Source organism: Thalassophryne amazonica, chromosome 22, assembly GCF_902500255.1.
Source record: "Thalassophryne amazonica chromosome 22, fThaAma1.1, whole genome shotgun sequence".
In the NCBI taxonomy this organism is placed as follows: Eukaryota; Metazoa; Chordata; class Actinopteri; order Batrachoidiformes; family Batrachoididae; genus Thalassophryne; species Thalassophryne amazonica.
The window spans coordinates 33,317,217-33,368,175 of NC_047124.1; the positions used below are offsets into that span (position 1 = coordinate 33,317,217).

The 50,959-nt window shown below is 41.9% G+C and overlaps 1 protein-coding gene across 1 annotated transcript; it reads right to left on the reverse strand.

Annotated features, from left to right (window-relative positions):
• Positions 1-5,153: 5,153 nt before the first annotated feature.
• LOC117503801 (nucleoporin GLE1-like) lies at positions 5,154-31,874 on the reverse strand. The gene is made up of 16 exons (XM_034163064.1): positions 31,745-31,874; positions 23,747-23,980; positions 19,434-19,592; positions 19,178-19,326; positions 19,019-19,073; positions 18,167-18,190; positions 17,885-18,118; positions 15,982-16,204; positions 15,202-15,314; positions 14,306-14,518; positions 7,523-7,713; positions 6,767-6,896; positions 6,278-6,382; positions 5,921-6,003; positions 5,311-5,374; positions 5,154-5,222 (listed from the first exon to the last, which is right to left on the reverse strand). The coding sequence occupies exons 1-16, from the start codon at positions 31,841-31,843 to the stop codon at positions 5,154-5,156; spliced, it is 2,145 nt and encodes a 714-aa protein (XP_034018955.1). The 5' UTR covers positions 31,844-31,874.
• Between the last annotated feature and the right edge of the window lie 19,085 nt (positions 31,875-50,959).

A 50,959-nucleotide genomic window follows, 5' to 3' on the forward strand; every position in this document is an offset into this window, starting at 1 on the left:
CATGAGCCAAATCTCATGACCATAGGTGAGGATCGGAATGTAGATTAATCGGTAAATCAAGAGGTTTGCCCCCCTACTCAGCTCTCTCTTCACCGCGACGGTCCAACACCGCATCACTGCAGATGCTGCACCGATTCATCTATCGATCTCACGCTCCATCCGTCCCTCACTCATGAACAAGACCCCGAGATACTTAAACTCCTCCACTTCAGGCAAGGACACTCCACTGACCTGAGGAGGGCAAGGCACCTTTTTCCGGTCCAGAACCATGGCCTTGGATTTGGAGATGCTGATCTTCATCCCGGACGCTTCACACTCGGCTGCAAACCGCCCCAGTGCACGCTGAAGGTCCTGGTTTGATGAGGCCAACAGGACCACATTGTCCGCAAACAGCAGAGATGAGATTCTGTGGTTCCCAAACCGGACCCCCTCTACACCCTGGCTGCGCCAAGAAATTCTGTCCATGAAGGTAATGAACAGAACCAGTGACAAAGGGCAGCCCTGGCGGAGGCCAGTGTGCACTGGAAACAGGTTTGACTTACTAACGGCAATGTGAACCAAGCTCCTGCTGCGGTCGTACAGGGACCGGATAGCCCTTAGCAAAGGACCCCGGACCCCGTACTCCCGGAGCACCCCCCACAGGGAGCCTCAAGGGACACAGTCAAACGCCTTCTCCAGATCCACAAAACACAAAGCTGACTATTATTACACCTCTAATGTTCACACGTCATCTGACAGACACAAGACAAACAGGACAACAGACACAAAGTCATCACATTGTCATAGTGATGTTCTGCTTGTCTGGCAGGCCTCAGGTCAAAGGTCACAAGGAGGTTGTGGTGCAGTTGTGTGTTTTAGTTTGTATCCCAAACATCAGAAAATACACACTGAGAAAGAACCAAAGCATAAAATAACTTTGAGTGTTCAGTATCAGTACAAACCATTCAGAGGATGGGGGTGTCAGCGGGAGGTGGTGAGTCTGCTGTGGCCAAAAATAATAATTATAATAACTATTAAAAAAAATACCTCCATTGGGAAATTGCCCTTGTAATATGAATTAACTTACGTTTATGGGTCAGTTCATGTCATTCTTGTGGGTTCACAGTTCTGGTTCTTCTTTACTGAAAGTTGTGACCATCAGCAAGATAGATTTTTTTCCAAATGAACACAAACAGAATATAGAAAAAGATACATCTAGGAACTACACACTTTCATACAATCAAAGTGTCAAAATACAGAGAAATATAAAGTAAGAATTACAAAACAAAATGAAGAAAGAAAATGCAAGGACGACCTATAAAGGAAACAAAATGTTGGATATATTTCAAATAAGCAAGAAACGACATATGTCTCCACAGATCTTTCTATTTTGTTGGAGCAACAAGACAAACTGCACAAACAAGTGACAAGGTCCAAAGTTCAGGACCCAGTGTGAGGAGCTCAGTGCTCCCATTTACGAGTGCACATGTGTGGGTCAGTATATAATGAAAACAGAGAGCGAATCACTCAGTGCAGCGCTTACATGAGCCAGCTATCATCTGTCAGCCTGCCAGAAAATGTGTCCCCTGTCTTTATAGCCGGTATTACACTCTACCATCTGTTATTACCTCCACCAAGGAGGTTATGTTTTCGGTCAGTTTGTCTGTTTGTCAGCAGGATGACTCATGTTAAGTGAGACCAGCGTGCACGGTTTTAAATCACACACAGGAACTCGCTCAGCTGAAGCAGAAGTCAAGGTAGGAACTTTATCACATGAACCTCTTCAAACTCAAAGAGGTTAATAAGCTGAACAAATTAATGCCGAGATCTTATTTGGAATCAGGTCAGATCTCTGAGCATTGCTCCATCCACCACATCACATTACATCACAGAATCGCCTTGAGCTCTGGATGGCAACCACCCAGACAGACAACAGGTCCAGCCCCACTAGAGCCCATACAATATGGATTTGTTGGGGTGGCATATACAATGCAGATTTTTAAAGAGTAAAAGCAAAAATATTACACCAAAATATCTGCTGATATAAATTTACATTTTAAAAAATGGCAATGGCTCGCCACATTTCAATGTCAAGACGTTATAATAAAGAAATGTAGTCGAGGCTCGATTTGTTACAGTTCAAACATTAATTTTATTATTGATGAATAGAGCATACAACTAAACCACATCACGCTGCCGTCACTGAGATTGATAGTCCACGACTTTAGCCGCTCAGCATTTGCACAAAATAGACGTCTTGCCTATTTTGACCTCGCCTACCTGCCAGTATAACGTTGCTGTAAAATGCCCACTCTGGCTGAAAATGAGTGACGGCTGGTCGCTTTTCCTCTGTCTCTTGTAGTTAATGTGACCAAGGAGTGATGCCATTGGACCTACCTCTGTTGGACAAACTATGTAATGACATCATTTCCAACAGCCAAACAGTATTTCTGCATTGTTTATTTTGGAAAATAAGTTTTTATATCAGCAAAAATAACACTAACAGGCTCATATCACCCACCAATCGATATACTGATCAGGCTCTAATCCACCGCTTAAGAGAAGCCATGTTATCTACCACAGCCAGGTGAGATGTGGGTGTCACCATGGACTTCTCCATCCGCTGGTGCCAACACTGCTGGATCATGCTTGGAGAAAATCACCACATAGCCACAATATCAGGTGATCGTACCCAAGGGTCCTCCAGAGAGACAACCAGTCATCACCTTAGGTCATAGGTTAATATCCAAGTCTCAAAATTGTGCAGTAGGGCAGGAAGAGGGCCCCTACAGATGCGGATCTTCGTCTTGCAAAGGTATCGGCACTGCCAAGCACCTCTATCCAGTGAGCACATGACCTCAGCTTTTTGTTATTAGGAATATTGTAGCCAAAGCTTAAATTTAATATTAAAAGAAAGACATCATTCTATCCCACAGACCACCTGCATATGCTCTCTGACCACATGCGTAAATCTTTTTCCACTCCTCCTCTGTGGCAACTGCATCCTCAGCATCCTTCTCCTGATGTCTTGTATCTGTCCCCTACATATGTGCAAACCATCTTGCCTTTGTCTGTCTCTAAACCACCTTTCCTACACTGTCCATCTGGTTGCATGTCTGAATCATAAAATTTAAATTACATTTTCCCCTCTTACAGTGTCCAATATTTTACAAAGCATCAACTCAAAATAATTTTCATAAGTTTCATAATTTAAAACCTTGCACTGTGATATGGCAGCAGACTGCACTATCCACTGTGACAACACAGATGCTGGAGCTGCTTTGACTTTAGTATATATACAAAAAAAAACCCCCAAAAAAACCATCTGATATCTGATTTATGTTTTGTGAATTTTTTTTTTGTTTTTATTTTACAGTGAGAACAGTGACTACAACGTGTTTATGCCAAATGACTGAAGATACAATTATCATCATTATGGCCCACTCACACGGCAATTCGTGAACAAACGGAAAAAAGTAAAAAAAAGTCAATTCTTTGAGAAAAGGTGGACGAAAGAGCTTTATCACCGAATAGCCTGCGAAGCAAGAGTGCAAAAGGGACGAAAGAGGAACTTAACAAAACAGAAGCTAACGATCTCAACGGTTTAAACGAAATGTGCCTGGAGCCACTGCTGGAGCAGTGTGTGTCTGCATCTCCAAGTTCCAGGACTCTGCTGGGACGGAGCTCATAGCGCCTGAGTCCTGGAGAAACTGTTCCTCATCCAGAACAAAAGAGGGATCACCTCCATCATCAGAAACCTCACTGTCTAACGACACTGCGCACTCCGTCTTGCTCCAATGAAGAAGAAAAAATAAATAAATAAATAAAATCTGGTGTGCCGTGGTCACTGCATTATGTTCTAAACTATATACATTGATTTATAACAGAAAACTGGCAAAATGGGGAGTAAATATAAGTGTAGAGATGATTGAATATATCAGAGCAGTATATTGATCAGGGCGTGTGAACGTGCATTGACTCACGTGCAGTTATCTTCACCAGTCGCAGCTGATCCACAATGTGAATTCTGTCTTCCAGAACAGCTCTTTACATAATCTTTTTAATTATCTACTTGTTGCTACATGTACATAAGGGCTGGATTGTCATTCCTACACTCATATTGTTATATTTAGTAAAAAAAATAATAAGCGCACGCAACAGCTGCTGCTGCATTCCAGTATTGCTGGAAATTACACAACTTTTTTTGTTGTTTCAAATTGAGCAGATGCTTGTGCCAAAATAATTAATTGTATCCACACAAAAGATTAATTCTTCCCTATATAAGGTGCCTGAGTCCATTGAAGCTGACTCCTCACCCAAATAAAAAACAAAATAAACAATCCAGGCAAGCAGGCCGAGTTTGCCCTATAATTTCCGACAGTACATGAACGCAGCAGCAGCTTCAGTGCGGAGAAACAGGCTTCTGTACTGTGTGAAAACATTCAGCTGGTTGAACGAAGTCAAAATAAACAAACGATTAAAAACATCAAGAACGACAGCAAAATGAAACACGGACGGATTGATGTTTTCGTTGCCCTTCATTCAAATTTTTCAACACTTTAAAAATCTTTTCTTGTTTCGTAAAGCTGGGCAGACACTGTACGATATTTTCAATCATTGTACTTGGCTCCAGCTCAAACTGTGCGACAAAACCGCAGGGTGTAAAAGTTCGGAGCATATAATTAATGTTCTCACACTGTACAGCCCGATGCTCTGATGCGATCTGACTGCTCACATTGTACGTTCAAAAACCATACCTTGGACTCGTTTCCAGAAGCAAAATGTAAACAGAAGCTTTTTTTCTTTTTTCAAACTTTATTTACATTTCTTTTTTTACAAATCAAAATAAAATCAATTTTATTTATATAGCACCAAATCTCAACAAACCGTTGCCCAAAGGTGCTTTATATTGTAAGGCAATAGCCGTACAACATTTACAGAAAAACCCCAACGGTCAAAACGACCCCCTGTGAGCAAGCACTTGGCGACAGTGGGAAGGAAAAACTCCCTTTTAACAGGAAGAAACCTCCAGCAGAACCAGGCTCAGGGAGGGGCAGTCTTCTGCTGGGACTGGTTGGGGCTGAGGGAGAGAATCATATAGTAGCATATCTACAAGAAGTCTCTACAAAAATCATAATTTTGTTGTCCAATTATTGCTGACTTCCCCTCCAACGTCATGAGCTCCAGAAGGATGCGGTCAGCTGACCTTCAGGTGGGCTGATGTAACGACTCTGCAGCGACGTCTGCAGGTGAAAGACAAAGTCATCATTTTTTAAGACACTGCATACTTAAATGTGACTTTTTAAATTTGTCGAGCACCGAGTGACGCACCTCGACAAACAACTTGAGTCGGGCAAAGGAGGCCATGTCCCCGCTGATCGTCACAGACTCAATCCTGCAGACAAATAAAATACTCATCAGAAGGAAGAACACCAAGGCCACAGACAGTTCATACAAACCTTTTTTTTTTTTTGGAGGGGCAGGGGGGGATTTAATCAGGCTACATTTCAGATAATCTGGTTTTAAATAAGATCTAACCCAAAGTTTGGCAGGTTTACTTTTCAAAAGCTTTAATCAGGTAGAAAAGTGACAAACTGAATACAATTTAATAAGAAATTGATTTGAAAAAAACAACTTAAATCCTGGATGTTGAACAAAGGGAGATATTTGACTTTGCGCTCTAAGATATTCATTGACATTTTATTGAATATTTTTTCTGACATTTATACTTTTTTGTCATTTTGAAGTGGATCTAAATTAAATTGGACGTCGGGACTCAAAAGCTTCAAAATGTTTGACTCAAGTGATTCATTTAATAATTCAAAACTCTTCAGTGAAATTGTGTTTCCTAAAAAAAAAAACTACATTCATAATTTGAAGTATTCTGGAACTGTTCACATTAAGGTGATGCACATATTTAAGGTCGAAGGTGAGCATGTACCTTGGGAGGTATTCCTCTTTCAGCAGCAGGATGAGTTTCCAGAACTGGTCCTGATAGGCTTTCATCAACGCGTGACCACAAACCTGCATGAAGGCGACAGTTTAGACACCTCCACAAAATGCAGAAGCACAGAAAAAGTTTTAAAATGAACCAGAGCATTCTCTCTAAACACACAAAGCTCCAAGTGTGCTGATATAGTTACTCTTGAAGACCACTGGGAGACCGTTTCTGCAGCATTTTCAGTAGAACAAACTCTCAGCAGTTACAGAAAACATGGTCATGAGGTTCCCCTGCTTCATGTTCGGTTGCTTCAGCCTTACACACACACACACACACACACACACACACAAAACTCACTTCCAGGAAATCAAACAGCAGCGTCGCTGTGACATCAGTCACTGGCTCCATGTTCAGCATCTGGGCGATCCAGCGCCAGCCGTGGTTCAAACCGTGAGGGCCCAACTGAAACAACATGAGGTCCAACATCAGTTATTCACATGTCTCACAACAACACACAAACAAAATGACACAACCACACATTAACTTGAGAAACATTTGTCTCTTTTTTCCTTCCATTCCTCCCAGGTATTGTGTCCAAATTACACCAAACCTGACACTTAAGGAGGTGGGTTCTGGAATCACCAACTAAGACCAAATTTACCAAAGGTCAACCATTAGGACCAGGTCATAGGTCAAAATGTAAGTTTTTCCACTAAAGTTTACACCACACTTGGCACATATATGGAGGTTGGTTCTGAAACTGCAAGTTGCAAATTTGTCAAAGGGCAAAAATATTTATGGTGTGTGTGTGTGTGTGCGTGTGTATTTGATGTTGCTGTTTGTTACCACCTGCTTGGAGCTGTCGGGCCACTTCAGCTGGATGATGCCAGCATAGAGACGAATCATGCCAGTCATCCGATTCAGGAAAATCCCATGGGCTTCAACTCCAGAGTCATCAACACGATAACCGAGAACCCTGCAGATGTGATGACATAATACACAAAACCTTACACACATTTCTCTTATTTTTAAAATCTATTTTTCCAAGAGGAAGCACACAACATGTGAAACAATTATGATAACTAAAGGACACATTGCACATTATTTAATGTCCCGGTTAGCAGCACAACATAAAAGTATCCATGAGTGTAAGTTTATCTGCACACAGTAATAATTAGTGGTCACTGATATATTTTATTGCCAATTATCCAAGGTCTGTGTCCCAAGAATGCTCCCTGTGAATTTGAAGACTCTGGCAGCAACAGCACTGGACTTATGCTGAGCACAGACAGACAGACAGACGGACGGACGGCAAGTCTTCACAATATCCGATGGCCGCATTTGATGGCCTCGGGTAAAAATAATCTATGTGTACCATAGATTGGTAAGGAGTTGCGTTCCCAAATTAGCTGACTTTATTCTCATTAATATGTTTAATGTTAGCACAGAGCATCCTGGAAACTGCATCAGATATTCTACCACCCAAGGGGCAACCATGTCTGTAAATATGAAATAGCAACTGCGTGTCATTACAGAGATACTTTCACAAGAGCCCATACTGTGTCTCCATGAAACACGCAGTGACGTGTTTGTTCCACTGACCTCTGATATTCTTCCATAGATGTGCCGGCCTTCTTTGGGGGGTAATGTGGGACTGCATACGGACACTTCTTGTGCAAGTGAGCGAGGATGAGGTCTCCCAGTCGCGGGTGGCGCTCCCATATGCCCGAGACCACCACAGCGATGGGGAAGGCTGCTTTGTGATGGGAAGCCACTTCCTCTTCTCCTTGTTTCTACAGATGGAAAAAATAAATAAATAAAAATGACAAGGTGGAGATCAAAGTGGAACAGAAATAGCTTCGCCCCTGCAGCTATCATTGAACTGAATAAGCAGCAGCTGCTATCACACATGGATTTTCACTGCCTTTTATTGATCTGTTCTTTTTAAATGTGGTGGCCAAGTGGTTAATGCACTTGGTTTCAGTTCAGAAGGCTCCGGGTTCAAATCCCACCCCTGCCACATTTCTCCATGTAATGTGGAGTTGCGTCAGGAAGGGCATCCGGCGTAAAAATCTATGCCAAATCAACATGCAGATCCACCCTGGATTTGCTGTGGCGACCCCGAGCGCAAACAAGGGAGCAGCCGAAGGGACTTTAACTTGTTGGAACCTTGAACACTTTTACCTTTACTTTTGAGTTTTTTTTTTTTTTTTTTTTTTTTTTTTCTTTTTTTTTTTTTTTTTTTTTTTAAATGGTATTTTAGTTTTAACATAATTTTATGTCAAATATGTGTTGTAACACTGTTTCCTGTATGTGCATTAGACGTTTACCTCGCTGACTGCAAGCAAATCTACCTACGGGTATAAATAAAGTAACCTGTTACCTTTTACCCGGGGGCGCTGTTGAGCTGGTGATGGAGTAAGATGTGTTTTGTTTGAGCTCCTGTCAAACTTTTTATATTTTAAGTTAATACTTGCGCTGCACATTAATACATCAACCAATTTGCTCTGCAAATATTTCAGAAGGGGGGTGAAGGTATACATTTGAGTAAATGGCGATGAATCTGGGCAAATTTACAGTCACTGGAGCAGTGACCACTAGGCCCAACACCACCTCGAGACACACTCCTGCTGCCACCCTGGCAGGAATGTCTCCGGCACAGCCAGCTAAACCAGAGATGGACATCGACTCTGTGAATTTGGAAATTCTTCTCTCGCTGAAAACTGAAATTCCGATGATTATAAAATCAGAAATAAAATCGCATTTGCTGAAGACTTTGATTTCCTTAAAAGTGAGTTCCAGGCAGTAAAAGCAGAAGTAAAAAACAACACGGTGGCGATTCATTATGTAATCCACCAAATGAAAAAGACAATCCAAGAAATGGAGACCGGACTGTCAACATACGACGTCTGTCCATAAAATATAGGTCCTTTTTATTTTTTAAACTATATGGATTTCATTCATATGTTTTTACATCAGACAAGCTTGAACCCTCGTGTGCATGCGTGAGTTTTTCCACACCTGTCGGTGACGTCATTCGCCCGTGAGCACGCCTTGGGAAGGAGTGGTCCAGCCCCCTCGTCGGATTTTCATTGTCTGGAAATGGCGGAATGAAAAGGGCTTTTTTCCATCAGATTTTTTTCAGATGCTGTTAGAAACTGGCACCTGGAAACCATTCAAAAAATTTATCTGGCTTTCGGTGAAAATTTTGCGGGCTTCACAGAGAATAAGGACTGTTAACTGTCGCTTTAAGGACCCCTTTAAGGACGGTTGTCGCGCCGCGCTCCGAGCTGCGCGATGACGCACAAACCACTGGATAATTTCTAAGCTGATGGCTCTGTGGATACGAGACGTCGTGTGCTCTTTCTCTGGTAATCACAAGAGCTGGACATCAGCCATTTTCCAGCAGATTTCACTTTTAACCAGAGATTTTGTCATGGAACGCCGCGCGGAGGCTTCGCGCATCACGACCGATTTGCTTGATGAGCGAGTGAAAGGAACACCTCCGTTTTGGCGTGTCAGTGGACAAGTTTGGACATGTCTAGCTCTCCACAATTTCTCTGATACTTACTGGACTGGTAAGCATTGAAAGCCGAGACAGGCATGTCCTAACTTGTCCTCTGACACGCCGAAACGGAGGTGTCCTTTGTCTCGCTCATCAAGCGAATCGGTTGTGAGGCGCGAAGCCTCCGCGCGGCATTCCATGACAAAATCTCTGGTTAAAAGTGAAATCTGCGGGAAAATGGCTGATGTCCAGCTCTTGTGATTACCAGAGAAAGAGCACATGACGTCTCATATCCACAGAGCCATCAGCTTAGAAATTATCCAGTGGTTTGTGCGTCTTCGCGCTGCTCGGAGCGCGGCGACCGTCCCTAAAGGGGTCCTTAAAGCGACAGTTAACAGTCCTTATTCTCTGTGAAGCCTGCAAAATTTTCACTGAAAGCCAGATAAATTTTTCGAATGGTTTCCAGGTGCCAGTTTCTAACAGCATCTGAAAAAAATCTGATGGAAAAAAGTCCTTTTCATTCCGCCATTTCCAGACAATGAAAATCTGACGAGGGGGCGGGACCACTCCTTCCCAAGGCGTGCTCACGGGCGAATGACGTCACCGACAGGTGTGGAAAAACTGGACTACCCAGCAATGGGGAATAAGTTTCATTACAGTAGAAGTCTTTCAGAAAGCGCTGTAACTAGGTTTAAGGATATGATTCCTTCTTTATGTTCCCCAATGCCATATACCAAACCAGTGCAGAGTAGCTACCTAAACTCTGCGAGTGAGCTAGATTATACAATTTTACATCCTCATTGAGGACAACTTTGGATGCTGTAGCTCCTCTGAAAAAGAGAGCCTTAAATCAGGAGTGCCTGACTCCGTGGTATAACTCACAAACTCGCAGCTTAAAGCAGATAACCCGTAAGTTGGAGAGGAAATGGCATCTCACTAACTTAGAAGATCTTCACTTAGCCTGGAAAAAGAGTCTGTTGCTCTATAAAAAAGCCCTCCGTAAAGCTAGGACATCTTACTACTCATCACTAATTGAAGAAAATAAGAACAACCTCAGGTTTCGTTTCAGCAATGTAGCCAGGCTGACAAAGAGTCAGAGGTCTATTGAGCCAAGTATTCCTTTAACTGTAACTAGTAATGACTTCATGACTTTATTTGCTAATAAAATTTTTAACTATTAGAGAAAAAGTTACTCATAACCATCCCAAAGACATATCGTTATCTTTGGCTGCTTTCAGTGATGCCAGTATTTGGTTAGACTCCTTCTCCTCGATTGTTCTGTCTGAGTTATTTTCATTAGGTACTTCCTCCAAACCATCAACATGTCTATTAGACCCCATTCCTACCAGGCTGCTCAAGGAAGCCCTACCCACCTATCTTAGCTAATTATAGGCCAATCTCCAACCTTCCTTTTCTCTCAAAAATCCTTGAAAGGGTAGTCGTAAAACAGCTAACTGATCATCTGCAGAGGAATGGTCTATTTGAAGAGTTTCAGTCAGGTTTTAGAATTCATCATAGTACAGAAACAGCATTAGTGAAGGTTACAAATGATCTTCTTAGGCCTCAGACAGTGGACTCATCTCTGTGCTTGTTCTGTTAGACCTCAGTGCTGCTTTTGATACTGTTGACCATAAAATTTTATTACAGAGATTAGAGCATGCCATAGGTATTAAAGGCACTGCACTGCGGTGGTTTGAATCATATTTATCTAATAGATTACAATTTGTTCATGTAAATGGGGAGTCTTCTTCACAGACTAAGGTTAATTATGGAGTTCCACAAGGTTCTGTGCTAGGACCAATTTTATTCACTTTATACATGCTTCCCTTAGGCAGTATTATTAGACAGCATTGCTTAAATTTTCATTGTTACGCAGATGATACCCAGCTTTATCTATCCATGAAGCCAGAGGACACACACCAATTAGTTAAACTGTAGGAATGTCTTACAGACAAAGACATGGATGACCTCTAATTTCCTGCTTTTAAACTCAGATAAAACTGAAGTTATTGTACTTGGCCCCACAAATTTTAGAAACATGGTGTCTAACCAAATCCTTACTCTGGATGGCATTACCCTGACCTCTAGTAATACTGTGAGAAATCTTGGAGTCATTTTTGATCAGGATATGTCCTTCAATGCACATAACAAACAAATATGTAGGACTGCTTTTTGCATTTGCGCAATATCTCTAAAATTAGAAAGGTCTTGTCTCTGAGTGATGCTGAAAAACTAATTCATGCATTTATTTCCTCTAGGCTGGACTATTGTAATTCATTATTATCAGGTTGTCCTAAAAGTTCCCTGAAAAGCCTTCAGTTAATTCAAAATGCTGCAGCTAGAGTACTGACAGGGACTAGAAGGAGAGAGAATATTTCACCCATATTGGCCTCTCTTTATTGGCTTCCTGTTAATTCTAGAATAGAATTTAAAATTATTCTTCTTACTTATAACGTTTTGAATAATCAGGTCCCATCTTATCTTAAGGACCTCATAGTACCATATCACCCCAATAGAGCGCTTCGTTTTCAGACTGCAGGCTTACTTGTAGTTCCTAGGGTTTGTAAGAGTAGAATGGGAGGCAGAGCCTTCAGCTTTCAGGCTCCTCTCTTCTGGAACCAGCTCCCAATTCGGATCAGGGAGACAGACACCCTCTCTACTTTTAAGATGAGGCTTAAAACTTTTCTTTTTGCTAAAGCTTATAGTTAGGGCTGGATCAGGTGACCCTGAACCATCCCTTAGTTATGCTGCTATAGACTTAGACTGCTGGGGGGTTCCCATGATACACTGAGTGTTTCTTTCTCTTTTTGCTCTGTATGCACCACTCTGCATTTAATCATTAGTGATTGATCTCTGCTCTCTTCCACAGCATGTCTTTTTCCTGATTCTCTCCCTCAGCCCCAACCAGTCCCAGCAGAAGACTGCCCCTCCCTGAGCCTGGTTCTGCTGGAGGTTTCTTCCTGTTAAAAGGGAGTTTTTTTCCTTCCCATTGTCGCCAAGTGCTTGCTCACAGGGGGTCGTTTTGACCGTTGGGGTTTCTCAGTAATTATTGTATGGCTTTGAATTACATTGTGAAGTGCCTTGGGGCAACTGTTTGTTGTGATTTGGCGCTATATAAATAAAATTGATTTGTTTTTTTTTTTCCCCCAAACACTATATGGATTTGAATCACGTGTGATTACATCAGACATGCTTGAACCCTCGTGGGCATGCAAGAGTTTTCACGCCTGTCGGTTACGTCATTCGCCTGTGGGCAGGCTTTGAGTGAGTAGTGGTCCCCTCTCTCGTCGATTTTTTTCATTTTTTAGGAATGGCTCAGAGACTGCTGCTTTGCTTGATCAAAATTTTTTCAAAAACTGTAAGGCACAACTGAGTGGACACCATTCGAGAAATTCAGCTGGTTTACGGTGAAAATTTTAACGGCTGATGAGAGATTTTGGAGTGTTACTCTCGCTTTAAGGACTGCCCACGGAGCCGGTCGGCGCGGCGCGCTCCGAGGCCCCGTCGTCTGGGTGTTTCGAGTCTTACAGGACAAGTTGGAACATGCCCAGCTGTTAAACAATTTCTCAGATACTCACTCGCTGAAAGCCATCAAAAGCCGCCTGAATTTTACAGAAGGTTTATCAACACGGAGGTGTTTTTCCTGTGGCACGTCACCATGAGCGGTTGTGCGCCGACAAGCCAATCTGTCCGCACGTCTTTCATTACAAAATCTCCTTTAACAGTGGAATGTCCGGATAAAATGCTGATCCCGACCTCTTCTGAAAATCCTCTGTTATCTCACGATGTCCTGGATCAACAGAGCCTGAAATGTGGATGTTCTCAGCTCGAAACACCCAGACGACGGGACCTTGGAACGCGCCGCGTCAACCGGCGCTGTGGGCAGTCCTTAAAGCGAAAGTAACACTCCATAATCTCTTATCAGCCATTAAATTTTTCACCGAAAACCAGCTGAATTTCTCGAATGGTGTCCACTCGGATGTGCGTCATAGGTCCTGAAAAAATTTTGATAAAGGAAAGCGCCATTTCTGAACAATGAAAAAATAGCCGGGAGGGCTGTACCACTCCTCATTCAAAGCATGTCCACAGGCGAATGACGTCACCGACAGGCGTGACAAAACTCACGCATGTGCACGAGGGTTCAAGCATGTCTGATGTAATCGCACGTGATTCAAATCCATATGTGCTTATCCATTTCATCATTCTGGAGTTTCAGCACCTTCACCTCCTCGACCAAGTCCAGAATGATTTTCTGCTGCTGCCTGACAGCAGAAACCTCTTCCGACAAAAACTCCAGAGATTGTTTGATGTCATCAATATCCTCAGCCACTTTCTTTGGTCCCAGTTGTTCGTCAGTGACTTGCATTCAAAAAAGCAGAGCGCAACAAGGATTAAAAATCCCAAAATATATAGTGCAAAAGTCCAAAAGTGTTAGACTCCTGCGTAGCTCCAAACGCCCCGCTCACGCATGTGCTGTCTGTGCCTGAATCAGACAGTGCATCAGTTTACACTTGATGCTCACAAAGCAGGAAAAGGATATACAGTGCAGGTTCATTGTCCTGTTGCACAGCAGCCTGCTCCAGGTTTTTGAAATGGAACAAAAACTCCACCTGGTGGACAGGTACCACTAATGCAGGTACAATAGAATTATGGCAAGAGCTCTAGTATCAGGATAATTTTGTAAATTAAAGGGACATGAAAATAGTGGTTGTAACAAAGAGGGGAAAAGAATTTACCTTTAATATTAAAGACTCAATTTAAAAATGTAAAAGGTATTTTGGGAATTTTACCTGACCACCATTTCTTATTATTGTGCTATCTGCTTTTTGAAACCAACTCTTTTGTTACTTTATATATTAGACACAAATAAGATGACTCACCACGAGCATCTCTGCTGTTCTATAATAAACAAAGTCCAGGCCCTGTGGATGATCAGAGGTGGAGACAGACCTCCCCCTAGTCACCACCGGTCGTCCGGAGAGCAGCTTGTCCAACTTGTCGAAGATTTCTCGAAGCTGGTTCCCGGAGACGCTGGAGATCTGATTAATAGGGGTGGTGGCTGCTTTCTTAAGGTCCATCCTCAGCTTCTTGATCTGAATGCAGGGAAGAGAAATCAAGACAGTCTGCACAAAAACCAACTCAGAAATAAATCAAGCCGTCAGCTGCTGTTTCACATAAGAATCACTTCAACAGCAGGTTTTTTTTCTTACTTGTCTATCATGTCACCATTGTGGCACAAAATAAATGTTCTGTAGCACAATAAATAAATAAATCCTTTGTTGCCATTATCACCCACCATGGGATCACTTTTACATATGAATTTAATTCTCTAAAAATTACATAAAGTTCACATTCAAAAGTAGCAGACAAGTGAGAAATCTGGCAAATTTTCTATATTTTTAAATTGCGCAGTTTTAGGCTGAAGGCCAGTAATAACTAATATAACAGTAGACAAAGAGCAACCATCTGAACTCTTTTAGCTTGTTTGCAGTAAAATGCATGATCATCTCATAATTACAAGCTCAGCAGAAAGAGACTAGAACTCTTTAAAGCACATTCAAAAATTCTAGTATGAAATAGTTTCCAAGAACTTCACCCTCTTGTGGATTGCATAAGAAATCTGAGAAGTTCATGATTTTTGTTTGACCCCACCAAAACACTTAAATCCCAGTAGCATTCAAAACACAGGGGGACTGATTTTCACATACATAGTTAATTTATTATTATTAACCAAATACTGCATTATAGAAGTTCACAAGCAAAAGCACAAACCAACCTGGGTATCTTTAGAAGATGAGAGCAGACTGAAGGACTGAGCGCACTGACTTCCCGATTCCTGAAGCTGGTTGTACCACGTCAGTGTAGCATCATCTGCGTTGGACTTCAGCCCTGGTGGCAGAAACCATGCGTCAAATGTTTACCAATACAAAAGTAACATGCAGGAATAAATCTGAAAAATACAGTGTCAAGTATCGGTGTTCACAATACCTGAAAGGCAGCTGTGACTTACTTGTGTGAAGCGCCTTGAGGCAACTTTGTTGTGATTTAGCGCTATATAAATGAAATAAACTGAAACTGAATTGTGACTGTGGGCACTTGGGAAAATGCTATATAGAGAGATTCCACCTTTTTTAAACGTTTTTGTAAAATAAACTACAATAGAATTTCTTCTTTTGTGATTTATGGCATTATAACTACTTTGCAGTGCTGAAAAGCCATTTCTGAGTTTGACCTATGACTAGCTATGTTTGTATTGTTACCACAGAGGTACAGGATGTGCAGGTGCAGTGAAAAATAAGCCCATAGAGAGCAAACAATAAAGCACGAAGAAATTGCTTGGGGTTCGACAGATTAAAACAAAGACGGAATCTGGAAATAACCTGAAGCAAAGCGGAGTGGTGTTACTCCGCGTAGTGGTGTTTTAGACTCCGTGTCATGCATTCAAACCGTATAATGCACGGCTTCTCGTTGTTTAATGCGCTTATGCCATGGTCCCACACAGTGAGCTAACACAAGTATTTAATTTTCCTGATTGCTTCCACTGTCTGAATCTCACCTTTTCTCTCAGCTTTCTCCCTGGCCAACTGTGCGGCCGTCTTCTCGGCCAGCTGCTGGGCCTGAATCGCTGCCTGCTTTTGTAGCTCCTCTTCCTCCTCCTGCTCCTTTTTCTTTTTCTCCTGCACCTCAGAGGCCTCTCTGTGCAACAGCTGGAGGAGATCCCTCATTTCGTGAAGGGTTCGATCCGCCACATTCATGTCCTCCATGCAAGGAAAATCTCCCTGGAAGAAGAGAGAAGTCTTACTCACATCCAAATCCTAGTTCTTGTTTGTGTTTTGACACAAAGAACATGACGCACATTTTTGAAAACAAAAACAATGCAAAAGGGGGAAATCTAGGATTTTTGGGATGCACTATTACAAATATGCTGACTTGAGACTTGACTATTCATGACGACTTTGTCCCACCTCTGATTAGAGGATGAGAACAACCCCAAGAAAACCATCCCAACCATGAAGCATGGGGGTGGAAACATCATACTCTGGGGGTGCTCTTCTGCAAAGGGAACAGGACGACTGCACAGTATTGAAGGGAGGATGGATGGGGTCATGTATTGCGAGATTTTGGCAAACAACCTCCTTCCCTCAGTAAGAGCATTGAAGATGGGTCACGGCTGGGTCTTCCAGCATGAAATGACCCCAAACACACAGCCAGGGCAACTAAGGAGGGGCTCCGTAAGAAGCATTTCAAGGACCTGGAGTGGCCTGCCCAGTCTCCAGACCTGAACTCAATAGAAAATCTTTGAAAACCTGAAAGATCTAGAGAAGATCTGTATGGAGGAGTGGGCCAAAATCCCTGCTGCAGTGTATGAAAAACTACAGCAAACATTTGACCTCTGTAATTGCAAACAAAGGGTACTGTACCAAATATTAACATTGATTTTCACAGGTGTTGAAATACTTATTTGCAGCAGTAACATACAAATAAATTATTTAAAAAATATATACATTCTGATTTCTGGATTTTTTTTTTTTTTTTTTAGATTATGTCTCTCAAAGTGGACATGCACTTAAGATGAAACTTTCAGACCCCTCCCTGATTTCTAAGTGGGAGAACTTGCAAAATTGCAGGGTGTTTAAATACTTATTTTCCTCAGTGTGTGTATATATATATATATATATATATATATATATAATTTTTTGTTCAAGCTACAATCTGCATATAATAGTTTCATTGAATATGTCCCAGAAAGACAGACTCAAACTGAACAAAGTTCTACACCTGAGCTGAATTTAAGCAAACCATTCAAGCAATAAATGGTAAGAGGAGCACAGTGGAGCACTGCTGCTGCAGTGAGTGGCAGTGGTGAAAGTAGATGAGTTGGAATACTTGGAGGGTGAACTATGCAAAGAAGTGGAGAGTGTGATAAAGGCATGAAGTGCAGGCAGGGTGGAGTGGGTGGACAAAAGGCAGGATTGATTTGTGATAGGACATTTGCAAGCGTGAAGGGGAAAGTGTACAAGATAGTGCTAACAACAAGACAGGAGGTGGAGCTGATGATGCTGTGATTTGCTTTGGGAGTGATGAGGATGAACAGGTTTACAGGGTACACAGGGAGAAGGATGCTGAGGATGGAGCCACCAGGCAAGATGACAAGATTGAGGCTAAATAGAAGGTTTATGGACTTGCCGGGTGGAGGGCATGGGGCGGTTGGTGTTACAGAGGAAGATGCAGAGGACCAGGTGAGATGGAGACTGATGATCTGCTGTGGTGTCCCCACCAGGGGAGGAGCCAAAAAGAAGCTGATGCTGTGGATGCCAGACGGTTAAAGTAACAAAAATAAAGTAAAAATAAATAAACTAAAAAATGCAGACCTCACAGTCACAAGGGTATCCCTTTGAGTGACCCCCCTCCCCCTTCAGAGCAAGAAATATCAAATATAAACAAACTCCATAACTGACCTCTGATGTTTTTCTCACAACCTCTGACACCTGAGAGCAGAGCTGGTTCCCACGGGTGCTGTATGTACTGAGACAGGTTGGCGGGATGAAGGTCATAGTCTGGGTGGACAGCTGCAGCAGCTGGTTGAGCTGCAAGATCTCCTTCTGGATACTGTTGAGGTTCCGTAATCTCTCACTGCCCTCCGCCTCCCGCTGGCGCTCAAGCTCCGCCTCCCGCTGGCGCTCAAGCTCCGCCTCCCGCTGGCGCTCAAGCTCCGCCTCCCGCTGGCGCTCAAGCTCCGCCTCCCGCTGGCGCAGGTTCAGGATCTGACAGCAACAAGGATGAAGACCAAACTGATTAACTGGCAGCATTCATGAGCAGTCATCAAACCGCTAAGTAACCAGTGGTGACTGGATGAGGGCAACGATACTACACCAAACTGACAGAACATACAGAGTGTTTTTAGCTAACAGGAACAGGAATCCAGACAAACAGAAATGTCACTATTTCCCGATTGAAAATTCCAAGATACAAATTGTAAACAAGAGCAACAGTCAACACCAGTAACATTGTGACCTCAGTCTTAAGACATAACCTGCATTGTATTATCATAATTAGTTCAATAGCTGTTCATTGATTATTTACACCGACTGCTCATGGTGAAGTCAATGTAGGTGATTTGGCCTGAGTTTCCCAGATGAACCTCTGACTTCAAGCTCACTTTCAACATATATATATTGTAAAATCCAGTGTGGGAATAGACAAGTCACGAACAGTAAGTTCTCGCATCTTATAGTTCTCTAAATTAAAAGGGCAAATAATGAGGACAAACTGATTAGATGTTCCTCAACTCTGGTGCCACAGGTCAATCCAAAAACCACATCTGTTTTGCTTATGTAATATTCCATAGACAGTGCCACCCGCTGGACATTTCTAGGTTTGTTGCAGAAAATATCATCATCACATGCATGATGAAAATTAGGAGCAGGTGTGGTTGAAGTGATATGCAGCTTGAATTGCGCTGTAATTTTCAAAAACCCCGGTTTGGTTACCATCAAGAGCAAAGCTGCTGCCTGGTAAATTGTGTTATTAATTTAATGTGTGCTCGTGGAGACAGAACTACCAAACCTCTCAAATACAGCAGACCACAATACCTTTATTCTGTGCTCTTCCTTCAGCTTCTCCTGGCGCCTTATGCTCTCTTTAGTCCTGCCATGCAGAAAGAGGCGGTGGGGGTGGGAGATAGAGTTTCAACACACACATCATATCAACCTTCTCAGAAATGTTCACCACCAGCAAATGCCAGCTCTTACTCTCTGTCGATCATGTCTCTCATGCTCTGATGCTCCTGCCGCTGCTTCATCTCCATCAACTCTTCAAAGTGTTTCAGTTGCTCTGATGCATGGCTCACTATGGCTGCAAAAACCTGCTCCTGTCTCTCCTGCCGCAGCCGGAGTGCCATCTGGGCCAAGAGATGGAAGGAAGCGTTTATATTTTATATGTGCAAGACATTACTTGAAACTTTGCTTCTGATGCTTTAGGGGAGAGACTTAAAGCTGACACTCTCACCTTGGCCCTTTCCCGGTATTCCTCCTCACAAAGCCGTATCTGGCCCGCGATCTCCATGGCTCTGGGCGAAAGCACAGACAGGGCAGGCGGCAGTGTAGGGCTGGAAACGTTACAAACATCTGGTTCTGAATGGCCGTTCATCGTCTGACTGCTGGTAGCCTGTATCACATTAAAGTGCAACAAAACTCAAGTTCAACACAAACATTCCACTTTTTTTGGGGGGGGGGGGGGATCATAGCTGAGGAAGAGTGTTAAATTTCACCTGTTAAAATAGGAAATGTAGGTCAGCGCTTCCCATTTAGGTCTCCATTCTCAAATGTATTTTAGATTAAGTGACTTTAATTGTATTTTAAATTAATTTAAATTCTAATTCTAAGTCACTGTTTGTGACTTTAAAAATTTGCAAATCAGCTTTTAGTTGTGGAGCCATTCAGTCAGGCTGCACAATCAAACCAAACAGACAAGATACAGTGGTAGGTCAAAGTTTGGGCCCCCTGACGATTTCCATGATTTTTCTTTATAAATCATTGGTTGTTTGGATCAGCAATTTCAGTTAAATATACGAGGTCTGTCCAAAAAGTAATGGACCTTTTTATTTTTTTCAAAAACGATATGGATTTGAATCATGTGCGCTTGCATCAGCCAAGCTTGAACCTTCGTGCGCATGCGTGAGTTTTTTCCACCCCTGTCGGTTGCGTCATTCGCCTGTGGGCAGGCTTTGAGTGAGCACTGGTCCAGCCCCTTCGTCGGATTTCCATTGTCAGGGAAATGGCTGAGCGACTGCCGCTTTGCTCCATGAAAATTTTTTCAGTAAACTGTGTGAGACAGCCAGGTGGAAACCATTCATAAAATTCAGATGCCTTTCGGTGAAGATTCTATCAGCGTCACACAGATTAAGGACCATTACAACCGGATTAAAGACGGCCCACACCGGCAGAGGGCGCGCCGCGCTCCGACCGGCCATCGACAGGCTGAAACGACCAGATCATTTCCAAAGTGAAGGCTGTGTTGATCTGGCACGTCGTGTGACTACCAGAGAAATCGCAGAAAATGTGGACATCAGCTCTTTTGCGGCACATTCCACTGTTACAGGAGATTTTGTAATGAAAGACGTGCAGAGGAATTCGCGCGTCGGGACGGTGCCGCTCATGGCGCACTTAATAGTGCTTACCAAGCCAATTTTGTCTTTCAATAATTAGTGCTAAATGTATTCAAATCAATTAAATGATAAGGGTGCCCCAATTTATGCACCTGCCTAATTTTGTTTAAATAATTATTGCACACTTTCTGTAAATACTACAAACTTCATTTCACTTCTCAAATGTCAGTCTGTTCGTCTACTATATGACATTTAACTGAAATTTCTGATCCAGACAACCAATGATTTATGAAGAAAAATCGTGAAAATTATCAAGGGTGCCCAAACTTTTGCATACAACTGTAAATTAACATGACTGTCAACACACAAGCATGTCAAAGTAAACTAAATAAATAGAGCATTATTGAAATGTTCAGATTTGATGCCAAGTGTGAAACAACTGAGACCATGGTCCTCTGGAAGAAAAGGGTGGATTGCCCCATGCGGGTGAGGAGAGAGTTACTGCCCCAATTGGAGGAGTTTAAGTATCTCGGGGTTTTGATCACGAATGGGGATAAGTTTGAGCATGAGATCGACAGACAGATTGGGGCGGCGTCTGATGTTTTAGGGAAGCTGTACCAGACCATTGTGGTGAAGAAGCAGCTGAGCCCAGAAGGTGACACTCTCGTTTTATCAGTAAAATTACATTCCTGTCGTGACCTACAGTCATGAATTTTGGGTAATGACTGAAATAATAACGGTCACGGAAACAAGCGGCGGAAGTAAGAGTAAGGAAATAAGAGGGGTGGAAGTAAGAGTCCTCTGTCAGGTATCTGGGTTTACACTCCTCGACAGAGTGAGAAGCTTGAATATCTGGGAGGGACTCCAAGTAAAGCCGTTGCTGCTTCGCATTGAAACTAGCCAGGTGAGGTGGTTCAGGCATCTAGTGAGGATGCTTCCAAGTGATCTCCCTAGAGACACCTGCCAAGCACATCCAACAGGGGAAACCCAAGGTACGCTGGAGAGATTATATTTCCCATCTGGCTTGGGAATGCCTCAGGATCCCTCGGGAAGAGTTACAGGACTTGGCCATGGATAGGGAAGTGGAGGATGAGCTGTTTAGTCAGCTGCCAGTACAATCCGAATAAACAGCCAAAAATAAATGGAAAAAACAAAAAATGAAAAAATTTAATAACCATATGAAACTTGGATAAAATGAAATCATGCTTAAGCAAAAGCTACTGAACCAATATGGGAACAATCTCTGGAATTTTTCCAAACTGGAAAAAGGCTTTTTAGTAACCTTTAATATCTCAATTAAAAGATAATATGGTGTCAAAAGTAGACATGACTCTCTTTCATGGTGACATCTTGACTACAAATTACTGGGTTGTTGTTTTTTTGGTTGTTTGTTTGTTTTGTCTTTTTTTAATGAGTTTGGGAGGTCTTACAACATATTCCAAAGCAACTTGTACAGTGCACCTGGAAAGTATTTACAAAGTATTCACACGACTATCCCCATGAGTTTACTCCATTTCTGAACAAGGGTGTAACATAACAAAATGTGGACAAAGTGCAGCACTGTGAATACGTTCAGGATGCACTATATTAAATAAATAAATAGATAATACAGTACTGTCAACTATGACCACAGATGGCACTACTCAATTTCTCTGATTAACTGCTGGTGACGTGTGGCATGCTGATGTACTCTGTAAAGAGACCTGTTACTATTCATTTTACCCTTTAAAATCCATTTTATTAGTAAACAGACCAGGCCGAACAATCTACGGGGAATCTCCAGCACCAATCAGGGTTACGTATTTCCTTGATTAAAAGCCTTGACCTTGAATTAGGAGCTGCCTCATTTAATGGCTGAGTCAAATTTTTGTCTGAAAAAATAAACGCCTGCCTTAAATAAGTGCTGGGCAATATGTGCATTAAAAGCATTACATGTAGCTGAGCCACTCTTTTTCCCCTCAGTCCGCTGCGGTGCCTTAAAATCGTAAAGCCTGATTTATGCTTCTACAACTCGGTGGCCATGCAATGGCGTTGACATGCGCATGACCCTTTTAAAGTTCTTTGTCGCGTTGGTGGGCGTCTGATTATCAAATGTATTTGATCCATGATCAAAATGTAATCTGCGGGCGCACTGCAAAAACTATTAGATAAAATATGACGGGAGAGGAAGGAGTGAAAATGTAAAAGTGACAAATCACGGCCCTGTTGGGTCTCCATTGTTTGGCAGGTGCATGTCATGCTGTGGGGAGGGTTCGCAGCCCCACAGAGAGCTCTGATCTAAAGCAGTTGTCTTTGGTTTGCCACACCCAGGGATATATGAACCTTAACACCATATTACAGTGCAGTCAGCAAGGAGCATTTTGTTAATCACCGGCCTTGAATAAAGGCCTGCCTTGTTTAGGTGCCAGGTCTGAGCACAGTTTGAAAAAAATAGAGGCATCGAATTTCCTCAAATCAGCAAGTGTCGGTGCTGAAATTCATTTCGTGCCTGTTGTGACTGGGCACATCCAGACTGTTTTCATTAAAAACCCGAGGGGGTTTTACTGAAAATGCATTGCGATGGGGTGGGACGTTCTGTCTCATGTGAGCAAATATCCATTATAATATAATATCCAATATCCAGGCGCCTTTCATTGAGATCGTGAGCTACGGTTTTGTTAAGTTCCTCTTTCGTCCCTTTTGCGCTCTTGCTTCGCAGACTGTTCGGTGATAAAAGCTCTTTCATCCACCTTTTCTCAACGAATTGTAACGTTTTTTAACTTTTTCCCTTTGTTCAGGAATCGCCGTGTGCTGTGTGACTGGGCCATTACATGGAAAACCACAGAAAAACATTGGGACTTTTGCTTTAGTCCGGTGAGTGCGAGTATCCATTTATACATTGACGGTTTAGGTGGGTTTTACTGTATATGCGGATGAATATCATCAGCAAAGCTGGATTTTCTAAATCTGATTACCAACTACTTACAGTGCAAGTAAGTCGTGTGACATAAAGGGTGAAAAATGGAGGAATATCCCATATTTCATTGCACAGAAATTAGAAGCTGTAACTGGCACACAAAACATGGTGAGATTGCACGTGTATAAATTAAACCACAAAAGCAAATAATTTAATTAAACATATTCAATTATATGGACACACACAAATTGCTCACACTAACACACACCATGAGACAACAAAAATGTCAGATCATTGTGTAGTCAAAGGGAGACTCACCTGCTCAGCGTCAAACTTTGAAGGCAGAGCCACTGAAAGCACAGTGGGTTTACCGTTGACCTCAGGAGTAGATGCAGCTGAAGAAGGACAGGCTGGACTCTCCACAGAAAAGCCAGGGCTGGAGTGTCCAGAGCTCACAAATGATGTCTGCAAAGACTGGTTGGTAAGCCGATCCAGAACAGCACCAGCAAATGGGGACAAGCTGAGAACCTCATTGTACCCTGCCAAGATATCCTGCAGAAGCACAGAAAAGTTAATATCATGCATGCAAGCTTTAAACAGTAAATTACAAACTCAAAGAAAATCTCTCTCTCTCACACACACACCGATGTTTAGTTAAATATGTTCAACATTTCATATTCAACATATAATTCTGTATGTTCCGAGTCATGTAGGAACTCCCCTGTTCTTGGTCAAATTTATACCAAACACTGCTTGTTTTGGACTTCTGTGATATAACTCCATATCTGAACTTTGGTTTGTTAGTGATTTAATTACAATTGAACAATTTTTCTTGTAAAGGTTATTCCGAAATGAGCAATAATTATGGGGAATTGAAAATCTGATAGCTGCACAAATAAAACAGTGGCTGCTTGAGTTTAATTAGGTAAATCCATACACTGTAATATTCACAGCACTTGGCTTTTCCCACATTTTGTTAGATTAGATAGATTAGACAGAACTTTATGGATCCCTTGGGAAGACTCCCTCAGGGAAATTGAGGTTCCAGCAGCATCGTATAGCAGCACACAGCGTATCTAAAGTGAAAGTAAAAAAGAACAGTTTGCAAATATTAATAGAAATACACAATATAAATTAAGGAGATGGTCTAGTGATTAAAGCACTGAGCTTGAAACCAGAGGATCCTTGGTTCAAATCCCAGCCTGACTGGAAAATCCCCTCGTTGCTCACGGTGTGTAGTGAGCGCCTTGTATGGCAGCACCCTCACATCGGGCTGAATGTGAGGCATTATTTGTAAAGGGCTTTGATAGCCTGATAGAAAAGCACTATATAAATGCAGACCAGACAATACCAGACATAAATACTGGTTTACTGGCTACTACTGTTCCTTTCATTCCTCCTCCTCCTCCTCCTCCTCCTCCTCCCCCCCAAGTGAGGAGTTGAACAGTCTGATGGCCTGAGGGACAACCGAATTCCAAGCCTGTTGGTCCTGCACTTGGGAAGGAGCAGTCTGTGGTTGAAGAGGCTGCTCTGGTTGCTGATGACGGTGCGCAGAAAGTGATTGGCATCATCCATAATGTCCAGTATTCTCTTCTTTGCCAATGTCAGAGAGTCCAGTTTCATGTCAACCACAGAGCCAACATGCCTGTTCAGTTTGTTCAGCCTGGATGTGCACTGTGTACACTGGCTACTACAGACTGGAAGAACATCCAGAGGAGTTTACTGCAGATGTTAAATCAATCAATCAATCAATCAATTTTTTTTATATAGCGCCAAATCACAACAAACAGTTGCCCCAAGGCGCTTTATATTGTAAGGCAAGGCCATACAATAATTATGTAAAACCCCAACGGTCAAAACGACCCCCTGTGAGCAAGCACTTGGCTACAGTGGGAAGGAAAAACTCCCTTTTAACAGGAAGAAACCTCCAGCAGAACCAGGCTCAGGGAGGGGCAGTCTTCTGCTGGGACTGGTTGGGGCTGAGGGAGAGAACCAGGAAAAAGACATGCTGTGGAGGGGAGCAGAGATCGATCACTAATGATTAAATGCAGAGTGGTGCATACAGAGCAAAAAGAAAAAGAAACAGTGCATCATGGGAACCCCCCAGCAGTCTACGTCTATAGCAGCATAACTAAGGGATGGTTCAGGGTCACCTGATCCAGCCCTAACTATAAGCTTTAGCAAAAAGGAAAGTTTTAAGCCTAATCTTAAAAGTAGAGAGGGTGTCTGTCTCCCTGATCTGAATTGGGAGCTGGTTCCACAGGAGAGGAGCCTGAAAGCTGAAGGCTCTGCCTCCCATTCTACTCTTACAAACCCTAGGAACTACAAGTAAGCCTGCAGTCTGAGAGCGAAGCGCTCTATTGGGGTAATATGGTACTACGAGGTCCCTAAGATAAGATGGGACCTGATTATTCAAAACCTTATAAGTAAGAAGAAGAATTTTAAATTCTATTCTAGAATTAACAGGAAGCCAATGAAGAGAGGCCAATATGGGTGAGATATGCTCTCTCCTTCTAGTCCCCGTCAGTACTCTAGCTGCAGCATTTTGAATTAACTGAAGGCTTTTTAGGGAACTTTTAGGACAACCTGATAATAATGAATTACAATAGTCCAGCCTAGAGGAAATAAATGCATGAATTAGTTTTTCAGCATCACTCTGAGACAAGACCTTTCTGATTTTAGAGATATTGCGTAAATGCAAAAAAGCAGTCCTACATATTTGTTTAATATGCACTTTGAATGTCATATCCTGATCAAAAATGACTCCAAGATTTCTCACAGTATTACTAGAGGTCAGGGTAATGCCATCCAGAGTAAGGATCTGGTTAGACACCATGTTTCTAAGATTTGTGGGGCCAAGTACAATAACTTCAGTTTTATCTGAGTTTAAAAGCAGGAAATTAGAGGTCATCCATGTCTTTATGTCTGTAAGACAATCCTGCAGTTTAGCTAATTGGTGTGTGTCCTCTGGCTTCATGGATAGATAAAGCTGGGTATCATCTGCGTAACAATGAAAATTTAAGCAATACCGTCTAATAATACTGCCTAAGGGAAGCATGTATAAAGTGAATAAAATTGGTCCTAGCACAGAACCTTGTGGAACTCCATAATTAACTTTAGTCTGTGAAGAAGATTCCCCATTTACATGAACAAATTGTAATCTATTAGACAAATATGATTCAAACCACCGCAGCGCAGTGCCTTTAATACCTATGGCATGCTCTAATCTCTGTAATAAAATTTTATGGTCAACAGTATCAAAAGCAGCACTGAGATCTAACAGAACAAGCACAGAGATGAGTCCACTGTCCGAGGCCATAAGAAGATCATTTGTAACCTTCACTAATGCTGTTTCTGTACTATGATGAATTCTAAAACCTGACTGAAACTCTTCAAATAGACCATTCCTCTGCAGATGATCAGTTAGCTGTTTTACAACTACCCTTTCAAGAATTTTTGAGAGAAAAGGAAGGTTGGAGATTGGCCTATAATTAGCTAAGATAGCTGGGTCAAGTGATGGCTTTTTAAGTAATGGTTTAATTACTGCCACCTTAAAAGCCTGTGGTACATAGCCAACTAACAAAGATAGATTGATCATATTTAAGATCGAAGCATTAAATAATGGTAGGGCTTCCTTGAGCAGCCTGGTAGGAATGGGGTCTAATAAACATGTTGATGGTTTGGATGAAGTAACTAATGAGAATAACTCAGACAGAACAATCGGAGAGAAAGAGTCTAACCAAATACCGGCATCACTGAAAGCAGCCAAAGATAACGATACGTCTTTGGGATGGTTATGAGTAATTTTTTCTCTAATAGTTAAAATTTTGTTAGCAAAGAAAGTCATGAAGTCATTACTAGTTAAAGTTAATGGAATACTCAGCTCAATAGAGCTCTGACTCTTTGTCAGCCTGGCTACAGTGCTGAAAAGAAACCTGGGGTTGTTCTTATTTTCTTCAATTAGTGATGAGTAGAAAGATGTCCTAGCTTTACGAAGGGCTTTTTTATAGAGCAACAGACTCTTTTTCCAGGCTAAGTGAAGATCTTCTAAATTAGTGAGACGCCATTTCCTCTCCAACTTACGGGTTATCTGCTTTAAGCTACGAGTTTGTGAGTTATACCACGGAGTCAGACACTTCTGATTTAAAGCTCTCTTTTCAGAGGAGCTACAGCATCCAAAGTTGTCTTCAATGAGGATGTAAAACTATTGACGAGATACTCTATCTCCCTTACAGAGTTTAGGTAGCTACTCTGCACTGTGTTGGTATATGGCATTAGAGAACATAAAGAAGGAATCATATCCTTAAACCTAGTTACAGCGCTTTCTGAAAGACTTCTAGTGTAATGAAACTTATTCCCCACTGCTGGGTAGTCCATCAGAGTAAATGTAAATGTTATTAAGAAATGATCAGACAGAAGGGAGTTATCAGGGAATACTGTTAAGTCTTCTATTTCCATACCATAAGTCAGAACAAGATCTAAGATATGATTAAAGTGGTGGGTGGACTCATTTACTTTTTGAGCAAAGCCAATAGAGTCTAATAATAGATTAAATGCAGTGTTGAGGCTGTCATTCTCAGCATCTGTGTGGATGTTAAAATCGCCCACTATAATTATCTTATCTGAGCTAAGCACTAAGTCAGACAAAAGGTCTGAAAATTCACAGAGAAACTCACAGTAACGACCAGGTGGACGATAGATAATAACAAATAAAACTGGTTTTTGGGACTTCCAATTTGGATGGACAAGACTAAGAGACAAGCTTTCAAATGAATTAAAGCTCTGTCTGGGTTTTGGATTAATTAATAAGCTGGAATGGAAGATTGCTGCTAATCCTCCACCCCGGCCCGTGCTACGAGCATTCTGACAGTTAGTGTGACTCGGGGGTGTTGACTCATTTAAACTAACATATTCATCCTGCTGTAACCAGGTTTCTGTTAGGCAGAATAAATCAATATGTTGATCAATTATTATATCATTTACCAACAGGGACTTAGAAGAGAGAGACCTAATGTTTAATAGACCACATTTAACTGTTTTAGTCTGTGGTGCAGTTGAAGGTGCTATATTATTTTTTCTTTTTGAATTTTTATGCTTAAATAGATTTTTGCTGGTTATTGGTAGTCTGGGAGCAGGCACCGTCTCTACGGGGATGGGGTAATGAGGGGATGGCAGGGGGAGAGAAGCTGCAGAGAGGTGTGTAAGACTACAACTCTGCTTCCTGGTCCCAACCCTGGATAGTCACGGTTTGGAGGATTTAAGAAAATTGGCCAGATTTCTAGAAATGAGAGCTGCTCCATCCAAAGTGGGATGGCTGCCGTCTCTCCTAACAAGACCAGGTTTTCCCCAGAAGCTTTGCCAATTATCTATGAAGCCCACCTCATTTTTTGGACACCACTCAGACAGCCAGCAATTCAAGGAGAACATGCGGCTAAACATGTCACTCCCGGTCTGATTGGGGAGGGGCCCAGAGAAAACTACAGAGTCCGACATTGTTTTTGCAAAGTTACACACCGATTCAATGTTAATTTTAGTGACCTCCGATTGGCGTAACCGGGTGTCATTACTGCCGACGTGAATTACAATCTTACCAAATTTACGCTTAGCCTTAGCCAGCAGTTTCAAATTTCCTTCAATGTCGCCTGCTCTGGCCCCCGGAAGACAATTGACTATGGTTGCTGGTGTCGCTAACTTCACATTTCTCAAAACAGAGTCGCCAATAACCAGAGTTTGATCCTCGGCGGGTGTATCGTCGAGTGGGGAAAAACGGTTAAAGATGTGAACGGGTTGGCGGTGTACACGGGGCTTCTGTTTAGGGCTACGCTTCCTCCTCACAGTCACCCAGTCGGCCTGCTTTCCCGGCTGCTCGGGATCTGCCAGGGGGGAACTAACGGCGGCTAAGCTACCTTGGTCCGCACCGACTACAGGGGCCTTGCTAGCTGTAGAATTTTCCACGGTGCGGAGCCGAGTCTCCAATTCGCCCAGCCTGGCCTCCAAAGCTACGAATAAGCTACACTTATTACAAGTACCATTACTGCTAAAGGAGGCCGAGGAATAACTAAACATTTCACACCCAGAGCAGAAAAGTGCGGGAGAGACAGGAGAAGCCGCCATGCTAAATCGGCTAAGAGCTAGTAGCTACGCTAAGCTAGCGGATTCCTAAAAACACGCAAAGCGAATAATGTGTAAATAATTTAGAGGTGATTCAGCAGAAGGAGTGCTTTAGTTAAGGCACGTAAAGATTACACTGGGAAACAAATCGTAATCTAGATAACTAGATCAATCTAACTGCGCAGATCAAACAGCTAACAGATACAGAAAAACACCGCTGTGCTCCGGAACAAGAAGTGATACAATACCGCAGTGAGAGCCGACCACCAGTAGAGTCAAGTAAAAAAGTAAAAAAAAAAAAATAAAAAGGTAAAAAAGTAAAAAAGTCTTGAAAAAGACTATTAGTTCAAAGTCCAAAGCAGCAGGTAGCAGTCTCTGTGTAAACAGTCCCAACAGAGAGCCAAAATTAACAGATACAGCAAAACACCGCTGTGCTCCGGAACAGGAAGTGATACAATACCGCAGTGAGAGCCAAACTCAGAGCCAAAGACCACAACCTCTTCAGAAAGTACAGTGTGATCTGTCCCTTCCTGTACAGGTGGTTGGTGTGGGTTGTCCAGCCCAGTCTGCTGTCAAGCCACAGCTCAAGGAACTTGTAGGAATCCACAGCCTTCACCTCAGCTCCCTTGATCAGAACTGGTTGCGGACTTGGGCTGGACTTCCCAAAGTCAATGACCAGCTTCTTTGACTTTGATATTTTGAACTGTTGATGGTTTGTGTGGCACCAGGCAGCAAAGTTCTTCACTAGGCTCCTGTACTCCTCCTGCTGATCACAGTGTCAGACATGGTGTGCCTCAGACTGAGATACTGCGGCCTGTCGGTGAGGTGGCTGGAGATCCAAGTTACCAGGCAGGGGTTCTCTCACATCCTGTTCAGTTTGTCCTGGAGCACAAGGGGCTTTATGGTGCTGAAGGCATTCGAGATGTCCAGGAAGAAGTCCAATACTAAGACTCAATCTGAGGAAATATTCATTTATCCACAGATAAGATAATCACCAGGATAACTTGCCTGCTCAAGTGGTTGAAGCTCCAAGCACAGTCACTTGCCCAGTTCCGGATCACTGTTGTAGTATTTGCGCTGCCATTTCTCGTTATCAGCACGAATAAGCCAATACTTGGTACCAATGGAAAGACTGATGTTTTTTCTACAAATGACCACAAGCTCGACCGGATCCAGCCATCCTTCTGATCAGCAGAGGAATCAAAACATCCCGGTGTCTCCGGTGTGCACGCGTTTTCTGACTCACTCATTCCTGCAATTTGAAAGTAACGATCTCTAAGACATGGCAAAGGTGAGTTAGCTATTCTGTGTTTTTGGTTCTAGAGTGGGAAAATACTTACTTAGGTAGAAAATGTTAGTGTGTCATGTCTTGCTGTTTAATTGCTGCGTGCATTTATCTCTGACGTAAAAATTTGCCGGTTGTAGATCACTGAAGCAGCAGTCTCATGTCAGTACTTGTGAGTCATGTGTACTTTGGGGGTCATCTCAACATCAGAAATGGGCATGAATGTGGGGGCTTTTACTTTTTAATTCGGGAGAAATCTCACCTCCACACTTCATTTTTTGCTAGTAAATACGTATAACAGTGTCTTTTGAAACTAAGTAAATTCTCATGCAATAAGTATAATTTATATCATTTTGTGTTCAAAACACATTCTCTGGCACAGTGTGTATCATTCTGCATTAGAAGGGCTCCAGCCAGATGCCAGGAATGAACCCAAAGTGACACAGAGTGTCATGATCCAGAACCGGGCAAAGTGATCCATTTCTGGCAAATATTTGCACCACACAATGTTGCTTCACACTTTAAGTAGAAGGGCTACACCATCCAGACTTTTTCAGCTAGATAACATCCAAATACCCAATACAACAATACACAATAAAGGATATTCAGTTGCATTATGGCTGGACTTAAAAAAAAGTTTTCCGGAACTGAGGAGCTGTCTGTACTGCCTCCATTGAAACGAAATTGATGAGTAAATTGTTTTTTGGAGTGGCCGGCTTGCTTTTTTTTTCCTCAGAAAAACTGTCAAGGTTACTTGCTAAAACGAACCTTGGCCTCTTTGTACCGTCATCACTAATAGTCACCAAATAAATGCTTTGAGTGTTATTTTCTGAGCTAGATGTAATTCGTAGTGTAAAAAAGTGGTGTTAAATAGGCTTCCACAAAAGATCATCGCTCACGTTAGCTTAGCATTAACTTACCTCGCCTCTTTCCAGCCAGTGTGAGTCGAACTTAATTTGTCCCTTCGGCGAGTTTTTGAGGGCCTCCAAAGTCTCCCATCGTAGACTTGCAGACCGCATAATTACACAACAGTAAACACAAACAAAATACTTCTACTTCTTCTTCTTATTTCGTGTTTAATGTGGGTTGGCAACCAGCTTAAATTGTGCACTACCGCAACCAACAGGACTGCAGCGTTTGTGGGAAGATTGTTTACGGAGCGCTGAACTATATACTAACGGTCGTTAACTGTGACGTCACGCATCATGTGATATCCAACTTCCGGCTCCAAACAAAAATGGCTCGCTATTTTTTTTTTAACAAAAGTTTATTTCAGCGGTTTCCTGTTTTCCAGTGATGTTGAGAGAATGATTTAAACCTGTATGATGTAAAAAAAAAAAAAAAAAAAAAAAAACCTTCACAGGCACGCGATTCTGACCTTCAAAATAAAACTCCAGGATTGACACAGACAAAAAAAAATCAGCAAATGCAATAACAAACGAACAAAACATAAGGGAAAAGAGAAAAAATAAAAAAGTTCAAGTTCCTTATGGAGGTGTCAACATTTTTTCTGTGTTCAACAAAATAGTTCGTTTTCAATGCTGCACTTACACTGTTGCACAGGGACAACAGCATTAACATCACAACATAAAACTCTTTGCGTATTGTGCCTAAAACTCTCCTGGATATATTAACTGGGTTTTTAGACATTGTTACTGCGTTTGTTTTATGTAAAAATGTCAGATGCTCAGGTTGTTTCTCCATTATTTTCAATGGGAGTTGCTGTGAGCTGCGATCGCTCGCTGTCCATGTCGTTCGGGGTGAAAGTCAAGTTCGCACTTTAAGGTCCCGTTTATTACCTCCGTCAAGGAGGTTATGTTTTCGGTCGCGTTTGTATGTTTGTCTGTCTGTTTGTCAGCCGAATAACTCAAAAGATTTGAACGGATTTTGATGAAATTTTGTGGAGTAGTTGGAAATGACACGAGGAACAAGTGAAGAAGAAAGAAAACTAGTGTAACTGAGTAAAAAAAATGAAAAGGAAAAAAGAAAAGAAAAAAAATGCAGCTTATCAAATAGAATTTCCAAATTTGTTACTGTAATTTGTCATTTAATTTACGTATTTTGAGTGAATTTTGTCTCTCTGAGTTATTTTTATTCATCAGTATTTTAATTATTATTGATTTATTTTATTTATTTTTTCCTGTGGAAACTACCTCCCTGCACTCTGCCTCTTCCGTACCTCCTGGGCTTCCGTAGCTCCTCACTTCTACCCCTCTGCCTTTTTGTAGTGATGAGCAAATGAAGCCCCATTCAAGACTCGAGGCTTTTCATCAAACGTTTCGATACATGTCTCGAGGCCTCACGCAGCGCTTGGTTTGTTGTACTGCCATCAAGTGGTGAAAGATATGCACAGGATGAATTTACTCTGACGACCCCCTGGATTTGATGTTTGACCTTTAATTGTGCAAATAAATACTTGAAACAATAAATTAATAAACCAAGAATAATATTGTTCGTTAACTTAGTGAATTAAACAAATGACTGAGTAAATTAAACAAATAAGGCCCTAGACATATTAGTTTTGAGAGATATATTAATGTTATTTTTTAAATGGGTGGTTTCAAATAATTTATAACAATGAAAGACTATTTTGGGGAGAGAGGGGCTGCTACGTCCACAATCAACAATTTAAAACAATCCATAAAAAGGCATCCCAGCTGCTGGCATTGAACCTATGATCTCCATACAGCAGGTGAGTGCTGTATCCACTAAACCATTTGCATTGCTGAGCGTAAGTTGTTTGGGGAATGCTGCCGCTATATTACATTATTTTCTTTGCTAAATGAGCCAATTAGTTCATAACTTCTGATCAGTATTGTTTGTTGATAAATGTTGTTGTATTGGCAGTCATTTTTATGTACTTTTTTACCACTAATTTAACTGGTATGGACGTTTTTAGTTGCATTTTGTGGCGCGATTTGCATTGTCTTGTGACCAAAGCAGCGTAGCTTGTAATTCGTCATGTAAACACACGTATTTTGAATGTTTAGGGGCAGAGATGCAGATGGGAGAATCCAGGAGATATAAAAAATATTTTATGTCTTCTGCAGGTATGTCTTTCAATTTTTGTTGTAAATTTTGTCTCCACCCCACGCTGTGTTGTGTTTCAGCCACACGGTGGCGCTGCTGTCTTTTTTAAAAATATTTTTCTTGAATGTTATATTTGCTCTTGAAATATACTGTCATGGGATGATTTTTGATAGTTTCATAGCTCCTGACAGAGTAAAATATTAGAAAAAATAAAAATGTAATGTTGAGATAGTTCATAATGTATTTTTGGAAGAAAAAAAGATGGAAATCACACAGTGCCTTTTTGCATTGCTGAGGGGGCAGAGATACAGATGGGAGAATCCAGGAGATATTAAAAATGTTTTATGTCTTCTGCAGGACCCAATAAATGCCAGTGAGGACTGTCCATGAACTTCTGTGGTTCCTATCCATTACATCTGTGACACTAGATCCAGAAGAAAACCGCCATTACCGAAAAATCGTTTTTATACAATAACTTTTGAACTAATGAAGACATAAAAGTGATTCCAAGTTATAGTGGTATGTTTTCATGGTCAAGGATGTCAAATATAAAGGAAAGAAAAGTGTATGTATCATAGTTTGGGTTGTAACACTGAATTGTTAAATAGATCACTGTGCCAAGGAGGAAATCTCTTTTGGGCATGGGTTAAAGTTCTCTGTCACCGCGACGGATTTCCGTCATTTGGAAAATTTAACGACACATACGCGTGCGCACGTGGTGTCATGCCTGTTTTAGGGCTGAAATATGATGATCTCACTGTCAAAGCAACATCCCATTCTGCGCTAATCAAAACAGCAGCAATGTCAGCGTGGACTGCGGAGGAAGGGACTGTGTGAATTTTCACTCCTCTCCGCTCTGTTTACTGCTTGCTATGAGCCACGGTCCTTCTCCTCTCTGTCTTTGTGGGAACATTGGCAGACACTCCCCAAGTAGAGCGGGGCGTGGCTTTACTTTGAACCAATGAAGCAATGATCCGACTCTGCTTCGATGGTTTGTCGCTTTATCTTAATTTTCCCCGATAAAACCCTAAAGAGCATATGTCTGTGAGTAATATTTACCTTTTTTATATTAAACCGACCTGTTATGGTCTTCTAAAACAGTTGATAGATGTATTTTACAACTTAAAAACGGGACCGATGCTAACGCTTTAGCATGTCTATGGCGTTTTCAATGATAAAGTTAGCATTAAGCTGTTTGCATCTCAGCACAGTTTGTGTGCATGTTTTCTGTATAATAAATAATGGCTTAGTGTTTGTTGTAAAAGAGTCCAATGTATTACGAATTATAATGTATTTATTTTTATTTATATATTAATAATAATAATCAGAAGAATCTGAATCAGAATCGCCTTTATTGTCATTGTAATTTCCATTACAATGAGATTTGAGTGCAACTACAAAAAGGTGCTTTCCGTGGTGCCGTGCGAGTAATTTTTAGCCAAATGAAAGCTAGTGAAATTTAACGGTAAATTATTCAGAGTATATTTAATATAACCATAAGGTAAAATAAAATCAAATAATGTTAAATGAGAATTATATACAACTGGTTAAGTTTAATGACAATTTGTTTCAGTCAAACCACATCTAAGCTGTGTTTTTACACAAAAAAATAAAATGCAGTAAATTGCACATTTGTGTCTTTTTTATGAAAATAACTTATTAAAGATCACATATTACACTTTAATCAGGCCTTTAAAATACTTTTGTGGACTCGTGCTGTAATATGTTGTCAGTGGTTGAGATCGTTTCTGTAGACATCTAAAAATGCTCATAATAAGATGAAACCTGATGGAAATCTCTCAAAATAAAACAAAACATTTGAGGTATGTTTTTGAGGAGAATATAACATCATAACTTTATTACAAGGTCAAACATTGATGTTGCGTGATAAAGGCCTTTTAATAATAACTCACTTCAAGAAATAATGGCAAAACTCACATGTAAGTAAAAAAAAAAAAAGATTAATCGGTTACTAAAATAATCATTAGTTGCAGCCCCAGTTTGTTTTAGGAGTGAGAGCATTTTACAGATTAAATGTGAAAAAGCCAGTTTTGAGTTTCTCAGTGTGCATGCGTTTTCAAAACTGGTGACAGTGTTACTTTGTGCACAGCAGAACAACGTTGTCAGCTGCTTTAGGCCCTAATTTTGTATTTTATTGACTGTACAGCGACACAGCACCCATTTGGTGCATTCACCAGATTAGAACAGATCAAAGTACTACAGAAGACAGAATTTTTACTTGACAGTTTGAAGTGCGTTTTCTTTGCTTCAGAGGGCTTCATACCCATTAAAATTCACCAGAATATGCAAAATTTGACTTGTTTTTAAAAAAAAAAATTCTGGGGGACATCCCCCAGACCCCCCATAATCAATACTGTTTTTACTTCACAGAATGAAGTGAGTTTTATGTGATTCAGAGGGCTTCATACCCATTAAAATTCACCAGAATACACAAAATGTGACTTGGTCTTTAAAAAAAATGTATGGGGAGCACCCCCAGACCCCCCAGAATCAAGACTACACCCCACAACCCTTTTATGTACCTTTATGTTCAGGTTTTGCATTTGTTTTATGCTTTGTCTGTCTCACCTTAGAAGCTATTTAGAATAGATGTGTATGCTGTATAATGTATTTATTGAGGAAAAAACAGTGTGTGCCCCCAGTACGCCACATTTTGGGGAATTGCTGGCATTGAATTTTGTCAGGAAAAAATTTCAGTCAGATAATGTTGCTTTAACCCATGTGTTATGGTGTCAGTGACCCTATGGCCTTGGCGGAGGTTTGCACTCTCTGAGTGCTTCTAGTTATTATTATTATTATTATTATTAGACAAGGAAATGGTGCAATAATTAACATCAGTATAAAACCATGCCATCACTGGATGTTCACACAGATCATTAAAAAAATAAACAGTCTGACACATGTGGCTGAACACACAAAGTAGTCTATATTAATATTTTTATTGTATATGGCTGCATGCAGTATCTGACACTTTCTCACTGCAGTTCCTAAAAATAAATACATTAGAAATATTACAAATTAAGCTTTATATACTTTATATAGGATTTTTATAGGCTTTGAATACAGTTGATATTTTAACTGTCACATAGTGCTCACATACTCTCTCTCTCTCTCTCTGATACACTGAGTGATACAGAGGGTACTTCAGCTGACACTGAACCAGGCAAGATCACTCACAGTAGCAGTAGTGGTAGCACCCACCTTGCCCCCACTGAGACCAATATTGCATCTGGTGATGGAGGTCCTCCTCCACCAAAAACCAAAAGGACCTCTGCAGTATGGGACTCTTTCACTGTTTGTGAAAATGATCCCTCCAAAGCCGTGTGTAAGCTTTGCAAGTCCAAAATAAGCAGAGTTAGAGATCCAAAACATTACAATACAACATCTCTACATAACCATCTGTTATATGTTCATCACATGAGAAAGCCCAATGTATCAACCATCTCCTCCACCTCTCCTGGCAGCATTTCTTGTCAGGACACTGGTGTTCAGCTGAGTGCTGCTAAGTGCTCACCTTCTTCCTCCTCTTCACCAAAAATCACTGCATTTACAGCAAAGCAGCCATTCTCTGCAAACCATCCCCGGTCAAAAAAATTATGGAGATGATTGGTAAAATGATCTGCACTGATCTTTGCGGTGGAGAGGATTCAAGTCTCTTGTTGCCTTTTTAGGGCCCAAGTATAAGATCCCGTCAAGGCACTATTTCAATAGAACTGTAGTGCCTGAGCTGTATGAGGGTGATTCTTTAACTACGGGCACTATTGGCCTTGTAAATGTAATTTCCACCACACCATTGCCTTACAATATAAAGCGCCTTGGGGCAACTGTTTGTTGTGATTTGGCGCTATACACATGTGCTCTGATGTCACTGTTTATCTCCATAGAAACTACCCAAACAATCTTTCATACAAACTGTTTAAAGGGACGTTAGTGTTGTGGTGGAAATTACGGCAATAGTGTGGGACAACTACATTTTGTTTAAAAAAAATCACAACAGTTGTATGACACTGAATACCCCAATTATGTTTTGATTATTTTACTGATATTTTATTCAGAGATATTTTAAAACATTAGAAAAAAACGTTTCTTTACCATTCATTTTTATCATTGAAGATCAAAAGTCTGGGTGTGGGACAAGCACAAAATGGCAATATTTGCATATAATGATGCTCAAAAAAGGTGAAAAAGTCATCATAGACTACTAGAACACATTTCTTAATACACTTTCATTGTAAAGATAACTATAAAAGTGTGAAACTTCCCCTTTTTTCTGTTTTTCATACAATATGATCAGAGGACATAAGTGCCCGTAGTCTAAGAATCACCCATGAGGCAATGAGAGGGGAGCTGGTTCAGTCACTCAAGGCAGCTGATGGATGTGTCATCAACCTCACTACCGATCTCTGAACCAGCAACCACAATGCCCATGCAGTGCCCAGTGTATAACTGAACATGTGGGTGAATCATCAGTGCAGAGGAAAGCAGGGCTGCTAAATGTTGGTGTGCTGGACATCAAGCACACAGCAAACAACATTCTGTGCTGCCTGAAATAAAAGATGAGAGAGTGGGAAGAGTCTGTGTGACAGCCTGTTAGAGTGAAGGTTGTCGTGTCCGATAATGCAGCCAACATGGTGAAGGCTTTACGTGAATTTAGGCACATGCGTTGCGTGTCCCATACACTTCACTTGGTGATGATGAAGGCACTGGAGCAGGATAGGAATGTGACATCCCTTCTGTCCAAAGCCAGGACCATCTCTGGCTATATTCATCGCTCAAGCAAAGCCAACAGCAGACTACATGAGCTGCAAACACAGCTGAACCTCCCCCAGCACACTGTCATAACAGATGTTAAAACAAGGTGGAACTATATGTTCTTCATGTTCCAGCGGTTGGTGGATCAGCGCAGGGCTGTGCAGATTATAACACAGGAGACTAACATGGGTAGAGCTCTGACAGTCATCTACCCAAATGAGTGGAGGTTGGCATCAGACATGCTCACTGTTCTGAGTCCTTTTGAGGAGGTCACACGGGCACTGTCAAAACACAGTGCCTCCATCTCTGAGGTCATCCCCCTACTGCATGGCTTGTGCTCCATCATCAGGTCACTGCATTTGGGGGCTTGTGCAGCTGGTGAGAAATCTGAGGATGACTGTGATCATGTCATGGCTGCTGGTGATGATCAGGATGCCACAGAGAGGCAGGACCAGGATGGTGCAGCTGAGTCCAGGGAAAAGTTAGGAAGGAAACTCGCAGCCAGTCTGAGCAAAGAACTAGAATGGCATTTCAAACCCATCTTTGCAAACTCCATATTTCTGCTCACCATTCTCCTTGACCCCAGATATAAGGCCAGCTGTTTCCCAAACAATGTTGATGTGGATGCACTGAAGAGGACATTATTCCATAGGAAGGAGCTCTGTGACCTTGTGGCTGCACCTGCAAGAAACACAGAAGAGACACCTGCCACCAGCAGCACTTCAATCCTGTCCTTCCTGCAGAAAAAGAAATCAGATGATCCAATGAGGACACATTTGCCATCGGGTGATGTGGAGGCCGACATGGCAGATGGGACATCAGCCTTACAGATGACCCAGTGAAATACTGGTCAGGCAAGCTCCAGTGCTGGCCCAATTTGACACGCTTTGCACTGCAGCATCTCAGTTGTCCACCTACTAGTGTACAGTCTGAGCGTGTTTTTAGCACAGCTGGAAATGTGGTCAGTCCACAATGAGCAAACCTAGACCCTAGCCATGTGGAACAACTGGTCTTCATTAAAGTAAATGAAGATCTGAAAAACAGCATATGACTATTCAATAGATCAACCTCTCTCTCTCCCTCTCACACAGTCACACACATGCACACACACACACAGACACACACACCTTAATGAACATTGTTTAACTTTGTGTGGGAAAAAATGCTGAGAACATTAGGTAGTAAAAATAAATAAATAATTGAAAAAAAAATCACAGTTTGATAACAAAATAAAAAAAGAAAGTTGTGTTGAGTATGACAACTCTTGTTCATGCATACTTAGGAGTTCATAATTTCCTACTACACTGAATCTCAATTCTGACTGTAGTGCAGCACGTCCTCCTGTGGTCTGACAGTGGGGGGTTTGAAGTCCATGAGGTGGACCCTGAGCGTCTGAACTGGAAAGTGAAGCAGCTCAGCCGGCATCTGGCGCAGCCTGGTGAGAAGAAGAGCAGAAGGAGAGCATCAGTGTAACATCTGCAGGTCTGTGACAGCCGAGATGATCAAATGGCTCAACACACACAAGTTCGCTTTGACTCCATTCACAGTCTGAAAGCATTAGAACAACAATGCCAGGTCTTTTGTTGCTACACACTGATGACAGCTGGGTTCAGGGTTGCTGTGGTGGTGGGGGGGGGGGGGGGGGGGTCACTCATTCACATGCATCACAGTCACTCGTGGTCTGGGTACCTCACAGCTTTCCTTCTCAAATGAGAGAAAAAAGACCCGTTACCTAATTGGTGAGTAAATACCTGTGTGGAAATGAGTTTTCTTAATTCTGTGAGGAACACACACCGCCTCTTGACGTCAAACTCACTGTGGTCAAAGTTCAACTGAATGATGGGAGAGGAAGGAGTGAAACTGGAAAAGTGACCTATTACAGCCCTTGCGGTCTCTGTCGTTTGGGAGGTGAACGTCAGGCTGTGGAGAGGGTTCACAGCCAGGCAGAGGGCTCTGATCTAAAGCAGTTTGGTTCATCACACTCAGGGATATGTGTGGAACTTAACACCATGTTACAGTGCAGGTAACAAGCAGCATTCTGTTAATAACAGCCAGCCTTGAATAAAGACCTGCCTCGTTTAGGGTCTGAGCACAGTGTGAAAAAATAAACAGCCGGGCTTTTAATCAAGGAAATAAAGTTATACTGTGCTCCCCGTGCGTTATGTAACTTAACACACGTTAGCACAGTTAAACAGCAAGACAAACTCAGGTTATTTCCCTTGAACCAGGAAATAAGCATCTTGTTCCTTTAATTTCTCATTAAGTGGTGAAATACCAAGAATTCAACTGTAACAGCGGCCTCACATTGATTATCGTCAATACCTCCACCATCAGCCTGCACAGAACCTCAAGTGTGAGTTGAGAGTCCAATATTCTGTGTGTCACCCCAATCATCTGTTCCCACACACCTCCCATGTGGGATGAGTGTGGGAGGTTCAATCAATCAATCAATCAATCAATCAATTTTTTATATAGTGCCAAATCACAACAAACAGTTGCCCCAAGGCGCTTTATATTGTAAGGCAAGGCCATACAATAATTATGTAAAACCCCAACGGTCAAAACAACCCCCTGTGAGCAAGCACTTGGCTACAGTGGGAAGGAAAAACTCCCTTTTAACAGGAAGAAACCTCCAGCAGAACCAGGCTCAGGGAGGGGCAGTCTTCTGCTGGGACTGGTTGGGGCTAAGGGAGAGAACCAGGAAAAAGACATACTGTGGAGGGGAGCAGAGATCGATCACTAATGATTAAATGCAGAGTGGTGCATACAGAGCAAAAAGAGAAAGAAACAGTGCATCATGGGAACCCCCCAGCAGTCTACGTCTATAGCAGCATAACTAAGGGATGGTTCAGGGTCACCTGATCCAGCCCTAACTATAAGCTTTAGCAAAAAGGAAAGTTTTAAGCCTAATCTTAAAAGTAGAGAGGGTGTCTGTCTCCCTGATCCGAATTGGGAGCTGGTTCCACAGGAGAGGAGCCTGAAAGCTGAAGGCTCTGCCTCCCATTCTACTCTTACAAACCCTAGGAACTACAAGTAAGCCTGCAGTCTGAGAGCGAAGCGCTCTATTGGGGTGATATGGTACTACGAGGTCCCTAAGATAAGATGGGACCTGATTATTCAAAACCTTATAAGTAAGATGGGACCTGATTATTCAAAACCTTATAAGTAAGAAGAAGAATTTAAAATTCTATTCTAGAATTAACAGGAAGCCAATGAAGAGAGGCCAATATGGGTGAGATATGCTCTCTCCTTCTAGTCCCCGTTAGTACTCTAGCTGCAGCATTTTGAATTAACTGAAGGCTTTTTAGGGAACTTTTAGGACAACCTGATAATAATGAATTACAATAGTCCAGCCTAGAGGAAATAAATGCATGAATTAGTTTTTCAGCATCACTCTGAGACAAGACCTTTCTGATTTTAGAGATATTGCGTAAATGCAAAAAAGCAGTCCTACATATTTGTTTAATATGCGCTTTGAATGACATATCCTGATCGAAAATGACTCCAAGACTTCTCACCGTATTACTAGAGGTCAGGGTAATGCCATCCAGAGTAAGGATCTGGTTAGACACCATGTTTCTAAGATTTGTGGGGCCAAGTACAATAACTTCAGTTTTATCTGAGTTTAAAAGCAGGAAATTAGAGGTCATCCATGTCTTTATGTCTGTAAGACAATCCTGCAGTTTAGCTAATTGGTGTGTGTCCTCTGGCTTCATGGATAGATAAAGCTGGGTATCATCTGCGTAACAATGAAAATTTAAGCAATACTGTCTAATAATACTGCCTAAGGAAAGCATGTATAAAGTGAATAAAATTGGTCCTAGCACAGAACCTTGTAGAACTCCATAATTAACTTTAGTCTGTGAAGAAGATTCCCCATTTACATGAACAAATTGTAATCTATTAGACAAATATGATTCAAACCACCGCAGCGCAGTGCCTTTAATACCTATGGCATGCTCTAATCTCTGTAATAAAATTTTATAGTCAACAGTATCAAAAGCAGCACTGAGGTCTAACAGAACAAGCACAGAGATGAGTCCACTGTCTGAGGCCATAAGAAGATCATTTGTAACCTTCACTAATGCTGTTTCTGTACTATGATGAATTCTAAAACCTGACTGAAACTCTTCAAATAGAACATTCCTCTGCAGATGATCAGTTAGCTGTTTTACAACTACCCTTTCAAGAATTTTTGAGAGAAAAGGAAGGTTGGAGATTGGCCTATAATTAGCTAAGATAGCTGGGTCAAGTGATGGCTTTTTAAGTAATGGTTTAATTACTGCCACCTTAAAAGCCTGTGGTACATAGCCAACTAACAAAGATAGATTGATCATATTTAAGATTGAAGCATTAAATAATGGTAGGGCTTCCTTGAGCAGCCTGGTAGGAATGGGGTCTAATAAACATGTTGATGGTTTGGATGAAGTAACTAATGAAAACAACTCAGACAGAACAATCGGAGAGAAAGAGTCCAACCAAACACCGGCATCACTGAAAGCAGCTAAAGACAACGATACGTCTTTGGGATGGTTATGAGTAATTTTTTCTCTAATAGTTAAAATTTTGTTAGCAAAGAAAGTCATGAAGTCATTACTAGTTAAAGTTAATGGAATACTCAGCTCAATAGAGCTCTGACTCTTTGTCAGCCTGGCTACAGTGCTGAAAAGAAACCTGGGGTTGTTCTTATTTTCTTCAATTAGTGATGAGTAGAAAGATGTCCTAGCTTTACGGAGGGCTTTTTTATAGAGCAACAGACTCTTTTTCCAGGCTAAGTGAAGATCTTCTAAATTAGTGAGACGCCATTTCCTCTCCAACTTACGGGTTATCTGCTTTAAGCTACGAGTTTGTGAGTTATACCACGGAGTCAGGCACTTCTGATTTAAAGCTCTCTTTTTCAGAGGAGCTACAGCATCCAAAGTTGTCTTCAATGAGGATGTAAAACTATTGACGAGATACTCTATCTCACTTACAGAGTTTAGGTAGCTACTCTGCACTGTGTTGGTATATGGCATTAGAGAACATAAAGAAGGAATCATATCCTTAAACCTAGTTACAGCGCTTTCTGAAAGACTTCTAGTGTAATGAAACTTATTCCCCACTGCTGGGTAGTCCATCAGAGTAAATGTAAATGTTATTAAGAAATGATCAGACAGAAGGGAGTTTTCAGGGAATACTGTTAAGTCTTCTATTTCCATACCATAAGTCAGAACAAGATCTAAGATATGATTAAAGTGGTGGGTGGACTCATTTACTTTTTGAGCAAAGCCAATAGAGTCTAATAATAGATTAAATGCAGTGTTGAGGCTGTCATTCTCAGCATCTGTGTGGATGTTAAAATCGCCCACTATAATTATCTTATCTAAGCTAAGCACTAAGTCAGACAAAAGGTCTGAAAATTCACAGAGAAACTCACAGTAACGACCAGGTGGATGATAGACAATAACAAATAAAACTGGTTTTTGGGACTTCCAATTTGGATGGACAAGACTAAGAGTCAAGCTTTCAAATGAATTAAAGCTCTGTCTGGGTTTTTGATTAATTAATAAGCTGGAATGGAAGATTGCTGCTAATCCTCCGCCCCGGCCCGTGCTACGAGCATTCTGACAGTTAGTGTGACTCGGTGGTGTTGACTCATTTAAACTAACATATTCATCCTGCTGTAACCAGGTTTCTGTAAGGCAGAATAAATCAATATGTTGATCAATTATTATATCATTTACCAACAGGGACTTAGAAGAGAGAGACCTAATGTTTAATAGACCACATTTAACTGTTTTTGTCTGTGGTGCAGTTGAAGGTGCTATATTATTTTTTCTTTTTGAATTTTTATGCTTAAATAGATTTTTGCTGGTTATTGGTGGTCTGGGAGCAGACACCGTCTCTACGGGGATTGGGTAATGAGGGGATGGCAGGGGGAGAGAAGCTGCAGAGAGGTGTGTAAGACTACAACTCTGCTTCCTGGTCCCAACCCTGGATAGTCACGGTTTGGAGGATTTAAGAAAATTGGCCAGATTTCTAGAAATGAGAGCTGCTCCATCCAAAGTGGGATGGGTGCCGTCTCTCCTAACAAGACCAGGTTTTCCCCAGAAGCTTTGCCAATTATCTATGAAGCCCACCACATTTTTTGGACACCACTCAGACAGCCAGCAATTCAAGGAGAACATGTGGCTAAACATGTCACTCCCGGTCCGATTGGGGAGGGGCCCAGAGAAAACTACAGAGTCCGACATTGAGGTTGAACTCCCATGTGCAGCCGTTGCCGTGGAGATACCTCAGGATGCTGTTCAGCTTCTCATCAGAAGGCCTCATACCAAGTTCTGCAGTGGCAGCAATGAAGTTGGTCCCTCTGTCTGACCTGAGCTGTTTTTCTGGACCTCTGACTGCAAAGAATTTCCTTGGTGCTTTTATACAGCTTGCTGTGTCCACAGACTCAATGACTTCAGTGTGTACACCCCTGGTGCACATACATGTGAACAGAATAGCCCACCTTTTGCTTTCAGCTGCAGCTGCACGAGTCCAATGATGGGATGATGGTGTTTTACCTCTGATTCCTTGGAGGAATGTCTGAGACGCCTGCTGACCCAAAGGAGACCATCACTGACGTAGGGGTCAAAGGTTAGGAGGGGACTTGAATTCGGGATTTCTCTCTTTTTTGAAGTGCAGCATATTCATCTGGAAACGAGTCTCTTTGAATAGCCTGCAGTACAAGTCTCCTGGCTGCTGCGAGTTCTTCAGGAGTGTGAGGCACATGACACTGATGCCAGCCTGTACATGTGTGACGTGACGTGTCTGTGATGGAGCCTGACTTGTGAGAACACACCTAATGTATCAGGAAGGAGATGGCTCTCAGAAAGGAGTTCCAAGTGGAAAAACGTTGGAATCTTTCAGAAGTGAGTCGCTTGGCCTCAATGTGAGTAGCTGGAACAGTCACTTGTGGTCTGACTTCCACATCCACTTCAGGGTCCACCAAATCAAAGTGCTCGCATGTGTCTGGTGTTGGGGGCTTGTGGAAGAAGTCAAGTCCCTTGAAACACATTGTGTCCATCAACTGCGATGCAGCAACTGACCTGGTGGCTACGTCAGCTGGGTTCTGTTCCGATGACACGTAATGTCACTTCTCAGGAGAGGTTGTCTATCGTATGTGATTGTGTACGTACACATAGAAGCACTTTGAGTCTCTAGAGATGTATCTGAGGACCACCTTCATGCCAAAGTAATATTTAGCAGCATCTGGCTTGTGGTCCAGTTCATCCAAGATCAGTTCTGCCATCTCAACAGCCAGGACGACTTCAAAAAAAATGCAGTCAGTGTGCACCACGAAAACTACAATCACATTAAAATAGCATTTCGAGCAGTCAGAAAATGGACATAAGGAAGTGGCTACATGGTGCTGCACCTTCTAGGCCTCCCCCAGCTCTATCTACTGAAGAGGGAGCAAATGCACCCATTCCCGACCCCTCTGAGGAACATCAATCAGAGCCTCCCTGTGTTAACAGCTGGGATGCACCTGTTTGCCAAAGTACTACCTGCGGAAAAACACCAATAGATGACCTCGGGTCCGACCAGCCCAACCAAATTGTTTTACAGCAGCAGCAGTAACCTGCCAGCATTTTCAGAAGAAGGAAGCCTTCATTTGTCACTGCTTGGTATCACAACAGAGACTGGCTGGAGTACAGCATTGAAGCCAATGCAGTATTTTGTTTTTGTTGCCGGCAGTTTATCGTCCACAGCAGTCTGTCTCATACAGCGGATGCTTTCGTGAGTGTGGGTTTCTGTAACAGGAAATATGCATCGGAGAAAGAGCGGAGATTTCATAAGCAAACACGTGTGAGAACTCATTCTCCACTTTGAGGAACATTTTTTGGACCACAGACGAGTAACGCTCCACAAGAGAAAGGCCCAGTTGGTGCAGCTGGTGTTTGAGAGGAACTTAACAAGAAAGTCCACAACTGAGTGGAAGGACACTGTTCTCAGGAGGTTCAGTAACAACACTCACCACTGCAACTCTTCTGAAGGTAAGACATGCGTTTAATTCACTTCATGGCACCAGAATTGGCTTCATTATTATGCAAAATGTGGAATGTTTGGATCTGTCTGAATTTGTCAAATTAAAATTTGGAGATTTGTCATTCACATTTTTATGTTTATGTGTTGTGAGATAGAGGTGCAGGGTGAGGAGGGAGAGACGTGGCCTGCACACTGACCTTTCTGGTGGCTTTATTCCCCACTTTGGGTGCACAGTACACTTTTGTGTGTGTGTGTTTATTAAAAAGAGATTTTGCAGACTGTTGCGTTATTGTTGTAAAAAGACGATTAAAACTGAACTTGATTAGCCTTTGACAATGGTTTATATTTTTAAAGTTTTTGAAGAGCATGGCCTCCTAAGTTATTCACACAGTGTGACTGAAATAAAACCTTTGTGAAAGAATTGTGTTTATAAAGTTTTTGAAGAGCATGGACAAACTTTACACATAGCAGAATAGCCAGATAATTGAAAATAGACCATACTTTGTTACATTCAAGGGGTCGGGGGTTGTTTTCAAGATGTAGGATTAATTTTGATGCCAAAATGTTGGTATTAATATCGTGAATCATTTCCCAAGTGGATTTATTGAAATTCTGACTTGTGATTTTACCACCTCCTGCTATCAGATTATGCATTTTTTGTTTGTTTTGGGACTTTTAGTTTACTTTGAATTCATAAAGAGGTAAATTCGGAGGCAGTGTGCTGTTCTGGTGGGTCAAATAGAGACAAAAAGTTTACTGATTGCATCAGAAATGTACAGTGCCTCAAACACAAACTGTTTTATGTTAATAACTGTGTGAAATTAGTTGTTTGTGTTGGGAGAGGGTCGTAACACGGACCCGCAACAGGGGGTGCAAATGAACGGACAATGGATAAGACAAAGAGTAACAATTTAATGTTGTGAATCGCACAACTAAATACAGATACAGATAATGCCAATTGTACACAAGGTGACGTGTGGGCAGGCTCGAAGATAGGAGACCTCTGGCGATCGGAGAGCTGGGACCCACACAGCTTCCACCACCAACGGCCTGAAGAACACCGGAGCCGCCAAGTCCTGAGTCCCCAGGTGGTCAACGTCTTCGGTTGCAGACCCTGGTACTGCTGGCAGAAGATGACAAAACAGTTACGGTGAGTGTGTATCCACACACCCAGTAATCCTTCTTCTACAGATCTTCGCGGAGGGAAAACCTCCACCTCCGATACAGAATCACCCGTGCAGCTCCTGACAGTTGCTCTTTGGATGGAGTGAGAGGCGAAGACGTCGCAGACTCTCACTGCACGCCAATCCAATTACTACTGACTTCAGGAATCCGGCTGCACACAGAACAATAATTAGTCTTCAGAAAATATAACTTGCAGAGAATTACCTTCGACGGTAGTTGATTTCTCGGCGAGGAGGTGGAGTAATGATCCGGCTTTTGTAGAGATGGTGGTGATTGGTGACAGCTGGTGTAAACGAGTGACAGCTGTCACTGTCTGTCTCGGCGCCCTCTCATGCTTGAAGCCCGCACTCCAAGCAGGGCGCCGACTGGTGGTGGTGGGCCAGCAGTACCTCCTCTTCAGCGGCCCACACAACAGTTTGAGCCTTTCTTGTCTCTCTGTGAGTGACAGCTTTCAGCACCACGGACAGCACCACGTGCCACACCTTTTTTTTGCTACTTTTATTAAAGAAGAAATATCAGCATTGTTAGTTTTCCCAAAGCAAACTCTCACTTATTTTCAAGGTCGGCACTAGGTCACTTCGGCAAAGTAACCAATCGGAAGGTGAGAATTCAAATTTCCATGACTGACCCCTCGGTGAAAGCAAGCTCGGGCTGTGTGCTCTTCTACTGAAATCAGCTGGTTTTTTATTGTCTAACTTGTTTCTAACGGCCAGCTGACAACTATCACTGCCTGGAACGATGAGATTAATACACCAAGCTGACCTAAAATGAACTGTTGGACATTAAATCGACTTTATTGACAAGTCTGACCAATGTGAAAGGTGACCAAATAACATGTATTTTTATTGAGTTTGGCAATGTTTTCACCGAGAAACTCCTCCCCTCAAGGTTAATTTGCCTGGATGCCGACCTTGAGACACCGCGCGCTTAATTATATAAATGTTTATTTTGATATTAAAAGATTCCAGTGATTTCAGCACACGCATCGAGGCGAGCTGTGATTCTCTCAGTTTTGTGTTGTCTCTGGTAGGCAGATGAGGGAAGCTATCAAGTCTTTTGAACAAGGCATTTTCCACTATTTCTGGTGTGCTATAGCATTCCTGTAGTCCGTCTCAGGACAGTTATAGGGCAGCTCTTGGATCTCTGGGATCTGTGAGATGAACAGCTCGGATCCTTCATGAGAAGGTCCAGTTCTTCACTATATGTCTGCCCGAAGCCATCAAATTTGTGAGGCCAGTAGTCACTAATTCACTGCGTGCAAAAAATGTGGCAAAATCAACCATAGGTTGGGGGCTGGCATGAGCAGGAGAGTGCTGACTCTGTTGTCTGTGTGAGATGTTCAGTGGCTTTGGGACAGGTGTGCATCCTGTTACTGGTGCATGTGGAGGATGTGTGCTCATGTTGTCTGACTGCTCCGTGAGGTGGGAGGACAGAATGTTGGGTGCTGCCCTCTGCTGGGCGATGCTCACACTCTGCACTCTCGTTCCCTTTTGGACTAAAGGTGTTCTGCACAGGCTTCTCCTCAGCAGCTGCAGGTGATGCCCACTGTGTGGGGTTATTCTCAGAATGAAACTATAACAGAAAAAATACAAAAACTTAGTTCTGAGCAGTTGCATCAGGCTATTTTTAGACTATGCATGAGAACGTGCAAAAAGCTAACACTAAACATGTCTACAGTTACATTAACATGACTGATAACATGACTTCACAGTCGAATAAACCATCAAACTTTACATTGCACAACGTCACACTAAGTTTGCATGTTAATTTATATCATAGGACACATTCTGAAGCTTACAGCCGTTGCTTTCATGAACGTGAAAGTTTATGACGTTCACTCTCTGATTCACTATTCTGTTTGGTGTCAGCATTAAAAGTTATGAGCCGCTTATTTTCTCAGGAATCAAGCAATAAAGTAATCCAACAGATAGTTGCTAAAGGCGCTAATGGCGTTAGCAAACAACATTATGTACAAGTTTCATTCAGCACAGTATTGCAGTCGGGACGTCTCAGGTGATCCGTTAAGACATTTTACCACACGACAACATGCAATATATGCATTATATTAAAACATATTATTCCAGGTGTTTGTAATAAACTGTTCAAAACAACAGACACGCCCCTCCACAACAGTGATCAGCCACTAGAGGTGGGCGATACCGGGAATTTTGGTATTGATCCGATACCAAGTAAATACAGGCCCAGTATCACTGATATCGATACTGATACCAATACTTTTTCATATTTAAGCTTCATAGATCCAAAGGATCCAAAATACCTGCATGGTTGTTGGCTGGCACTGCTGAGCCACGTGATGGTGCAACAACAAAAGACCAGAGGGGGGAGGGTGTGCTGCTCAGTGTTGTGTGACACAGTGCTGAGCTGCTCTTACATACAGAGAGTAGACTTTGATGAATCTGTGTGCAGAAGAGAAAAAAAGCTCGAGTATCGATCTTTTTATACGAGGATCTTTCAGTATCAATACCAGCATTTGTATCGATATTAGGATCGATCCGCCCACCTCTGTCAGCCACATCGAGCAGACAATGAGTTACAGAGGACAAAGTCAGCTGAGCAACAGTCACTCAAAGCAACCGCTCCCCCAATGGCTTAAAATGTCTAAAACTAAGAAGTGAGTCAAACATTCACCCCCCGCTGTACAGTTGTCATGGAGACCAAAACTATAGAGAACAAACTGTTTTTGTATCAGACTGTAAACAAATGTGACATTTTAATCTGGAGTTGAAGGGGAACTTGCTTGTGTTTGGAGCCGACCTCAAGTATCCAGTCAAGGACGTGTAAAATGTTATTCTTCCAGTCGGGATTCATCTGAGACCATCGAAGCTCACTGCTTGGTCTGACCTTACCCACCGCCTCAGTAAGTACATCAGAAACAGTACCAGTTCCAGCCCAACGATAAATCCAGAAGTACATTTGAAAAAAATAAAAAAATACAAACATCCCCGTTTGGGAGTGACAAACATCTGATTAACAGGTCACACCTCAACAAAAATATCACGGCTTACAGAAGTTTAAAAAGCCTCTGATCAGCTTCTGAAGTTCATAACAGGTGACCACATTACACACCAGAGGTCTGCTCTTTCTGAATGCACATTCTATTTAAAATCTAAGATATT

Coding starts and splice junctions, on each gene's coding strand:
- LOC117503801 (XM_034163064.1), bottom strand. CDS start 31,843: ATGCGGTCTGCAAGTCTACGATGGGAGACTTTGGAGGCCCTCAAAAAC. Junction 7,714..14,305: donor GAACAGCAGAGATGCTCGTG/GTGAGTCATCTT, acceptor TTCCATCTGTAG/AAACAAGGAGAAGAGGAAGT. Junction 5,375..5,920: donor AAAGAGGAATACCTCCCAAG/GTACATGCTCAC, acceptor ATTTGTCTGCAG/GATTGAGTCTGTGACGATCA.